This window comes from Sylvia atricapilla, chromosome 8 (assembly GCF_009819655.1).
Source record: "Sylvia atricapilla isolate bSylAtr1 chromosome 8, bSylAtr1.pri, whole genome shotgun sequence".
In the NCBI taxonomy this organism is placed as follows: domain Eukaryota; kingdom Metazoa; phylum Chordata; class Aves; order Passeriformes; family Sylviidae; genus Sylvia; species Sylvia atricapilla.
In genome coordinates this window covers 7,235,142-7,292,484 of record NC_089147.1, presented here as the reverse complement: position 1 = coordinate 7,292,484, position 57,343 = coordinate 7,235,142, and the positions used below count along the sequence as shown (strand labels likewise).

Below are 57,343 nucleotides of genomic sequence, written 5' to 3'. Positions count from 1 at the left end.
CCAGATTTCTGGAGTATTTCAGGATAATTAGAAGGTGCTAAGTTGGTGATAGCATTGACGATTCGAGACAGCTTCAGCTTTTCAAATAGCTGGTATTTAATGAAACAGGTTTGTCTTCCAAACACTTCAGTAGAAATTGAGCTGGGTAATACAGAGAGATGATTTCTTCTTCGCTGGTAATTTTGACATCATTATGGCACACGATAAGCTCTGTATAGAAGTTATCTGTGGATCTAACACAAAGGTAGCGTAATTCTCCTGTCATTTAGAAGCCTAAGTCAAGAATAGATACAACATTCACAGTAGAGGAGAGCAACTGAAAATCAGCCTGAATCATGCCACTTTTTACAAAACCAGTCATGCATTAATGTCCTGAGTACATATATACACACATATGTACACGTATTATTTGGCGTTTAAAAAAAGCAACACATTGTAAACCTCTGCAGTAATAACTACTTCTGCTGTTATAAAACACAGCTTTTGTGGAGTGTTTAGTGTTACACTAAACTGAAATTGCATTTTAAGTGTTAAAAGTTGAATAAAATGTTGCTGACAGTTCAGAAATAACCAAACAGCTGGAAAACATGGATCCAAAAATTCTGAATACTATCTAAACACTCCTCTTGCCAATATGTTGACTCATCTCTGGAAAACTACCACCCAAAGCGAAAAAAAGGTTAAAAGGTCTTAATAAATAAAAAAAAAAAATTTAAAATGCAACCATGTTTGAAAGTCAAGATCCAAGAAGAAAGTCCATGCCACATACAGTTGCTCAGAATATCCAACTGCTACACGCTCTTTACCAGGACAGTAGGTGGGAGAATGCTCCTTATGAACCACAAGGACATTTTTCCATAGAAGAAATTACTTTTTTTTTTCCCTTTTTCTCTTTCATAGATGAAATTATTTAGAAATTTCTGTTGCAGACAAAACCCCATAAGCCACTCTGTTGCTGGAGTCATAATCCTTTGGATCTTTGCACAATGTTTTCCAACTGCCTTTTACTTGCCCTGGGGTAAAATTAAGTCATTGAATGTTTTGCTGTTGGTTTCAGTCAAACCAAGGTCTGCCTTACAATTTGTATCTGTCAATCACTCAACTCATGAGTCTTTTCAGATAAAAGAAAAAAATGAAATAATAAACCACAACAAAGTACTTAATGCAAATATTTTAAAGATATTTAACCTTCTAAGAATATTCTGCTGGTCAAGTTTTATAAAAAAAGTTTCAGAACTGTTAATATAGCATAATATATAAGGTGCAGCTGGTAAGGACAAACACTTCATTATAGGAAGGATGACAACACAATCACCATTGGATTATTGTTTAAAGGCCTTTACACTATAAATAATGTGACAAAGCCAACTACTTCAAAGTACTAGCTGCCAGCATTAACTGCCAGTACTTCAGTCTTTAGGTAATTTTAGTTACTGGTTTGTTTCTAGTTGCAAGCTGTTACACAATGGCTGGTTTTCTTTCATTGGAAAATTTCCACAAAGAGAAGACAAAGTAATGTGCACTCTGAAACTTCAGTAAAATTTGTGCTTCAACCCCTTTTTTTCCCCCCAGTAGGTTGAGGTAATTGTAACCCCTAACAGTGGGCAGTTTTAAGCTCCCTGTCACCTTGCAGCCTGGGCCCAAAAGCTCTGAATGCAGCGACAGCATCAAGCAACAGCAGCCTGTCTCCATCCAGGCCATCTGCTCCTTGAGGCCAGGCATGCACAGCGAGCAAAATCAGAACTTTCAGTCCTACTGATGTCCTTCTGCCTCTGCCTCTGCATGTAAACTAATGGCAGCAAGCTCTCAGGAGGTATCAGGTGCAGAGATGCCTCCCTCAAAGGCAGTGGATGTTGTTTTGCAGCCGGTTCCAGTTGAAAAAGGCTGCAGTGTTGGGGCTCTGCTTTGAGTTGGTCTGGCTGGCAGCAGCTCAGATGACAATGTACTCCTGAGCTGACAAGGAGGCTGAATTAATCCATTTCAAGGCCCAGAGTTAGCCTGCAGATTCCCTTTGCCATCTCTGCCACAGACCTCCTTTTAAGGACTGAACCCTGCAAGACAATATTGAAGTTGGAGCCACTGAGCCCAGGGAACATTACACAGTATTATCCGCAGTGCCGCTAGGTGTGTGAAGAGAAAGTATGCTGAGAATAAGAACAGTGCCATGAACTTTAAATACAATGCTTAGGGGAGTGAAGAGGTGAAGCAAAGCTAAAGCTGAACTAATGAGTCAGATCCAGCAGGTGGGGGAGAGCAAGCAAGTGATGGGAAAAAGTCTGTGTGCCATGGGAGCACAAAAAGTAGTGTTTACACAGGAGGTTTTCTTCAATAATGAAAAAGGGAGAATAGAGAAGTTAGAGAATTACGAGGGACTGGGGGAACAGTCTGAACTGCATTTTTTTGTCTTACATTTATCTGCTTACCATGAAGTCAAAGTGCCTTTTGGTGGGAATAAGGCAAGAAGGATTTGCTCAAGGCATTAAAGTTTTGTAAAGGGCAGATTAAATAACAGCGCTCCAAAAATCAATTTTGAGGGGCTTATGAAGCCTTGAATGGGCTTTTGCAGCACAAAAGCAAGATTGAGTTTTTACTGAACCTGTTATTTATTTGGGTTTAGAGGTTTCAGTAAGTATCAGAAAAAACATAAAACAAAAGCAAAGTAAGCAATGAGCATTCACACAGCAATCAAATAAAAAATGCAAAGGTGCAATCCAGATTACTGAATAACTTAATTGATGGAAAAGTATAAGAAAAGAAGTCACCATTCCACGTCTGCCACCCCCATCCCATCTCCCTGTGCTTTCAGCAGATCTGGTAGGGAATTCCCAGAGCTCCTCTTCTTGGCCAGGAAGATTTTTCTAGACTTTTGTGTCCCTGTCCTCACCAGAAGTTTTGCTGATAAACTATCAAGCCATCTGGAAGGAGGAAAAAAAAAAAAAAAAAGGAGGGGAAAAGAAAAAAATAAAGCTTCAAAATTCAGTACGATACAGAAACACTAAAAGAGTACGATGGAAAGTCAGAATGAATTTGTGGTTAAGAAACACAACATACTGATTACCCCTAAAAACATGAAAATGCGGATGGAACTGCAGCTACCTTTGAAGGTCTGTACCTTTTACAAGTGATTCAGTTTAACTTTAAGTGGTGCTATAAAGGGATAGACTGATATTTGCCCAAACAGGTAAGAAAAGGGCTGTTAGGAGAGGCCAATCCCTGGATTTAGGGCTTTTTGCTTTAAAAATGGGGTAACACCGCCCCCTAGCCGCAGGCACGGACAGTGCAGGCTGACGCGGGAAGGGATTCCCGGCGCTGCAGAAAACAAGGCGCAGAATTCCCTGCCACCAGAGGATCCGGCAGCACAGAGATTCGATGTGGCGCAGCTAAGTGTGAAAGATGACCAAAAAGTGAAATATCAGCTATTTAGCAGTAGTAATGCAGGTGCTCAGGGAATCTAGAGCAATACAGTTCAGATGTTACAACAGCATCATTTGAAACTTCGGCTTCCAGATCGGTTGGTCAGAGCACAGTGCTTATAAAGCCAGGATTGTGGGTTTGATCTCCAAATGGACTCATTTAAGAGCTGACACAATGATCCTTTTGAGTACCTTCCAACACAGAAGATTCCGTGTGATTCTGTGAAATATGCCTGCAGCATCCACCTTTATCATCGCCTGGGCGTTAATAACCAATGTGATTCAACCAAGGCCACAGTTTGGTTTGGTAACGTGAAACTTTCCTTTTATTTTTAAAATTGCAGTGATTACTAGCAGCTTGGTCTTGTAATCCATTCGATCTTGAGCCCCATGACAGGAAACCCTACCTTCCACTACATAAAGTATATTTATATTAAGGAACCTCGTCTTTTTTTGCAGAAAAACTACAGCTAGGAAATTACTTTTTAAAATTGTCTATTGCTGTAAGACTAGAGCATCCACACTGCTTTAAAAACATAACCGCATGAACATTTCAAATCATTGAAATCAGATTCTTGATCTGAGAAAATCCATGTTAAAATGAGAATGTTGGTATCTTGTATTTGCATACTGCTTCACTTACACGTAGATTTGTTTCGCTCCCATTTTTAATTGAAAGTGATGAAAATTCTGTGTATGGAATGATGTGTAAAGGTGGTGAGATTTTCTGTTCAAACATGCACAGCTCCAGTGGTGGGTATTCAGCTTTTCCTGTTTGTGCTACACCAGATACACACACACACTTACAGAGCAAAGCGTGTTAAATCAGAGAGGAACATTTTGCTTTCACTTTCTGTACATATCTCCTTCTAAACTGTGGGACTAAATCTGCCCTGACACCTGCCCTGTGTAGGGAAGTCAAAAAAGATGTATGGAGGTTAAAGCCATTTTAGAATTTAGTGACCAAAGGCAAAATTATCATCTTGGATTTTCAAAGCCATATTTTCTGTACATTTGCTAGAATAGCCCTGACGAGTAAAATAAATTTTTCTCCTGATGGTATCACCAAAATTGTAATTTTATTGGAAGTTTCTCAAAAGGTTAGTGACTCTGTCAGTGTTAATTTCTGCAATCTCTGTTTCATCAGTCTTCCTCTGAGGTAAGAAATTCTGGGGACAAAAAGTCACAAGATACTTATATTGGAGGTGAAAGGATATCAAGGAAAAATGGAAATGGAAGAAACTAGTGTTGTGAATGCCTTGAGAATTTTACTGAGAAACCAAAACTGACTATTCTCAGATACCTGTAATCAGCTGCATGTCATGGCATCTCTAGTAAAGGTGCAGCAATATTGGGAAGTTTATTGTTTGCTTTGTGGGTTTTGGGGGTGGTGTTTTTTTGGTTTTTTTTTTGTGGGGAAGGTGGGGGGTTTTGTGCCTTGTTGGGATTTAAGGAGGGATTGTGTGGTTTTATGGTTGCTTTTTTTGTTTGTCTTGTGGTGGATTTCTTATTTCTTTTTTCTTTTTTTAATTGGGGTGTTTGGGGAGAGGTATTCGTCGGTTTGTATACAGAATTTTAAGAATAGTTGCAAAAACTTCAGAAAAAAATGGAAAAAAAAGATCAGAATTTGAACTCAGAGGTTTAGTCATGAAAGATATTCAATAAGTAAGGGATGAAAAGGCAATATTTCTTGAATCAGCAATGTCTTCCCAATTAACACATTTTTAAATTATTCATTTTTAAATTATTAAATTCCCAATTAACACTCTTTTTTAAAATATAGTTTAGGAAGAACCTTATGATGAGATAATTATCCTTTAATCCAATTGATTATCAGATGGAAACAGTGTGGAAAATCAAGACCTGTTTGCTCTATTAAAATACCCCATAATCCCATTACTTGGCTTCTCTGCTTCTGCGGCAGAATTCTGAGGGAGCAGTGCACACCCCAGAGCAGTGAACATGACAGGCCACTCTGAAAGCCTGAGTCCCAGCTGACGGTGTTTGCAGGTTCTTCCCTTTCCTGTGAGCATTCATTGCATCAGCTACAGCTCTGTGTGTTCAGGAAGTTTCCCTGGTTTAATCATGGGATGCACAGTGAAGTCTACAGCACTTGTTTTAGATGGATGGAGTTTCCTGCTCCTAACACCAGTAATTGAAGCTTTTTTGCATGTCTGCATCTGTCCTGCAGTTTCAATGCGGAAAAACAACAGTGCAGACTTTTAAACTTAAACCTGAAGGTTTAAAAATGTTTTTAAGTTGCATTTACATGTAACTGTATTCTGAATATCCCAGAACAAAATGTATCCTAACTCAGCAGTAAAAGTAACCGCATATGAAGGACTCCACACTGGTCTGTCCCTCTGTGAGGGATATAAATATGGAATTATGGTTTTCTCCACACCAAATCCATCCCTGAGAAGCATTTCCAAAGGACATACTTCTGAACTCAGCAATGGCTGTAGACATGAGCAATTGAGCTGTATAACTTGCTTTATAAATGGCAAAAAGACTAGGAATCTTCAGCCCCAAGTAAGGAAAAGAAACAAGTTTCTGATGAACTCATTTTCATAGGAATTTTTGAGTTGATAATTTATGAAAGAATAGAAAACTGTTTGCAGACAAACTGTTAAGATAAAATGTAAATACTTTATAGTAAATTTAAAGCTATAACAAATTACCTATACACTCACAGTGTGACCACTCCAAGTTTCTGACTTGTTTAATTATCCAGTAGAACACTATTTATAACAAAATAATGCAAACTTGTTTAAACATGTACAATGATGGCACCTTGCCAGTATGAAATGTGAGCGTGATGTTCACAGAATTGCAAAAAATCCAAAGCAATTGAGATTAATATCATGGTTTCTGAATTTGATTATATTATAATCTTTATGACTAGAGCGAGTCAGAGGTTGTTTGTTTTATTTTCTTAAATTCTTCTAATTCTCGAAATATTTTCAATATGGAAAAAGATTAAGGGGATGGTTGTCACTATCTGCAAATTCCATGTCATCACCAAAACAATGCTGTTTCCTGTGATTTTTGAATTTGCCCTTTTTTTGAAGAACTTCAATAAAGATCCAGTTAATATTGCAATTATCAAAATTATATTCTTTCCATAATTTAAAAGAATATTATTCAACACATTTATGTGCTTTGTGACACTTGTCCTACCCACTTTTAATCTACTGTAAACAGACTGAATTAAAGTGATATGCCAACCCTAAAGTACAAATTACACAAGTTTCAAAATTATTGATTTCTGACAGTGTTTGCAGGCATTAAGCAATACTTTTTCAGACATTTAAAATAGCTTACTTTGGCACAGAGACACTGTACTGAAGAAAAGCTGAAAATGTACTGACTGCCCAGTCAATGTTAATTTAAAATTGAGCTGTAGATCTTTGCTAAAAGTAAAAAAACAAAAATTAAAACTCCTTTTATCCTTCTTCCTCAACCCAAATCATCATATTCTTACCATATTTCAAAGTCTCAATCCAACACTTTTGCAGAGAAACCCAGTATCTTGGTATTTACAATGAGCAGTAAAATACTGTACTGACTCCTTGGAGTTAGACAGAGTAGAGTTTGGTTTCTGTCTTGTGGGTAGAATTATAAATTGAGCCCTCCTCAGGTTTCCAGCAGGGACCTTGAAAGGGAGGTGACCAAACACTTTGCTGCTCCATCTGAGGTGATCTGGGACACAGATACAGCACACAAATAAAATCACACGAAGGTAAGTGACTTCCTGCCAACAGAGGCTGGGGACTTTTTTGATACCAGGAAACTAAGGCTTGAAAGCACTGATGTTTGTATCACAGTTTTCCTGTGGAATAAAAGGAGAGTAAGTGTTTGATGACAATAACTTAGACAAGAACAATAAAGAGGTTGGGGCATGTAGGAGAGGAGTATTACAGTATCTAAAATACTTAAAATGAAATTGCCTTCAAAAATCTCGTGTTTCTGACCAAAACTCAAAAAAAGCCAACTTAATATGTCTAGCCTGGTTTTGGCCATGTAGAGTTAGTAGCTGCCACAGTGCTGAGTTTGGATTTAGGATGAGAATAACATTTATACCACACTGATGTTTAGTTGTTGCTGAGCAGTGCTTACACCATACAAAGACTTTTTTTCTCCACCCTGTCAGCGAGGAGGCTGGGGGGTGCACAAGGAACTGGGAGAGGTCACAGCCAGGTGGGGCTGACCCCAGCTGACCACAGGGATATTCCATACCAAGGCTCAGCATATAAATTTGGGAGATAGCTGGCTCAGGACTGCTGCTCTGGAACAGGCTAGGCAGCATTCTGTCTGTGGCAAGCAACTGTTTTTCATTTGCATCACTTGGTTTTTTTTTGGAGAGGTTATTTCTCTCTTTTTGTTTAATTTTCCTTTTTGTTCCAATTTATTATTCTGATTTTAGATATTAAGCTGTTTTTTTCTCAGCCCACACTTTTCTTACTTTTACCTTTCCAATTTTCTCATCCCACTGGGGCAGGAGGACTGGGGAGACAGCTGTGTGGTACCAGCTTAGTTGCTGGCTGGGTTTAAACCACAACAATGACTCAACAAAAGTTTTCAGCTTAAATTTAATCACACAATTTATTGGGGGGGAAAAAAAAGAAGCTCATTTCAACTGGATTTATGTATCAAAGATGATAATGAAAGGAGTTTAGCTTTATTTTACTGCTGCTCCAGATGGTACTCAAAAGGGACTGAGAAGTGAGGGAGAAACCATTCTCTGTCTATGAGGGGTTTGAATTTGGAAAGTTCTGTATTCCAGGCAATTGCCAGCTATTTCTTAAAAAGTTCCATGGCTTGTAAGACTGGACTCCTCAGAGAAAACAGTATGAGGAGCAAAGGGAAACTGAATTGGTGATTTTGCTGTTGGCATCACTAGCAGAAACTAAGCATTTTCTTAATTCACGGAAAATTGCACAAGAGGATTGTGAAGGACTGGCAGGTTTAGAGACATGAATTTTCTATAGATGTCTCAGGCCATCTCTTCACTGAAAAATAACTTACCTTTCAGTGAAGATTTATATATAATAGTAATATTTATAATACCTTTATTTTTATAATTTGTCTTAAAAGAAAATTTATCAAAGCAAGACACAAAAAACAGATATAGGCTTGATTTGACCTGACTTGTGAATCTGCTATTTTCTTTGACAAGAAACATAAGGAGAGTGATAGAGTGAGTAGCAGTAGAGGCAAAACCCTCACCCTTTTAAACTTCAACTTCCCAGATTGCAAGAGATAAACTTCATCTCAGAATTGGCACCACTGTAGAGGTTATGAAAAATAAACTGCACTATTTCAAAGTACATTTATTCAGAATCCAAGAAGCAGTATGGAGATAAACTAAGTATCTTGGTTTTGTTAGTAGCAAGAAAGATGTCAACCCAACCACTACAAGAATAGATACGGATGTCAATAATTCACACTGAATTACTCAGTAGATCTTTGGCACAATTTTTTGATACAATGTCTTATGTGGCCTACAGTTTGAGGATCCATATTTGTATAAAAAGCTATCTTTAGAATTACATATTATAAATACAGTATATTCACACCCCATCTGATTGTATCCACTTAACTATGACAGGTGAGTTAGGAGCCTAATTGCCATAGGCCCCCTATACATTTAATGAGATAAAGCACTACCTCTTTTCAAGCATTCCTTTTCAGGCAGCAGTTGTCAAGAAACCAAAACAGGAAGAAAAACTGGGTGTAAAGCATCTTATAAAGTCTGAAGAATCTCAATCATTTAATAAGATGAGGCATCTGTAAGTGTATTAATAGATTACCTAAGATAGAAAACCCTCAGAATCTGGGTTAACAAAGTTTGATATCCTTTGAAAGTTTGATATCTTTGAGCTAGAATCACCAATTAAAGGATTTTTCCTGCTGTGAGGTCTCAGGAATTTCTGGTTCACAAAAATTATCAATCTTTTAGTTTTCAAACTTACCAATACTTAGGAAGTATCCTTAAGTATACTATATACCTAAGGAAGTATCCTTAGGAAGTATGCCTCTAATTCAGATTCATGCTACCTCAACAAAAGCAAAAATTTCTTATTCAGAGGAAACTCCTAAAAAGCAAACATTGATCAAGCATGTTATGTACTGAAATAATCTACATTATAGTCATACCCCCTCATACTTCAGGAGAATAAATTTGAAAAACACTGGAGGAGAGTAGAAGATATTAAAGTAATGAGATTCCTTGATCAGACAGCAGTCTGCAAGAGCAGGTGCTTCACAAAGAAAAAACTCATATGCCTTTATAGACAGTGTATGTTAGAGAGGAATACAATACCTGCCATAACCCAACAGCTATGATTTGGAGAAGAAATATTTCCTAATCTCAATCATCAGATGATCTGTTTAACCCTGAGCATATAGGTAGGTTAAATCCAGTTAATACCTGGCAAATTTTTGCCTGTTTCTAATCTTACCATTTAAGAAAGGGCAGTCCCCTGCTCCTATAATTTGCACCAAGAAGGAGCATAAGAGTCTTGGGGAATGCAGAATAGAAGGGCTGGCATGTGAATCAGTTGGAAACATTTCTTTTTAGGGACTGTATAAAGAAAGTACACAAACAAGTTTCGAATTAAGATTCCCTGGCAATGTCAGTACGTATCCAAAGCTTTATATCCCAAACTTTCTATTCTGATACATGATCTCTTCACCATGTCACACATACCCTTTATTAATTTATAAATTTCCATCTGGAAGTATTTCAGGTCCCTGCCTCCATGACCTTGTCAGTAAGCAGTTCCAAAGCTTTGCAGATTGCCAAGAGCCTTCTTTTAAATTTCTCATTTATTCATAATTGTTTGTAAGTATCTGATCTTGAAATAGTGTTATCCTTTAACATAAAAGTCGCCTTCCCTCACATCTCCCCCCACACATACTTATAAAGAAAACCATATGCCCTTCCAAGCTTTGTTTTGCCAGATAAGCTATTTTCATCTCAGCTGCGAAAACAGGTACTCCTTTCCCCTCAGCAGCCCACTCTGCACCTGCTGTGCATCAATGTGGGTCATGAGAACTGTAAACAATATTCTGAGACTTGTCTTACCAATGCCTTGTAAAGCAAAGTTAACACTTTGTTAACAGCCTTCACTGAAGATTCTCCATCCAGTTTATCCTGAAACTGCTGCATGGCCATGACACAATGATGGCTCCTGGGCCACCCCTCCTGATTAATGCATTAAGCCTCTTCCCCTCGTTGTTGACACCAGCTAGCAAGGCACCAGGTTATACTAAAAGAACATGATATTAATTCCCAAACACCTCCCTCTAGTTTCTGTACTGGCATATTTCCATGTTGCCAGTCCATGAGGTAATTTATTTTTTTCTGATATGTCATTCCAGTTTTGTGTCATCTCTTAATGCCACACTCATTCTCCTTCCTTCACCAAGTTCAAAAATGCTACTTAAATCAGTGCCAAGATCAGTCCTAGAGGAATTCTACTAGCAAACTCCTTTCATTTTGATATTTTCATTTTTAACAGAAAAACGTTAATTTTAATTAACACATTTTAATATAACCCTTTAATAAGTTCCTCTTCCACCTTCAGTGCTTGCATTAAAGCTCAACTTTTCCACCCTCAGCAACTTCCTACAACAAACAATATAATGCCTTATTTTGATCAAGGTAGATTTGGTCCACTGCATTACTCTTTTCTGGGACAATTACCTTATCAAATAAAGATATTAAGTTAGTCTGATACCATCCTTCCTTGATAAAATCATGTTGTAGTTTTTCCCACTTTCCATTTACTTCTAGGTTCTTGATAATTGTTTTTCATTCAGAATCTACTCTTAAGACCTTGCTTGGTGTTGAGGTCAAACCATCACACCTGGATTTATTTGACCACCTCTTTTCCTTTTCATGAATAGGAAAAATATCATTATTAGTCTTTAGTCAGATAGCCCCGAATTGAACAGATACACATAAAATACCTACAAATGTATTCAGTGCAAATCAGCATTGCAGGATTCTTCCAGTGCCATGAAATGAGCATTGTTTAGCTCTCTCCATTTTTTGGTGGCAAATAGGCTCTGTTTAGCTGAGAGCTAATTTGGGCAAAATTCCATTGTTCTGTGTCTTTTAAGCACATTATTTTTATTCTTTTCTTTTTTTTTTTCTTTTTTTTTTTTTCTTTTTTCCAGATCTTTTCTGGAAGATCTAACAGCATTCACAACCAACAATTGCTTTGAAACTAGCATTATTTATTTTAGCAGTGGAAGAGCAGGGTTAAAAACACTATTAGCAGTAGCCATGATATGATATATATTTTAAAAGAAAGAGGAATAGGCCAAAACATGCATGAAAACATATATGAAAGCACTGTGTGTTATTCACTTTTATAAACTCTGCTGTCTCAACTATGGATGTTAATTTTTTATTCAAAGAACTGACTTAGTGCAGATATTTTAAGTATTCTGATTTATTTTTCAAAATGAGAAAAAAGTAATTATTGTGAAAAGAGTAACATTTTTGCCTCTTATTCTAATTCACTTTCCTTCTGTTATCTTCTTTCTCAAAAGACAAGCTGTAAAAAGACAAACCCAGCAGAATTATTTATATACTTTTCACACAATCTGTGAATAGACATGTTTAATGCTTCTGGAAAGAAGTGACTGTAATACAATGCAAATTATTAATTTATGAATGTGGCACAATTGATAATACATCCTTACTGCAGCTGTGACTTTCTACTCTACTTGAATGAAATGCTTTTATTATCCTGCCTGTGCTCTGAGTCCTGGCAGATGTGGGCAGATGTGTGCCATGAAGCCTTTAAAAATTTCAGGATTAAAGGTAGCTTGTCTTCCAGAAGCATCAATGGGAAGGAATATGGAAGGGATAGAAACCTAACTCTAGGTTCTCTTTTTTATACCACCTTTTAAAAAAGATGAAATTACAGCATAACACCAGGATCAATAGGCAGTAAAGTTTATGTAGTGTTATTTATCATTGTTAGGTCTTTATTAAATATGTACCTCTGCCTGCAAAGGGCTGTGCAGGATGAAGGGGGCCCAATTTTATAGAGATATATTTATAAGATTGGATTTTACAAAGCAGCTTGTAAAACCTGCAGGTAGAACATACCTTTCCCACAATATCCTCAAGAAAAGAAGCATTCTGAAAACTGTTTAGGATATTTTGAGGGAGTGGGGAAAATATTTTTTTTCCCCCGAATAAATTATTTGAACTGAAACTTTCTTAGAAAACAGTTTGTCACTAAAAAATACCATCTGGCCTTTATTTTTATAAGAAGTTTTATGAGACCACGAAGTTTAAATGCAGCAAGTTTTCAGACTCAGGGTCTATATTTTAGTCAAACTGAGACAGCCCTTCCTCAAACCTTCTTGGTCTGAGTATTTGCATGGAATGTGGAATAATTGCTGCTGCTGCCTAGTTTAGCCCATGGGCATGTATCAAATGCTTCTGAAGGTAGCTTCCATTGGGTGCCAACTTAGGGGTAACCAGTATTGATGTAAAGCAAACTACAATTTCCCATATAAATAATTAAGAAAATGTGTTTTGTACTGTATATGCAACTCCAGATCTGAAAAATTTTTTCATCATTAGGCAAGTTACTACCCTTATGCCAAGATAAATAAGAGCTCTGATATATGTTTCAAAATGAGAGCCTCATTTGTTGCTTATCCAAATAGTACAGAATAGCAGAGTATAAAAGTTTTAGCATAGACTCTGACCCAGTAAAAGAAACAACTGAAATGTATTTGAGACTCTAAAGCACTGCAGAGGAACAATGTGGATACCTGTATAACAGCACAGTTACCAATTATCAAAGAAAGCAGGTGGTCTGTTCTCTGACCAAAGAAAATAGAAAACTTAGATTTAAATCCATAAAAGAATAATCTTTGTTTTAGTAAGCTAAAGGATCCAGTGAAGCCTTTCCAGATGGAATTAAACAAAATCTTGCATATAAGACTCAAACAGAGATATCACAATGCAAATAGCAGGCTTTGTCCTTATAAAGAACAGCTGTTGTGAAGTTGTTTACATTCCTACCAAAGTGGAAAAGGGTATCACTAATTCTCCATTGCAGCCAGGCATGTAATGGAGGAGTACAAAGTTACTGCTCAACATTTTTTAATAAACACACAGAGCTTCTCGGTAACTCACAGTTTTTTCACCTGAAAAAACAAATACGGATTTGGGACGAAGGGAAATATTCTCATTTCTCATGATACTCATTTCCATATAATTTCCCAGGGATTTATTTCTCTATTTCCCATTATTTTATATTTTATTACATGAATTTTGTAATCTATTTCCCTCCTGTTACAAGGAGGAAACAGGGTGTCCATTCATGTCTGCCTTGCTGAGCACTCTACTAGAAATGGAGAGCTTCCAGCCTGTGGGTCAGCAGTTTACTCTCACTCTTCCAGAGATAAAAACTAGACTGTTCTTAGCCTGAGTTCCTCAGGAAATTTGAGATAGGCTATAAATTATAGGTTATTACTGCATTTTAACATTTCCCTTCTCTGTTATCCTGCTCTGGGTTTTCAGAAGTAGTTGAGGTAGTTAAGTAGCTAGCAAGAGCAGGAAAAGCAGCACACAAAATGTTCTTGGTTTACATTGAAAACACTTTATTTGATCTCACCAAGTCACATTGCTTGCTGAATTTTAACAATTTCAACAAAGTTTTAAATAACAGAGTGAAAGCCGTGCTGTTTAGAAGTGGCATTGTAAAATCAATTTTTAATAAGTCTGTGATTTTTTGAAATGCTGATTTATGATAAATAATTACCATGTTTCTCACTGTTTGTGGTATCTCTCCAATAGAATTGCTGTTCAGCATTACATTCCAACTGGTTAGAGCACTCTCATACATATTTTTGTTTTTAACATACACACACACACACACACATAAAGGCTATTTCCTGTAAAGGAAAGAGCACTTCAGCACTGAATCCAAAATGACAGCTGTGAATTTATGCCACAGAACAATTTGACTTTATTCCTTCATGTGAGGTAGACAAAAGCGGTTGCCAAATGCAAAGACCACCAAGAGCAAGGGAAGACCAAAGAGATGTTGGTTGTAAGAAGGTTTGCTATAAATAAAATGGTTCAAAAGTAAGCAGTGTAGTTTGTATATGGAAAAAATAATACTAACAGTGCTTAAGACCAGAAGACAAAATTTATTTGTAACTATAATCCTACAATTCCTAGTTCTTATTATGCATTTTTATGGTGAAAACCATATTGCATCATCTAACTTTTTTCCTGCCACTTCTGTACTTTCACCTCCATTTTTTGGCTTTTAGAAAAACAATTTGTGAAACAATCTGAGTGTATATGGTTTAGAAACAAGTTAGAGTAATAATTTTTTTTAGTGTCTTGAAATTACAAGCAAAATCTTTCTTTCCATTTTCCTCCACAAACTAGAGAACAAACTTGTAGAAGAAACTTTACTATCAGCACAGCAGACTGATTACGAAGGGCAATTAGTAATTTTGAAGAACACTAAAAAGACATGACCTGATTACAGCCCAGTGATTAAGATACAGATATAGATTAAGATTAGGGTGTACTGATATGACCGACAGAATGAAATTAAAGTCACCTTTCTAGCAGCTAGTGATCTACCAAAGATCTTATGCTTTGCAAAATTTAGAGCCGAGGGAAGGTAATGCAGCCTTTATTTTTATCCTGAAACATTCAGGTTTGTCCCATCTCATCCCTTTCCATGGGAGACAGCAAGTTCACACCTTTGGTCTGATGGACTTGATCCTGATTCTGAAACCACTGGTTTATGTTTCACATGTGTGGTTAAATTGACATAATCCTGAGTTATTATTGTGAGTAATTTACCATATGAAAATGAAGCTGCAGCAGTTGAAAGCTGTGAAGCTTAATGTCAAATACTTGTCCCACTGTATTTTATTCTGAAGGAAACTCTTAGAGAACTGTTAATCATGCTGAATGGTCATTCTCAGACAGTGAGAAGTGCAGTTGGAGTCAGACTCCTCTTTCTGGGGAGAACAGCTCCTTTGCCATAATTAGAGGCGATGAAGCACCCTCCACAAAACACAGTCGTTCCTTTAATAAGTGACACTGAACTCTAGCCCAGCCTACAGCAGCCTTCTCAGCTTCAAACACAAAAGCACTCAAGTCTCAAAAACTTCAAAGAAAGCTTTTCATTTTATTTTCTCCTTGATCCACTGATAGAGCAGTTCATTTTCTTGAATTTTTTAAAATGACTTTTTGACTCATCAGACCTGTGTAACAAATCACTGTCTCAATCACCAAATGTTCTCGTTTGACTCATCTGCTTTTCCTTTGGCCTTTGGGTAGGAAGCTTCACTTCTGAAACATTTTCTAAATTCACTTTTGTGAACTCTTCCCCCTCAGTTGCACTTTGTGCCATTTTAAAAAAAATAATTGCATTTCCTGCAACATAATGTGCTATTTCAGAGTTTTAAATTTCATCAGAATCCACATTTTCTTTCTTAGAACAATGTCTTTCCTTTAAAAAACATCATTTTCTAACACACTAACAGCTGTAACATGGTGCCTTTTAAGCAGTAAATGCTGTAACATAAGATTTTCCCAGAATTCTGTTTCATTCTGCTAACTTAGAACAGCTTTTTCATTAATGATACATTTGTACTCTCATGTTTCTTTTTTTTGGTTTTTGATGGTCAAAAACTTTCTAATTTCCTAACTTTCCTGCTGCAGTCTATGCTAAGACAGTATCTCCTCTGAGGAAAACTATAACAACACAGGATTGTCAATAATCCTAATATTTTTCAGTGTTAAAAAGGCTGGAAATCTATAAAGTTTCATTCCTCCAGGCTTTTTCTGCCTAAAAGCAAATAGGCAAACTTCACATAGTTATTCTCCACAGGGAATGCAGTCAATCCTTCCCAAGATATAAAAGCAAACCCTGTAATGTGAATTATATTTTCGACCAGGTGCTTACATTTCCAGGTGTGCCATCCAGTAATGTACAAACCAGAACTTTGCAGGGACTCAGAGCATTGTAAATTTTTACACAATTATGCTCTAGAAGAGCATAAAATGGGGTGTGTTGTGATCTTTGCTTACTGGGACTAAATGGAACAGAAACACTGCCAATTTTACACTGATGGTGAAGTGCTTCACTAATGGTGAAGCTGAGTCTGATCACTATAAATTCCATAGAGTCAACCTTACCATGTTCTCCTGTGTGATGGCAGATTTTAGCCTATTTCCTTAACTTCTCAGGTTAGACATCAGCCTTCAAAAGATCAGTTAAGCTGAGCAGATGTAACATTTAGAAAGGATGGTGGTCACTCCATAGAAAAAGGAAGTGGTAGGGAAAAACAGTTTCTGAATGACAGAAAACCAGTGTGGAGCATATGGTCCTAGAGACTAATGTTGCCTCAAGTTACCCTGCTTTTCATTGTTTGCATTTCGTGCTCATGCAGCTTCAAGTAAATTATGTATATTTCTAGAATTTATCTATTTGTTTACATATTTCTCCTCTGGGAGAAGAAAGATGATTGATGGTGATGTTCATCAACGAGGTCGAAGAGGTGGCTACGTGTGTAGCCAATCTTTGGCCTGCTGGTCAAAGTGTGTATATTGGAGTCAGAGAAATAAAGCACAGAGCTTTCCCTGCTGACCTTTCTGGTGCCTGCTTCGTTCTTTCGTGTCCCTATCAGCGACAGGCTCAAACCTCCCAGATCCTGAGTGAGAAGCAGCTTGGCAGGTGTGCCCGTGTTTGATGTGATTCAGTGTCATCTGGCTCTTTCCTTCCCCATTCTCTTCTGCTCGTGCTGTGCTGCTTCCCTGCCTGCCTGTTCCCTTGTTTTCCATGCAGGATCCCCACGCATTTCCCTCTGCCTGAGGTCTGCCCTCACTGCCATTCCTGCCCCCTCAGTGTGTCCCCGTGTCCCCTCAGCCATGTTTTTTATCCCAGTCCCGGGGAGGCCAGGGCCTGAGGGCAGGGCCCTGGGGATTCTCCCGGCGCCCTCAGGCAGGGCACAGAGCACACAGAGCTCACACGGCCCACAGAGGCCACACAGCCCACAGAGCCCACAGAGCCCATACTGCCCACAGAGCCCATACTGCCCACAGAGCTCACAGGGCACACAGAGCCCACAGAGCCCATACTGCCCACAGAGCCCATAGAGCCCATACTGCCCACAGAGCTCACACGGCCCACAGAGGCCACACAGCCCACACAGCCCATACTGCCCACAGAGCCCATACTGCCCACAGAGCTCACAGAGCCCACACAGCCCACACAGCCCATACTGCCCACAGGGCCCACAGAGCCCATACTGCCCACAGAGCCCATACTGCCCACAGAGCCCACAGAGCCCACACTGCCCACAAAGCCCATACTGCCCACAGAGCCCACAGAGCCCACAGAGCCCACAGAGCCCATACTGCCCACAGAGCCCATACTGCCCACAGAGCCCACAGAGCCCATACTGCCCACAGAGCCCATACTGCCCACAGAGCCCACAGAGCTCACAGAGCCCATACTGCCCACAGAGGCCATACTGCCCACAGAGCTCACACTGCCCACAGAGCTCACAGATCCCACAGAGCCCATACTGCCCACAGAGCCCACAGAGCCCACAGAGCCCACAGAGCCCATACTGCCCACAGAGCCCACAGAGCCCATACTGCCCACAGAGCCCACAGAGCCCATAGTGCCCACAGAGCCCATACTGCCCACAGAGCTCACAGAGCCCATACTGCCCACAGAGCCCACAGAGCCCATACTGCCCACAGAGCCCACAGAGCCCACAGAGCCCACAGAGCCCACAGAGCCCATACTGCCCACAGAGCCCATACTGCCCACAGAGCCCACAGAGCCCATACTGCCCACAGAGCCCATACTGCCCACAGAGCCCACAGAGCTCACAGAGCCCATACTGCCCACAGAGGCCATACTGCCCACAGAGCTCACACTGCCCACAGAGCTCACAGATCCCACAGAGCCCATACTGCCCACAGAGCCCACAGAGCCCACAGAGCCCATACTGCCCACAGAGCCCACAGAGCCCATACTGCCCACAGAGCCCACAGAGCCCATAGTGCCCACAGAGCCCATACTGCCCACAGAGCTCACAGAGCCCATACTGCCCACAGAGCCCACAGAGCCCATACTGCCCACAGAGCCCATACTGCCCACAGAGCCCATAGTGCCCACAGAGCCCACAGGGCACACAGAGCCCACAGAGCCCACAGAGCCCATACTGCCCACAGAGCCCACAGAGCCCACAGAGCTCACAGAGCCCACAGGGCACACAGAGCCCACAGAGCCCACAGAGCCCACACGGCCCACAGAGCCCACAGGGCACACAGAGCCCACAGGGCACACAGAGCCCATACTGCCCACAGAGCCCATACTGCCCACAGGGCACACAGAGCCCACAGAGTTCACAGAGCCCACAGGGCACACAGAGCCCACAGAGCCCACGGGAGGCCAACAATGAACCTGAACGCTCTGTTCCAGCAGATACAGTTCACAGAGAAGCAGGCAAGGGAGAAGAGGAACTTCATCCAACAAGGTTGTCCCCATGGGCGCCATCCTGAGGGCCCTCCCCATTACCCATTCCCAGAGGATGAGTCTCCTGAGGGGACTCGTGCTTGGCAGAGCCACCATGGCACGTTCCTGTAAGGATCTAGCCTCTACAAACAGAGCACATCCTCTTACAGGTTTTTTTGTTGTCTTGCAGCTAAATGTGACATAAACAGAAGTTATGAAAGGATTAACCAAATAAAAGAAGAGCTGAGTGCTGCAAAAATTAACTTAGAAGCCAAGGTGAGCAGGCCTATTTATAGTGTACATGATAATGAAATACGTTATGTTTACAAATACAGGATCTATTCTTTCAGGAATAGATTCAGACGCACTTCGGAGGAGTGTGCTTCACCTGCTGAGTAGCACAGTGTGGAGGAAACCTGACCTGTGCCTTTCTGTAGTCAAAATGTGTCCATCAGCAATGGATTGATTCTCCCCACAGACCTCCCCTAGGGCTGGCCCCTGGCTGTGTTCAGGGCAGGATGACTTTTGGGGCATGGTGTGAGAGATCCTGTTTCAACAGTCCTGTAACTTGTTGCAGCACTTTCGTCCAGTGTACAGGACCCATCCCTTGGTTGCCCAATGCCATTTATTACTGGCCTTTCACAGAAAATGTATGGAAACATTACCTGTGTTTATTTCACAAGATCTTGAGTCATAGACTGAAGATCATTCTGTGAGCTTACAGTTAAGGTTTACAAGCCCCAACTGTTTTTCTAGGCAGGCACAAAACAGAGGAAAATTTTTGAATCTATTTAGTGATTTTATTACTCTTTCCATTTAATCAAACTGCAGTTATATTTTCAGATTAAGCCACTGGTTTTGGAGAGTTATTCAGCAATAACACCTGTGGTTGCTAATTATTTAAAAATCCATTTGCTTTTGTCTGAAAATTAAGTCTAAATACCCTCCCCTGTGCTCTTAAGTGTCTGTGCTGACAGAATGTGTGTTCACAACAGGATAGCATGTGGAGCCTCCTTTGAAGTCAGAACTGTTGGATCCTATCATTTAAATAAACAACTTGAAGAACCTTTGGGAGATTGCCTCATCTAGTTGTGAAAATAAATGTTTGGGAGATGACTTTCATTCTTCCTAAAACAGTTTCTTCTGCCTTTTGTAAAGGACTGTTACATGTTATTTATATGTATATAAATACATATAAATAACAACATTGCTGAGAGGGGATCAGACTAGAACTCATTTGCAAATATTTACTTGTTGCAAATTGAGACTAAAATCATGCAGGCAGTTATTCAGACACTCATGTTTATGCCTGCCACAATCTCAGAGCCCAAAGGTGCTTTAAAATTGTAACTTATTTATCCAACACATATTATATCTTGATGTTGCTTGTTAGATGAAGTCCTCAGTAGTCTTACTCTTAAGTTTATTTACAAACATCACAATTTTATGTTTCTACTACTAATTTGTTATTGATGCATTGTGATTTATAATCAAGGTTTATGTGGTAGGTCCAGAAGGTCCCGAGAGTAGAGCCATTATTGTAAATGACTAATGGGAAGAGCTGAAGAACTATTCCTAATTAATTTTTATGTGCTTTACTGACCAGTATTAATAATATTGTCACTGATGTCCACAAAAATACATTTTCCTTGCTTGCTTAGTCTGACATTGATTCATTCATAGGTAGGAAATGATACAGAGAAGTAGTGGAATAGAAAAATGCATTTCAATCAGACTGTATTTAGGTTTAAAGATTATATAGTTATTGACATTATTTAAAGTAATTTATTTTTCAGCACAGGAATTAATAATTCAATAGTTCATGTAATTCAAATAATATTTAATAATGCTGTTCAGCTGATGCTGTTCAATTTATCCCACACCAAATAGCTGCAGTTCTTTATAAGCAACATATCCAACCACTTGCATGCACAGCAGCTGATGCCTGACCAAGATGATGAGACTGAGTTCAGAAGTTTTTTGACATCTATTTCACAGACATTGCCTGTGGTCAATCAAAGAGTCCTAGGAAATGCAATTTTCGCCTCTCTTCTGTAAAACCAGGTAGCAGCATGTAATTAGAACCCAAACTACAGCATTTTGCTGTTTGTAGCTCAATGACTTCTTTAAAAAAATTGGCTGGAAATGCATAGATGAATTTGGCATCTTACAGATGGAGAAACTACACTGAAGCTAGTTATGTACAGTGTTACAAATACAGTGGTGTAAGACCACCTACTCTCTTGGAATTAATAGATAAAACAAATTCTAAGCCAAGCATGACCTGCACACTTAGCATGCACACTTAGCATATCAGGATGAGGAATAAATCTAGTCTTTTCCTTTCCAACTCTCACATTCTTGTGTTTGGGCATTTCATTCCACTAGCCTATTTGGATCAGATGCACTCCATCTGTGCCCTCTCCACAATCATGTGCATTGTTTAACTTTAAAATATTTTCATTTTTACCCCTGTAATACTACTCTTATTTGGTCTTTTCTGCTTCTACACACACAAACACTCGTGTATTAGCCTGACTATTCAGTTTAACTGCTGATACTTACCCTGTGCCTTTACTCTCTGTGGGCAAATCTAACTTTGCTTTCCCTATTCCTTGCTCTGAGTCAAGAGAACTTGACACTCCCAACAAATGAATGATTCTCCTCCTTTAAGACTCTACAACACTTAACTGTTTCCTATTTGTTATCATTATAGTTTATCCTCCCATATATCTGCGCTTAGGTTACATGATGATACAGTAGAGAAATGAGAAGTCTTCAGCAAATTATGAAAATGCAGTGATTGAGCAGCATACCCTACTATCAGATAAACTAATGGTTAAAATGAGTAAACCTCTAAATAAACCTGTGTGAAAAATCAAAGTTTAGGGCTTGAGGGTTTATGATCAAACTGTCAATAACCAGTGAGCTAATTCCTCTTACCCTTTCTCAGCTAAAGATTCCAGAAATTGTGCTCAGAAAAATATCCCACTCTCCTTTGTGTATTCCATAGTAGCATTGCAGAGTGGATGACATGTACAGCCATTCAGCCAAAACCAGGATGCTTGGACCCCTGTCCCCCGATATTATTCTGATATTATTGTCTCATTTGGTTTCTGATGGGCTTTACACAAGATGAAGGACAGGCAATAGATTGTGTTGGCCAAAGGATCCCATGTGGTCAATATTTTTCCTGGAAAAATTTTCTCCTCAACCTAGAAGATTTTAAAATGCCATTTTAGATAGACAGGGCACCACTAAATGAGTCTTTCAAAGAAGGGAAACTTTTCAAAATCTTAGCAGTATTCTGAAAGGTTATTGAGGGAAAAAAGGATGCTTTTGTTAGTCCAGCAGCTGTGCCAGCTCTTTTTAAACTGGACCAAGATTTTTGTGTACAGTTTCAGAGTATATAAAACAATAACCTTACTTTATATTTTTTGTCCTTTTGGAAGGTTCAGCATCTCTCTCTAAAGCAGTTCAATGTAGAAATTCTGAAGAAACGTGAAGACAGCTTAGAGAAACAAAAAGCTGAACTTATTAATCAAAGAACTAGTCTTCTTCAAACCATGGTATGTTTCCAGCTGTGATATTCACACAGCTCTTTTCTATTGTACAAGAGCAATCAAAATTTAAAAATCTGGAAAAACTAATGTTTTTAATCAGGATTTTTTTTTTTTGTATATGTAACTATGTAAACGTAGATAAATTCTTGCATTTAATTTAAACTGTGATTTAAGGTAGTGTATGCTGCATTTTATCTCCAAAGCTGATTTTATATTCTTGACTTCATCTTCTGATGTTTGCTGTTGTATGACTGGACTCCAGTTCTGACAGATTATTTCCTTTGTAAAAGTAAGCTAGGGAGGCGTTGCCTTAAATTGGATTCCCTCATCCACAGTAAAAAATATTGAAAAGGATCAAAGGAAAACCCCAGGGAGGCCCACACCACATTTTAGCAAATGTGGAGAGTTTAGCATTCCTGCCACAGCACACAATCTCTTTGATGTCAGACACACCTCACCACCTCTTCAAAGGTAGCTACTTACAACAAGTTTTCCAGTTCTCTCAGATGCTAACCTGAATCTTGCCTACTTCTTATTTGTTGAGGCTTCTTGCATCTGTACAGATGAAGAAATACCACAGAGGAGTCTTTTCTGCATATGTATTTGCCCTTTAAATCAGCAAAGCTAAATTTTAAGTATTCAGTACAAACCAGTATAAAACCTTTAGGCAGAGATTAAATCTTTAAACAGAGATCTTTTTAACTAAGTCATATTTCTGCATCATCCAAAATATTCCTAGTATATGTGTAAAGTTTGATATGCCAGTTCTTTTCTTTTTTTTCTGTACATAGGGATCATTTAATTTGAATTAATTTAGCAGTCAATTACAGTTTCTTAGAAGGAATTCAATATAACCTTACTCTTTTGACTTTTTTCCTCCAGAAAATTGAACTGTGACTTTCTATCAACAATAGCATTCTTATATAGTTATATAGGGAGTTAAAATACATCTGCATTCTGCAGAGGGTGAAACAACACTTTTATTTAGTTTAATAACAAGCTGAAAAAAAAAGAAGTGTTGTAGTATGCTAATGACTTTAAACAGAATTTTCTATTTTCAATACAACAGTTGAGCTGAAAATCTGCTGGTTCAAGTCTATAACAGTGTATTGATTTTTTAAATGCTCTGCTATCAAGAATAGAAACCTTCATCATTACAGGAAAAAAAGGTTTAAAACAACAGGCATAATGATAGAGCTGTAGACTACTTTCATGTTCTTATAAGAAATAGTAAATATTTTCTTTATTTTTACATTTCTTTCCTATTTCTTTACTTTCCTACTACAAATTTAAGTATAAGAACAACAGTTTGTCTCAGCCTGCCTAACTTAACAAAGAATTTCATTTTTTTTTTCACCTGAACATTCAATCTTCCCTTTCTTTTTTTCAGGCAGATGCAAAGAGAAAAATTACTGAAGAGGAAGATAATTTTACCAGAGAAGTAACAGAGTTTAACAATGAATATGGACTAACAAGCAATAGAGATCTTCTTATTAAAAAGAAAGTCAAGAATGAAATACATTATTTAGAGAATAAGGCAGCTCTGCTGAAAAATGGTAAGTCTAATATTAAAACAGTTTATCTTGGATTAACACAAATCAATAAAATATAGCTGTGCAAACCAGTCATTTTAATTTCATTCCCCCACTTCCTTTTAGCCCTGAACTGGGAGATTGTGGTGTGACACACCAAATACAATTAAAAGCTCTTCTGTTCCCTGTCCTCTTCAACCTTTCTGATGTGAGCACTCTAAGGAGAAAAAGCCAACCTGAGGAGGCAGCTCCAATGTCTAATTCAGCCACTATTGGGCTCACTGTCATACACAGCGACTGAATTAGGTTTAAAATCACTTATGGTTGAGCTCTGCACATTTCCTTAGCTTCAAAGGACTGTATACACAGATTGTCCTGTAGGATTGGGGCTTTACTGCCACAGTGTAGCTTGATTTTCAGTTAAAGTTCAGAGTATGAGATCTCTCAGAGCACAGGGTGACACTGCAGGGCAGCCCCTCTGCAAGGAAATCGGGGTCGTCATGGTTCACAGGCGGAACGTGAGTCAACGACATCAGAATGCCAACAGCACACTGAGACACAAACAGGATTCTGACCTCTAACACATGAAAACAATTCCTCACTCTTTTTGGGGCAGTTAAGCTCTGAGCTGGAGTGCTGTGCATCTCATTTTGATCTTAAACTTCAAAACAAAACAAAAAAAAGTATGGACCAGCTGAAGAGAATCTACATAGGACCAGTGAGAGTGATCAGAGTTCTGGAGCACACGAGAAGGAAGAAAATGAAAGAATTGTGACTATTTAAGCTATTAAGGAAAAGATTGATGAAAGATGGACACATCAGTCTTCAGATTGTTTAAGTGTAGAAAGGAAATAAATATATTCTCTAAACCTATAGTGAACTGAATGAAAAGCACCAAGTGTAAAACACAATAAGGGACATCAAAGAGATTGTGTGCTATGGCAGCTTCGGAATCTTTCTAAGAACAGTGGACAACTGAAGCTATCTGCCTTAGAAGATTCCATTACCAGAGGAGTTAGGATTGTTCATTATAAAAGGTCTCCAAAAAGAGGCCGAACCAGCATTTCTCAGAAAGAAGAGTTAGAGCTGATCCTCCTTTCAGGGGAAGAATGCAGTAGATGACCCGTCAAAGTCCATTCCAGCCTCATGATCTGTCAAGCAACAGCACTTTCAATTCCCATTTCTGCTGCAAAGTTACTGAAAAAGGACTATCCGCTGGAGTTTGCACTAGTTAACACCTTCTTTCTTATTACCTGTGGCTATGATACTAATCTACAACTGAAAAGTCTGTATTTGGTGCCAAGTGCTGCTTTTAACTTTTAATTTTTACATATTCAGGCAGAGCTGGGCAGTTAAATGATCAGTAGTACCTGAAGGGAGACCAAAATTCTTCTCTAAGTTCAGTTGCCATCTCAGTTCCATCCTTTAATTGCACCTTTTTTGAGGCACAGCTTGTCTTTCTGTTTGCTACACTCCTGAGCACGCTGACTACTCTGAAGAGAAAAGTTTAAGCAACTCATAACAAGGAAATTATGTGAGGACCTCCAGTTGGTAGAAAAACAATCACAATTAATTCCAGATGCTGTCTGATAGTAAGGTTCAAGCATATACAACACCAAAAATACTAAGAAAGGTGTTTTTTTTTCAGTCCTGCTGAGAGGTGTCTGTTCTCCACCTATTCAATCAGTCATCTTCCTTTCTTTATAGCTGAGTTAGCTCTAAAGCAAAACATTCTTTTTATGGCCAGACAGCAAAATATGTTGAACAGCTCAATAACATTAAAAAAATAATTTTCTTTCATAGCTATGAATACATTATATGACATATAATTTCCCGTGAACTGTATTACATATGAATTATTTTAGTTTATTTTGGTTTTATATTTAAGGTACTTTTGACTAGCTGAAGATTGGTAGAAGTAGTTAAGAATATTTAAGATTGTATCATGAATGCTAAACCTGCAATGCATTTTAATTTAAAACGTATTTTTTCTTAGAAATTGAGTCAATGGAACATAAAAATGTTCAGTTAAATGCACTCCAGCTGCAGAAGAATGAATTAAAGCAGGATTTATTTACTCTCCAAAGTGAGCTCAAAGGTGTGCCTGATAACTGTTTTTCATGATAATTATTTCTGGTGTGGCAAATGCTTTTGAAAAATGTTTTCTGTCAGTTTTCTTTTCTCAAGAAACAGGAATCATAGTAACAATATTTTAACTTATTTTAACAATACGTAATGCATAATTTTAAAACATGATTATAACAAATATTACGGATTTCAATGAGATTTAATTGAAATGTCATTGATACTGAGGTCCAGAGATCTGCTGAATCATGAGCTGTAAATATGAAAGAAAGTTCTGCTTCTGCTGGTAAGTCATATACTTAGATGTAGAATTTAATATTTCAAAGAACTTAAAATCAACATAAATGTTGTTTAAAATCTATGTCAAAGGAGGTCACAGCAATAGGGAATATTTTGAAATTTGAATTAAAATAATATAGGTGAGTACTTTACTATCTTTTTTTACCAATATCTAAGTAAGGTGTCACAGTAAGAGCTAAGAAAAGCAGTAAATATGGTCCTAAATTCTATGGGGAAAAGAGCAACATTTTCTAGATTGCAATATGTGATTACAATAATAATAAAATATCTCATTTTCTTTATTTAGATACCTTTACCCTTCAAAGACATTCATGAAGAAATATTAGAAAATATAAATTTAGAATATGTAGAAGGTCTTTGAATATGGATGATTAATATGTATTTATAGGGTAATTCTGATTTCATATTTAGACCTTGAGAAAGCAATCAGCGAGGCTGAAAGAATGACGAAAGATTTAGAAGCAGAAAAAGTTCAAGTCACTGAAAAACCTCAGACTGATCCTGAATGTTTAAGGTAAAAGCCTCATGTTGATTAGTTCCTAATTTAATTTTCGGACTGTAACTGAAGTCTAGTCCTGGTAACAATGACTATTTTACCTTTCATGTACAATATTCCTTCTGAAATCAGAAGAACCATTCATTTTTTATTAGACAACCCCAAGTCCTGTTGTTGATTACAGCATTTCACCCTCACATGCACACTCCAATGAACTCAAAACTGAAGGGCTTGCAGGGGATGTCAGTCAAACCCAGAGGAAGAACAAACTGCTGCTGCTCGTGTGGAAGATCAGCTCCTGAGGTCTTGAGAAAATGTTGCTGATGCACAAAGTACTGATGAACTACCCAGTGGTAAACTTATTTCTGCTGCCAGGCTGTGCAGAGTCCATTGCAGTGGACTGGACTGGCCACAATAACCTCCTTGGGTAGCTGGGGCTTCTATTCGAGCAACTAAATGCAGATTTATTTTCTCTATGATCTCTGCTATGAGTCCTAGTTTGTCTTTTAATTAAGCTGGTTTAAAAAAAAACAAGACTTAACCAAGACAGAAGATAAGTCCCTGCACAGTCTCCCTTAACAGAGAAGTTTTCTTCTCAGGAGCTGAGTGGTAACAATTCATTTGTCAGTTTGCTTAAATGAAACAGTAGGTTTTCACTCCACCAAAAAACAGTATAATTAAAAAAAAAAAAGGCAAAAAAACCCAACAACAACAACAACAAAAAAAAACTCCATATGCAGAAAGCTTAATAGAATTGACTATTTTTTCTATTTTATGATGGTCCAGATGAAAGTGCCTGGGAATATTAAAAATATTTAATAGACAGTGCAGAAGAACTCCTCTTTATAAAGCTAGTCCAAAAGATTCTCTAACAGAAATTAAGCAAAATGTAATTTATATTACCATCACAGAGTTTTTTCCTATATATCCCTAAGCTTTTGACAAAAATAAATAAATATAATGAGGATTTTTTTTTTAATCTGGAAACTTCCAATGGGAAGTTATAACTTTGCAGAGAACCCTGAGCAATTTTCTGAAAGATGATTTGGTAATGACCCATTTTTTGCTGAATATCTGTTTTTGAAAGAAAATGATATATCAGCCCTATTACTAACTCTCTTCAACCCCTTACATGGTGTTGAGACATGGCCAAAATCCCCTCAGCATAAAAATTAATTAGCTCACAATCCTGCATGCAGTAGCAAAAAATTTGCATTCAACATATACATAGAAGACCCAGTGTAAATAATAATAACAACAGTAAAGATTCTCCAGGACAGCACGTTATAATTCACTCCTTTCCATTATTCATTCAATCATGATATATTGGGGTTGGTGATACATGAGGCTGTCAGCTTCCTTCCAACTAACATACTTCCCTTGGAATGGTTTACTGCCATGATGCCACTGAATATCCAAATTTGTGTAATTAGTTTTCTATTATAGGTTTCCTGTGTGGAAGGTATAGAAGTAGCCAACATTATCATGCTTTTAATCCCCAGCTCTGCCACTGAGATCCTAGGGAATCAATCAAATCCATGTGTGTCTGTCTTTCTATGCAGTGAAATTAACTCACAGCTCTGCAGAACGACACTTTGGTTTTCTCTGGGTGGAAAACTGGATAAAACACATTAAATTCTATTAACTGCAAAATCAGCAAGTGTCATTTACAACCAAAGCAAGAAGGAAGATGAGATTTTCTTATTTCATGAAATGCCTCTTTTTATGGTCAAGATAAGCTAACATTATTTGATAATTGCATGTAGTGGAAAATATAAAGTGCTCCTATGCTATTACCACTATCACAAAATGCAAGGCCTTCTTGAAGTCTAGTAATATACTGAGCACATTTTCTTAAAATTGAAACTTTTTTTTCATTTCAGATATTGGAAAAAATTTAGGCTGGATTTGCTTAAATCATATTTTTATCTTGCACTTGCTTTTGATCAGAAAAGCTCAATGCTTCATATAAAGAGATAGCCCTGAAAAAGTTAACTCAGATGCCGGAAGCAACAGAGCTGTGCTACTGTATTTCCATGTCAGCACTAATAGATTCTGCTTTTCACTGGAGTCAAGCAGGCAACCCTCATTTGTCTACCTCTCTATGTCACTGCTGGGCTCTTTAGAACCACCCCAAACTTTATCAGACTCCTAGAATTCAAGCAGTTGTTTGGGGCTTTTTTCTATTTAACAAAACCTCCTCATCACTTCTTGGTTTGGACTGCTGAATTAAGAGCATGAAAGGGGATTTAAAGTATTGGACACTGTAAATAGTGCAGCATATAAATAGTCCCCCTGGAAGGTATCTGATCACTCTCTGGTACCTCTGTATCATCAAGAGGATGGAGCCAGGATCTGCACAGTGCTGCACAGTAAGAGAACAAAAGGCAAAAAGCAGAACTTGAAACAAGAGGATTTTGAGTGAATTTAAGGAAAAAGCATTTTTATCGTGAGGAGGCACAGCTTGCTCAGGAAAGTTGCATAGTTTTCATCCTTGAAGGTTCTCCTTCCTGAGATACATTCATATACTTGTGTATATCTTATCGGGAGTCAATTTTGGTCGTGTTAAAATCAATGTGATTGAATCTTCTGTGTCTGAGAAACAGCCCTCTTTAGCCTAACAAGAGCAGGGGGTCTTTATCTCCATACAGAGTTTATTGCAAGAATAGAATTCTAGTTTTTACTGAAAATCATTTTTATTACACATAAAGATGATAATATTTTGACACATGTAATGTGGGTCAGAAATACATTTTTTTTCTATGAAATAAGCACAAAATCTGATTTTATTTTTTATAGAGCTGAAAACCACACCACTCTTTAAGTGGTAAAAATACCTTTTATTTTGATGCTTCCTTAGAACAAACATGAGAGACAGTCAGCATCAATAACCTGATATATGTAGCTCCCAGATCACCCTGCAAGTCTGTTACTGTATCACATCCCTAGTCCCAGTTTAACAATCAATATCAAAAGTAGCTGGCAAGGCAAGAATCTTCATTGCAATTAAGTATATATCTAAAAGTAAATTGCATTTCAGCTGAAGAGCGTAGCCAGCTAATTCAAATTGCAGCAATTCATCTTTGATCAGAGAAAAATGCCCCATACCATGTCTGCAGTTTCATAAAATTTCTCTCAGATCCATCAAAGAATTGCAGAGGGTCATGACAAGCACACACGGGTAATTCCAGCAGCTGTTGGGGCTGCTGGAGAGGCTTGTCCTGATGGATGCAGAAAAAAGCCAAATGGAATTTTGGAATGTTAAGCACAGATGTAGTTAGCAGGCACCTTGGAAAATTCAAGTCTCATGATACAGGTGCATGATTCAGAGAAATTTATGAGAAAAGAGGGCTTCTTTTTTTCTTCCTTTCTTTTTTTTTTCTTTTTTCCTCCCAAAGAGAGCTGCAATTAAGATCAAAAGCCTTGTTTTAATCATCTGTTCTGCCAATGCCGTCCTCAAACACAAAACAGCAGGAAAGAACTTTGGCATCAGCTCTCTGGAGTCCCATTTCCCTGGCAGGTAGCAAGTAACATCACTTAAGTGGAACAATGCAGGAGTCAGAGATTAACTGATACCAGTAAATTCCTAACTATGGCATTTCACTGTAATATTAATTGTAAATACTGTATTAATTATTTATCCTATTTCACATGTTAATTTTAATATTTTGTGTTGCCTTAAGTAAAACAGCCTAGAAATAATTTTAGTTGAAGTTCATTTAGACTAAAACCAGAGCATTTCTACGGAAAATAGATATCTTTCAACTTATTTAAAAGGTAGAATAAGGATAAAATGCTGCTTTGAAACCTGAATTTCTCTTCCACTTCAGAAAAGAAGTAGCAGAAAGGAAATGCATGAAATCTGCTTACCTCGTAAATAGATCACAGCTTTGTATACGTGTCTAAATCCTAAAAATCTAGTATTCCTACTTATTCTTCATAATACAGAAACTCTGTTACCAAAATTAGGAAGGAAAAAGTAGTTTTTTCTTTTATATAAAACATACAGGAAATATATTCCTTAGAGCTCAACAAATTGTTCATGCAAACAACAGACTGCCTAAGCAACATGCATGCTTCTGCTGGGGTTTTTTTGGGTTGGTTTGTTGGGTTTTTTTGCAAGTTAATTTGATGTTAAATTTTATAATCAGAAAATATCAGTCTCTGGAGTAATATATGTGGTTCAAAATGAGTTTTTCAATGGCAATCTCCTCATTGATTTTTTGAGCTTTTCTTTTTAATAGCAGTGCCTAGTGGAACTATTATAGCTTGAATTATGTTAAAGGAGCTTTCCATTATGAATTGCAGTATGGATTTACAAAAAGTAGATCAAATCTGACTAATGATGCCTTTCTTTGATAAGACAACAGATAGGTTAGACAAAGAAAATTCCAATGCCATCCATCTAGACACTAAGAAAGTATTTCATATTATCCCACATGGAAAAATACCAGTTAACCTAGGGAAGATATATTTTAAAAAAAATAAAGAAATGAGTAATGGTAATGACAGTCACAGGTCTGCAATTTAAAATTCTGGGACTCAAAGGTAACAACAGTCACAGTTAGTCTTCCTTAATGTTCGAATTAATGACTTTAGAATAGAAAGTGTTTTAAGACAACACATTATCTTAAGCAAAGAAACTCTACACCTTGCAGAACAGTCACTAAAATGAGGAGGAATATAATTATATACAGTGTAAGTTTATCTACTTGTACACAGTGAGGGACTTCAATAACAAGTACCTGGAAGCAGAGAGGTCTGAGCATACCATGTGTGCAAAATACAGCTATAAACATCAAAAGAAAATATAGCTGTGGACATGATAAAAGGAAGAGTTATTTCCAAAAGAATACCAGGAGGGTGTAAGAATACTTTGTACAAATCTCTCACCTACTTGTCAAAAAAGATTTATTCAACCTGGAAGATGAGCAGAGCTTGGAGAGCCCATAAAGCAGAATGAAACAAGGACAATTCTAAATCCTTTTTAGCTCTGAGTATATTATACACATGAAGAAAGCAGTACATAATAGAGATACTAATTTCAGCAATAGAGTAGCCATATTAATATACCCAGATTAAGATCTAATTTTCTCTGTCCAATAGAAAAATCAAGATAATTGAACTAGAAGAACCATTGACCCCTATTTACTTTCCCAGCCTTTCAATAGGAATCTTATTGACCCCCAGAAACACATTTCATTTCACATTTCATGTACATGCTTGTATATTTTTGCTTTCCTGTGTAGCTCATTTTTACAGTTCCAATGAAAAAGAGTCCACACAAGTTTGGTTTGTTGTCTGCACAAAAGCAAATCTCAGCTAAGATGTGCAATTTAATTTAGTGTGCATTAACCTTTCCATGTTTATTCACCTATTATTATATGTTCCTTAAATATGTCTTGGGATGTTTTATGTATTTGGAAAATACCAGCCATACTTTACAGGACCTCTAACTAGTCTCATCAATAGTTGCCTGACAGCATTCACAAAATGCAAGCTTTAATCTATGATAACTATGCATTTTACATTTAACATTTTATCCAGGACAGCAAAAGCAGAAAAATTCTTATTTTGCTTAAGGTAGATCAATTTCTTTTAATTGATATTTAATTTCCTTTGTTATGTTGTCTAGTACCTTCTTTTGTGTTCATGTTTCATCTTCTTGCTAGACTTTATTATTACTAATAGATCACTTGCTTAGTTTTATTATCCTTCTGCTCCATCAAGCACAGACTTTTATATATAATTGTGTAACTCAAGTACTTGACTTTATATTTTGGAATACTGAATTCCATGCAGGACTTGTTTTTGCTCTTCCTCAATCAATTGATAATAGTCTGAAATTTACTGACTTCTTCAACTGTATCAATAGCATATTCTGTTTAGTAGTGTCAGCAAATTGTAAATACCAGCAAAATCTTGCTCTCACTGTAGAAACATACACATTAATTTAATCTCAGTGTTGAACTGGCAAGAGAATTACCTCAATGTCTTACCTCTACTTGAGCTCGAGACAATAAACCAAAGCCTTCAATACTTTTCTTCAGTCCCAATAAAGTCTTAAAACTTTGATAAATGTATCTCTTGATGTTCATGATGAAATCCCAGAAAATCAAGATATGTACTCTCAAGTTATATATAACTTCTTAAGGAATTTCATTTTCTACCATGAATTCTATGCCCTGTATATCAGTGTAAAGCAATTCTGTGTTATAATACACCACAATGTTTTCCCTCAAATTTATGATTAAAAACTAAAATGGTGGTCGTAAACAAGGCTAAGACAAAAATGAGAATACGGAAAAAAATTGTACTTGTCTCAGCAAAACATAACTAACAGACAGTCTGCTCCTTCTGCAACTTCAATTACAATTTCAGCTCCACTAGAAAAGAAAAAGACTTTAAAAATCACATATTAACCCTACCTTCTACAGAATTTATTTCTCCTTTAAGACTTCTTCACATAAAATTATTCTTGGAATGCAAGTTTTGGATACTAAGGTCTTGATGCAATAATTTGAATCTATGGATGATTTGCAGAGAGACCTGTTTGACAATAACATTATTTTTTTGTAGTTCAATTTATAATACCAGCATGTATTGATTTCAAATTATTTTTCCTCTTTGCCATGTGCATATAGAGCTGAAATTCAAGAAGAATGTGTATCAACCACAAATGCCAATGACATTTAATAGCTGGGCTCATTTCAGAGCTGCAAAATCGATCATCTTCAGTGATCTCCTCCTTCTTCATCTCTGTCACTTGGAGCATTCAAGACTAATGGAAAATGGGCCCTTGATAGCAGAGCTCGGTTTAGGACAAGATAACACCCAAAAAATGCTGATGTTGTTGTCCCACCTACTTGATTTAAAGCTAGGTTTAGCTATTGCAAATATGGCATTTCAGCTCCCACTGTTCATTAGAGCCTGTGATACTGTGACTTGCCAAGATACTGTTAGTCCAGTACAATGACTTATTTTAAAGCTATATGTTATTGTCAGCAAGGAGAACAAAACGCTAAAAATAAAACCAAAGGACATGGGGAGCCAAATAGTAATGTAATCTTTCAGTTTATTTTTCCTAAGAGACCTGCCTTTTTTCATAGTCATAAAAAGGGTATAATTGTCAAATTAATTCTTGTTCTAGCAAAAGTTACATCTTTTTCCATTTTCAAAGGTGACAGAAAACCTGCCTTCGATCTAGACAGTATAGTTTCATGAATAATTGGTTTGCACATTCAATCTGATAGTGGAAAGATGAATATGAATATCCTGCTTGTCTTAAATGTAAAATGAAAAAAACGAAATCTGCTTTCAGGTTAAACATTTTTTTTTTTAATTGTTCCATTGTCTCACTTTCCTTCTGGTAAAACTTCATCATTTATTCAGTAACTCAGGCATCTCCAATGCATTAATTTTGTAGACTGTAACCTAACAGACAGCTCTTATTTTGTGAATATAATATTCCTGGCACATACTGTAATTATCTAGCTTCTAAATAAGAAAGAAGGAAGACCTGAAAGCAGAATCAATTGATTAATGTAAGAATTAAACACCACATTTGAAGGAATGTCTTGTATCACCACTACCTGATGCTATGTAAGGAATTGTACTGTCACTACATTTTAAAATTTTATTTCAAATATTTGAAATAAAATTTTAAAATCCATACACAAAATGTTAGTTTCAAAGCCCATCATCAACAGAAATTAATTCACAATCCCAAGATACAGATAAGCAACTCCTACTGCTTATCTTCAGCTTGTTCTATCCCTAATGAGGACCTAGCATGGACTGGTATCATCCTTAGCTAACAAGTAGCAAACAGTTTTACGGTGTGAGAGACAATGGGAGAGCATTTTCTCTGAGACCAACAGACTCTATCTTTTCCTAAAGTAAATTAAACAAAGTTGAGCTTTTGTTTGTCTCAAGCAAATTAGGGTTCTAATATCACACTAGCAGAGAACACAGTGAGAAAAAATGCAGAGACAAGGCAATGAAGTTGAGCAGATTTAATCAAGATCACAAGCTAAACTTAGACCTTGAAGTGAACTTGTCTCAATGAAATGGACTGAAAACTAAATGTACTACAGTGCAGTGAAAATTTCATTTCTTAAAGCATCACTCAAAATTCCCTTTTCAATTCTTGCGTTATGAGAAATATTTCTGAGAGAAGGGACATTTACTCCTTTATAATGGAAGCACATAGAGTTCATGCTTTTTCCATATTGATGGTAAGATATTTACGTTTTCCACGGAAACAGCAAAATTAATTTCCAGTCCAGTCTTAGTCCATTAGTCTAAAGCTGCCCAGTGACTAAGCTATTCCTCTATTTCAAGATATACCTTTTAATAAAGCCATTTTCTGAGTAGAAAACCAACTCTTTGCACTAGGACAGCAAAAGAGGTACATAATCTCTATAATAAGGTCAAATAATTGATTGTCTATTATATAAAATCAACATTTGCTACCTTCTGTTTCAACTTCAGAAGAAACAAGGTCCTGCTTTAATACATTGGTTTAGCTATTTAATGACAAGCAGAATATTTTCAGTCTATTTGCATGTTCTAGAATATTCAGATTGTTTCCTGAAACTGTATTAAGGGTAAACAACCTTATCTTTGTCATTATGCTTTTCTTCTGACAGCCATGAAAAGACCCAGTATAATCCCATCACCTTGTATTTATCAGACTTCTGTAAGCTCTGCCATAGATTCTTCTGGGCCTACCAAGTATTAATTTAAACCACTACAGTCACTAATGTGCAGAGTTGAGGTATCTCCTTTTAGCAGGACTTAACAATCTTTTGAATGGAGAAATACCTATGTTAAAAGTAAACCTTATTGCAGAAAAGCTGGAGAACTCCTGGTTGAGAGTATTGGGAAACAGTAAGTGCTGAGGAATAGTGAGAGCAGTGGGGAGAGAAGGGGAACAAAAGCTGTGAAAGGGGTATGGAGCAATGCTGGCCCAGGGGCAAGCAGAGCATCCATCTACTCCAACATTCTGTCCGCAGCAGAGGCTACAAGAAGATACTCAGGAAAGATAAGAACAGTAACATATGGTGCTTCCTAAGTATCACCATTCCAATTCACATGTTTAAATAAGGAAAATGATGACTAATGAGGCCATGTACCTTTCAGCATTTATGGAAACAACGCAGTTCAAAAATTTGTCTAACTACCAAACTTAAATCCTGACTAGGAAAATAGATCAATGAGGCTTTTCTCACACAAGTCAAATTGAGAATTGGGACCAAAGCTGAAAAAATAGTTACCCAGCAACAGATCTCTGACCTGAAAAATTATTTGCTTTTGGACACAGACTTAAGAAAGAACTGGAAAAATGCAAAGATGATAGTTGGGAAAGTGTCTGTGAGACTCTTCAAGCAGAAATTGAAATTCTGCAAATGGTATGTAATTTTCATGATGTATTTTAAGTTCGATAATTTTAGTTTTAAAGATGTCCTTTAGGTTGATTAGCAGTGGTGTTAGATAAGCAGTTTTTTATATCATGCACATGTCTAAACATCTCTTGTTGCAGACACACTCCAATATTCACTTGTTACAGCTTATTTCCAAATGTCCAGGAATATAATTTCCACAGAAAAGGAAAGCACAAAGAAGAATTTAAAGATATGCTTTTAGCACAAGAAAGATGTACTGGGAGGACTTATATAAATCGTTAGTTTATTGAAAGCTGGGAAAGATTATGCATTTAGGAGCTAAATTAACCTTTACCACCAGCTGCCAGTTAAATGGAAATGGGAGTATGGAGAGATAAGATGATAATAGCATCCTTTCATCTAGTGTTTTATTTTGTCCACTCAAAAATTCCTTACCAAAACTTACTAAAACATATTTTTCTCTAAATGTCAGTACTAACTTCAAATTTCTTGATTGTCAGTCTGTACCACAATACAGAGAGAAAAAATATTTTGAAGTCCCTTTTGGGAAACAAAGAGGTTTTAAAGGTTCATTTCAGAGCCCCTGATTGAGCTGTATGAAGACACAGCTGCCACTACTATCAAACAGAATGACAGTCCTGAGAAATTTGCATTACTCACTCTTATAATCAGTTTCAAGTTTCTCTTGCAGTAATGTGACTTACTTGTACTTTGGGTTTTTTTCATTAATTTTTTTCTGAAAGAAAAAACAGCTCAATGTTTAAAAATTTCTCTGTAAAAAAACAAACTAAACCCATATGATTTCATTTTCTACAATTCCTTTCTTTCTCTTTTCCAGAATTTATCACAAAAGAAGTCCTCAGGGAAGTGAATAATATGTGGCATATAATTTGAAATGTCATAGAAGCAAGTTTGAGAAATTTTAAACTGTTTTACTCAGGTTCTATCATTTTGTTTGTTTGTTTGATTAATTCACAGTTTGTATCTGCCTTTACTTTTTATTAAAATAAATTTTGATTCATTTAGAAGTGAGGGGAGGTTTGTGTTTTATCTTTGTGTTCAGCAGCTGTCCCTCTTTATGGGCCATGGATTACAGAACCTGGTAAACTACACAAAAGGCTCAGTTCCTACATTGCAAGCTCTATTCTTTATGCACTATTTTTCAAATGGATAGTTTCCTATTTATAAAGGTAGTGGCATGATCTTATTTGAGAGGGAGACTGCTATTACCATCAATAATTCTTAACAGGAGCTGTGACTATTTCATTTATTCCCCAACAATGCAATTCTGCAATGAACTCCCCGAAATAGCTCAGCTCCAGCAATACAGCTTGACAGTCCAGAAAAGTCTGCAAATCTACTGAGCTCTAGAGGTGCCTCCAGTGGTGCTGAGCCAGTCTGTTACTTAGCACTTGCCTTCTGATAACACAAAAAAATCTTTTCTCCCTCTCCCACAACCCACAAAATACTGGGTGCTAACTTCAGCACTTGAAAGCAAAGATAAAACATTATGCTAAATGAAAAGTCCTCATTTGTAGAGGATCGGTGCAGAATTTTGGTTGAATCAGTCCCTGTTCACTCCAGCATGTAGGATGTGAACTGTAACAGCAGTTCCCAGCTCCACACTGGGATCATTACTGAGGTGCTTACAGTAAAACTATGTAAGAGTATTCACTCTGCTCAGCCTCAGTCCACTCTGTGCCCATTGTCTCATCACATCCCACTGAGCATGCAAATATTTTTCAATGCTTTTCACCTGGGGGTGGGATGGATAATGGCTCTTCACTAGTTTTTCTTCACCCTGAGCCTTCCAAGCTGCAGCGAGTGTCAGTCACACATGAAACCGCAAAAGATGTTTTATTAAGAAGGGAGGAATAAATCACTTTTGGAAGCTGACCAAATTCTGCCTTAGATGGAGAAAGTTTTTCCACTTGGAACACAGCTGCAGTTTGAAGTTTGGCAAGGTTTGATCTGCAGCACTGGTATCAAAGAGTCTTCTGATCCACTGGGTTAGCTAGCATAATTCCAAGTGGTCGGAATTATCATTCTTAATAACCGGAGCTGTTGGAGCTGACATCCTTATAAGACTTTTTTTGTCTCTTCCCTAGGATAGATCCTCTTAGGATTGCTTGGTTTTAAGCCACTTAGTCCCACAGACTTCTATGGGACCATCTGACTTTTAAAGTTAAGCAACTGCTGCTTGTGGGGTTTGATCAAATCCAAAATAATACAGTTACATATCAAAACATCTTCAGGCAGCTAAAGCAGTGCTATTTCTGAGTTTAGTTGATGAAACATAAATCTAGGATTTGCTAGAATGGCTGAGTTTATCTTGATAATTTTATTCATTTAAGAGAACTTGCTTATGTTAAGTGTATTTGGCAGTCAACCAGGAAAGCCTTCTATTAATACTTTGTGTTTGTCTACTTATAGTTGCTTTTATTTACAAGAATCCTTGAATTTCTTTTGAAATGGTCTCATATTTATACAGCTCTTTGGTCCATATAGATTAAATATTCAGATAGGACATAAACCAGAGCTCACTGGTTTACCTCAAATGTATATTTGAAATTTTGGTCCAAGTAGAATGAGCAATAGCATCCAATAACTACCAATTAATGCTATACATTAATGTCCCTGTGTCACCTGAAAAATCATCTGGGGGAAAAATAATATATGGTAAGCTCTTTTCAGAGACTTCAGATTCCAGCAAACCAGTTATAAGTTCAGTTTTGTGTGTGTGCATCTTTTTATGTTGGGTGTGTGTGCAAAAATCTGTGAAAGTCTGACTTCTTGATTATTGTAGTAGAATTACAGCATAAATATAACAACATTTGTAATAACCCAAATGGCTGAAGCTTTCAGAATCAATATAAGAAAAAACCCCAAGAATAAAGATCACCAAAAAAAAGCAGCAGAACAGAAATCAATACAAATCCTATTGGGCTAAACAAATCCCTCAGCAGCTCTGGAAAAAATACGCCAGACTAACCCAGCCATTGCAGGGTGAATGTAAGACATACGAATTTTTCCAAGTATAAAAATACATCTGTCACCACTGTCTTAGGAGCAATGTAATTTTGGACCAATTCAGCACTTCTGTTTTTAAGACTTGAATTCAAAATAAAGCAAAAATTTTTGTTCTGTGGATTTTTTTTAGTTCTCAAACTTGAGCATGACAGATCTTTTAAATAATGAATGCAAAAGAATCAAATCTTTTGCTATGTTTAATAAATACAAAAAAATAAGAATTGCCAGGTTGCTGTGAAAACACACAGACTCATGAATAAGTGAATTCTTTCAGAGATGATATAATAAAAACTGCATTTTTAACTGCAGGTTGCATATTCAATGAATGTAGTTGTCCCCTTTTTGTGACCAAAAAAAGATGAATTACAGACAAAGATATACTTGAAAAAGTTAATGAGAAAGAGGAAGATAGTACAAGCAAAATGTTATTATTCTAGAGGGGAAAAAAAAAGGCTAAGAGAGACAGAGAAATACTTTAGATTTAAATACTTTACATTTACCTATTAAGAGCTCTGACAAGCACCAAGTCCCGCCTCCTTCACAAAAGGGATGTTAAATGCAGTTTCACCTCAGGCTGCCAATGGCACCAGGCTGCCTCTCTGCTGCTGTGACTGTACCTGAGACACAGCTGGGCAGCCTGAGTTTGTCACCAAATCACAGCTCCCAGCCATACTTTGTGAAAGGCCCTTCCCAACCTAATGCAAACAGGTTACTGCCAAAGGAAAATCCAAGATCCATTTGAAAAAATAAAACAGGATAATAATCAGGTCATGACCATGGACATGAGATGGCTTGGGAAAAAAAATAATTGGATTTTCCAAAAGAGTTTTCCAGTCAGGATGAGTAAGGACTGAGTACAGGGCCCTAAAGAGGCATCTGTTGAACCCTGAATTTACAATTGTCAAACCTTGAATTCAAAGCCTTAAGGTTATGGGAGTAAAACAAGGACAAGTCAGGAGCCAAAGAAATTGAGATCCACAATGACAAAGTCATGGTCAGAGGCCACGCTGAGGAGCAGAGGACCCAAGAACCTGCACTCCCAACTGGCCAGGACACAGAACACAAACCATATGGATTAACTGTGTAAAAACTGCCCCCATGACCTAATGTTATTTGTCCAGGGTTGTAGCTATTCTTGAAGTATGGAACAGCTACAATAAGAGAGGGAAAAAACCCAAAAAATCCCCACCAAATAAAAAGGAATTAAAATGCAATTACTTTGTATCTTACAAGAATGATTTAAGCTACCACATTTTTATGTTACTTTATTCATTATTATGAACAGATTATTATGAACATTTCAAAGACTAACAAGAGAACCACTACAATACCTGACCACAGAATGAAATTACAGTTAGCTAATGCAACAGTGCCCACACAAATTATCTCTAATTGGTTGACATTAATATGATTGAGCTGCTGATAGTGCCAAAATAATGTCATAAGATGAAGAACAGCAAGAAAAAACTCATTAAAAAAAAAGTATCTATAACTGAATGACAGAATGAGTTAATGAGAAAAATTTCCTTTGTGTGACACGGGGAAAATACATCAACTGAGGTCCCATATCCTTGTTCAGCTGACCCAGCTTATGAGGTCCTCAGTCACAGGGGGAACTGACAGTCAGGGCTGGTTGCTTGCTTGACAGTTTGGCAGTTGACTAATCTAAAAAAATTAGACACCAAGGTCTCTGTTGACCTATTCAGGTGCTTTCTACTCTGATATCACAGTAACCAGCCTGAGTGAATTTGGATGGAACTGTGGGTGTCCCTCCATATTGTCATGCTGGTCCATGTTTAACCTCATCCCAACTCAGCTGGCTGAACACAAGTCATCTTCAGTTTGACAGTGGTTTGTAACACAAGCAAGGATTTCACCACTGACTAAGCTGAAGAAAGAGATAGGGATCTTATAAAAAAACTCCAGGTCATTTCCATGGAAAAGATAACAGGCTTAGCAACTATGCTACAGACCCGTTTTCAAGGGTGACAATGCAGTAAACAGATACTGGCCAAAGAGAACCAGCAAAACAGTTCCAGTTCTCTGAAGTTAAATGTGACACTACAGTGTGGTGACTGGGTAACAGATCAGATTCAATGTCTAATGACCTAAGTCTTGCTTGTCAATAGAGTATTTAAGTAAGTAGTAGCTCTGCTTCTTCTATTGATTGCTGCTGATGTGTAGTGCTTATATATTGTAGTGATAACTCCACCTTCCAAATTCCCATCATTCCTATTTTTCTGCTTAGGGTTTGTCAGCCCCTTATCCAAATGGCTTTTGCAATTATTTTCTTGTTCAGTTGGTGAATTTTTGGGACCGAGTTTATCAAGTTTCTACATGCATTTTTTAATATTCTACACCAGGCTGCTGTTAGTAGCACTTTGTGCAGCAAGGCATCTGTATTCTGGGCTGAAAAACAATTATATTAACTAATACCTTCTTCTGCAGATGGACAGTTTTCACCTGGCTCACAAGTAAAGCTCCTAAAGCCCAAACTGTAAGAAACACTTACAGGCTCTGAGTCCCAGGGAGGGGACATGCCAGCTCCCATTATCTGAAGGACCAAACTCAAGACACATCCAGACATTTACAGTCACCTCGAGTCATCCTGCGGATACATGGAGGGTTTGAATGTGTTTTCAGTATGAGGCTGCCATCAGGAGAAGGTTTGTATTTCTTTTAATTTTTGACTAAAATTTTATCAGAGAGATAATACTCTATCACTTTGGATTTTAAAACACCAGATGTGTTACACTCTTTGAATATACCCTCTAAATTTCTTCAATCAGACCAATACATTAATTCCATTATTTTATCAGTATCACTATTCCTGTGATCATTCCCACAAGCTGGTCACCCTGAATAGCTGAGGATCTTAAAAATTTCTGGGAAAATGTGAAACTGGAGTTGATTTCTTTCTTCTCACTTAATGCCTTGAGTATTTAAAGGCAACATCTATTTGTTTGGAAGAAACAGCTTCAAAGTGATCAATTTTACCTGTAAATAATTCATTATATAGATGAAATCCCAGAAAAGAGTCTTTATAAATACACAGCATATTTCTTGCATCTTACTGAAACAGAAATTCCTGTTATTGTGTGTTAATAGAATTGGAGGCGGTTTTGATGCCATGTCCTAATGCAGAGGAACCCATAGCCTCTATTTCATTTTCAAATGGAGAATTCCTGTTACTAATTCAACTAAATTTACTCTAGCAGGAAGACAACAATGCCTAGCCAGAAATTTATGTTCTAAGGAGGATTTAATACAATTTGGTACTGATTAAGTTCCCTTAAACAAAGACTCCAAACATTTAAGTGCATAAAGATAATGCAGGTCATAAAATAAACAGTGAATAGTGTATTATATAGTGCATATTGTACTGTATATATATATATTGTGCAGTAAAGAAAAAGAAAGAAAACTCTTCTTGGGTATTATCAGAATTTTATGTCTCTTAGATTCTTCATACTGTGGTTCATAAATTCTTTTAGCCTTGATTAAAATATTTGGATAATGATGCCATTGGTCAAAGTGAGAAGAATCGTAAAGGGATGTTTCAGTGCCATCTAGTGGGTTTGTCATGTTAATAAAAAAAGTTCCCTCTTGTATGACAATTTAAATTTTATAATCATAATCAAAAACCAATTTTTTGCTACTGGTCTATGCTTCCTTTTCCTTCAGCTCTGTACATAACGATGTTGCACACATTACCATTAAATTGTGTTTATTATTTCTAAAACCATTCTGTTTCTATGCAAAAATAAATCCTGTGCAGGGTGGGAGTGTGCTGAGCTATACTGTGTACAGGGAGGAGGCTCTGGAGACTCAGAGTCATCAGACTCTGAGTCCAAGACCAATAACCTGGTGAGGCAACCCTCCCTCCTTTGGAAAGAAACAGCTTCAGCTTGAAGATTCCCAGAGTGGGGATGTATCAGACCTGTTCTGCTGAGTAACTGGCATCTTGATCTTCATCTAACTGAGAGATTGAGTGTGTTTGCTGTAGCTTCTTGTTCTTGTTTTTCCTTGTATTTCTTTCTTTGAGGTAAAAAAGCCTTTAAATATATTTTCCACGTGTTAGTATTTCTGTGCTACAATCAAGACTTACCTTTCAGAGTCCTTTTTGATATGCTTAACAAATTGCATTAATTTTGTCCTTCACAGTAAGGCTCTTTTCCCCCAGCATTCAGATAATCTTTGTAGCTTTCTTTTCACACCTTCTCCATTTCTTCCACTGTCAGAAACACTTGACTTCTGACTCGTAAGCAATATTCCAGTACTGGCTTCATCAGTGCTTATATAAACAAAAAATTGCCTCCCTACTCCTACACACTGTCTTCCTGAATAGATTTACAAATTCACATTAATCCTGTTTACCTCACACATCACATTAGAAGTGTGTGTTGACTCAGTTGTTCAAAATGATTTAAAAGCACTTTTCAAAGTTACTGTTTTCAAGGATACCATCCTCCCCTGCGTATTTATAAATTTGATTTTTTTTAGACATACAACTCAGTATGTGAATATATTAAAACAGAGCTAATTGCATGGGTTCATTCTGTTTGCCAAACTAGCCATATTACTTTGTGCAACTTCAGCATCAATATCTGTCATGCTGTCAACCTCTGTGTCATCTGCGTATTTTATCTGTGGTGATCTTTATATCTGAATCAGGTTATGCATAAAACTAGCATTGCTTTCCTTTGAGCACTCATCTTTGGATGAGTTTGGGCAGTTTTAAACAGCCTCACTGGAGGATTATTTCTCACTGGCATTATTTTTGTTTCAGACTGTAGGTGCTACAGTGGTGGCTACTTTAAATGAACAGTAGCACATCATGCTCGCTCAATGTCCTCTAGCAGTTGAAGCATATGGTATCAGCACAGTATGATTACACCTGTAAACTCTCAAAGGCCTAAATGAAGCCTATTAATTGTATTCCTTTGTCACTGAAATCCTCTGTCCTTCTCCACTATTTTAGCTGGATCATATCAGGTTAGCTATGAGTCCTTTTTAAATGCTCATAAGTTATTCACAGCTTTCATGCCTCTGCAATTTCCTCAGCACTCCAAAATTCATCTCAGAAGCTGTTGTTGTACATGAAGTGCCTCAGCCAAATGGGTTTTCTTTATGGACTTTCAGATTTGATAATTAAAAAAAAAAATCATCCCAAATCATCCCAAGCAGTTGCTAAACTTCCTCCTTACGTATTAATGAATTCAGTGGAATTTATGCATTAGCACATTTTGTTCCAAACACGAGAGAGGAAAAATATACTGAAGCTCTTTGCCCTTTTTGCATCCTTCTAAATAGCTGTAATACAAATCTCTCTGAGGAGTCCACTTGAAATGTGTATTTGGGAGCACAGCCCAACATCTCAAAGAAAATTCTGGAGCTCTGTGGCCATCAATCACAAACTGTCACTCCTTTAAAGCTCCCAGGGTTAATCCACAGGCACACCTATCTGCTAGGGAAGTATGATAGAGAAAGCAAAATCTGAGATCCCACATTATAGAAAAAGCCACTGCTGATGTGGTGGGCAAACTGACACCACAGCTGATGTTTCTCTTAGAAGCATTCACTCTGTCATAAAAAGGTGGATACAGCTTCTAGTGATGTACTTGCAATACTACTGTTTGTAATTATGGAATAAACTGATTTACATTCTGCTCATTTTTGAGCTGCTTCCAGTCTTGCTAAAACCCAAGGAATTATCCATCAAACAGCAATTTATTCCTTTAAGCCCATAGCCAAACTTTGAACACTTAGCTTTACATGTGGGCAAGATCCCTTTTCCCAAATCACACTGGAACTCCAAATTACTGAATTTTCTCAGCTATTTATGTGCTTATGGGAAGATTGATCTTTCTGGTCTCTATAGAGAAGACCAGAAATGAAAAGAACACAAAAAAAAAGGAGGTCTGAAAAAAATACTTGCTTATTGAATTAAAGTCTATGTAGTTCCCTCAGAGTTTAGTTACTCCATAACAAGAACTACTGTGAATAGATTTATTTCTTTAAATGAAATAAGTATATATTCTATATTTTTGAGCAAGGAAAAATACAGCTAGTATTAGAGAAAGCATTTTTCATAAAGTTGTGCTGAACACTAAGTTAATTTTCTATGTATTTTGAGAAAGCATTAAAGTAAGGCTGGGGAATTAAACATAAAAGTAAAAAATATCAAGTTTTGTAGCTTCTTTTCAAATGATAATATCTAGTTGTTACTGTAAAATAATTCATTGAGACAAATGAGGACTCCAATATAAAGAAAACTCAAACACCAAAGTCCCTTGTAAGTGGAAAATAGGTTTGTACATTCTTTTTATATTATTATTATTTTATGTATTATTGCATAGCCATAGCAAGGAGTAGCATTACATGTTGCCCTTAAGAAATTTGTTTAAATAATTCCTAAATCATTTGAGTATGTATATTGGATATACTCTTTAAAAAATATATTCTTTCATGAAAGAAGTAGAATGCCAAAGTAACAGCTACACACTAGGAATTAGCAACATTAGCTGGGCACTCCATGCTGTTCTTTGTTAAAAGCAGAATGCTAATTCTTGTGAACTTAGAGATTTACTGGTAGTTTACATACCACAGCACATGAGATCAAGACAATCTACCCTCCTTTTCCAAATCACACTTCAAATATTAACGAGGTGTTTGTACAAAGCAACCACTGTGCATTCATATAAACCCACAGCTGCATAATTCAGCAGGGGTGTAGGCGTGTACTATTGTGCTACAGAATGATTGCTATCTTAAAATTGCTGTATACATGAGAGAAAATAGGCAGATAAAGCACGGGAGGCAGGGCTTTATTTACAGATGACTTACAGGAATAAATCTCATCATGTTCTGTGTCTGCTTCTTTCATTAATACAGAATTAATGATACATTCAATAAATACCTCAGATCAATTAATTATTCTGAGCAGTTTATAAATAAGAAAGACAGCAGACAGAATAATGCTGTTGCATTGGAACAGGAATTGCACTAGGTGGTAGTGTGAACTTGCTCCTCACCAGAAAGTGGTTGAGGCTTAGCAATTATGGTTGTGATGCTCATTAAAAAAATCTGCTGCTTTCCACAACCAGACTTTACCTAGGAGATATTACTAAGCTGAACAGGATAGCAAGTACCAAGAAATGGAGAGATTTTTCAGAATGAGCTTTCAAAAAATCCCCACAACTTCACCTTGTCTCATATTCATGCCTGTACCTCTTTAACCAAACACATATCATGTATCTTATTGCTTCCTTAATACTTACAAGTACTGAAAAAGGAGACCGAGACAATGAGCTCTATTCTTTTTTTCAAAACCTTAATAATTTTTTTCACTCCCTCAGAAAAACTTTCCAATCTGAGTTACTTATTTTGATCACTTCTAGGGATTTTTTTCAGATTTTTTGCCTTATCTACCTGTATCCTCAGCATAATCTTTCAGGTGCTGATGTCAGCAGGTTTTTGCAACTTCTCTGCTAGAGAGCATCACCAAGTTCAGAAGAACACACTATATTTTGAAAAACTACATGATCACCAAAATGGGTCAAATTTACCTCTGTGGTGGTGGCTCAGTTCCAGCACCCCCTTGCAGCATTTCCCTTGGAGGCTCAGAGACTTCATAGCTCCATTAGAGCTCACTGAAGCATTCCTATTAATTTATAGGACCTGGAAGTGAACAGGTGCCTCATGGCACAGACAAGTTACAAAGCATCAAAGAAGAGCTAGAAATCTCGAGGAGGAGGATGTACATCCACCACAGGAAAGGTGAACAAACAAACCAAGGCTGGCATTATTGGCTCAGCAGGGATTGGGGCGTTGCAAAGAACCAAACAAAGTTGTGAAACCAAATAAAGAATTCTGTTAAGTCACTTCCCTGAGGTTAACCAGCCATTAAAAAATTTTAAAAAGCATCAATAAACAACCAAACCACTTTACTTTCACTGAAGGATATTTAGGAGTATGAGCTGTTATCATCTCTTGTAACACTCAGAAATGTGACTTGTAACTCTGGCTTCTGGCTCTAACTATGCCATGACCAGTGAAAATACTCATTTAATCAGTGTATATTCCTTTATTTTATAACACAAAGTAGCACAAATAAAGAGATAATAACAAAGTATAGTATGTATAATCATCCTCAAGTCTCCAGAGAAACTATCTTAACTACTAGAATACTTTAAAAAGTAACAAATTTATATTTCTGTTAAATCCTTTTAACACAGTTGTCTCCAACTTTATCTTCAATGCTGACATTGAACTAAATGGTCAGTTTTATGCTTCTCAGAAGACACTCAAGCAAATATGATCTAAGACATCAGACATATTCAAATATTTTATTACCCCTTGCCTGGTTTGTTCCTGTGGAATTGAATGTACATAAATAGAACTTTTTATACCCTTCAAGGATTCAAATAACATAAATTGTGACTCTGCCTGACAGAAGATACTGGAATGTGCCAACTGTGTGGATGTACTTTAGGATCTCAAATGCACTGATACACTCTTATATCCTAAACTCTAATAACAACATGCAGCTGACATTGTAGATATGTAGTTGCATGCAAATACTGCCATCCATTCACCAAAAACTCCCAGATTTTATTTTATTTCATTCACGGTGCTTCAGTAGAATGTGGACGCCACTGACTCCACTGAACAGCACCAAGATGTTTTCAAGCAGTATCTGATTCACTACCCGGAAAAGTGGTTTCTCACTGTGATTTCTGCAAGGAAATAAATCATCATGTTTTTATTCACTCATAGAGAGTAGGAAGATGCAGCTCATCTAATATATGAAATTCAACCAGCTCTAACATTTTATATATAGAACACAGGTATAAACTAGAAGAAATTTCACAGAAGGAATGTCATGAAGCAGTAGAAATGAAAGGACAAAAATATCAGAATAGTTGTCATCTCTGCTTCCTTTAAATCCTTCTAAGGGATACTGCAGGAGGATTTTACCTAGAGAATCCCATTAACTCCTGACAGCTATGGGGAGGCAGCAATGACTGCTGTCAGCTGTCTCAGTCTTTGGTTCAGTGCTTGGTTCATCACTGTCAGGCTCTGCTTCCTCCAGCCCTCCTGCCCATTTCAGCTGTTGCCTGTTCAGTGTCAGGATTGTCCCCTTTTGTCTCTGTGCACCTCCGGCCTCTGGGTATTGCTGTGATGCAACAGGCAGTAGGGATGATGGAAATGACTCTGAAGTAGTGTTAAAAGGTGAATGTGAAACTGCCCTCAATGTCATGACCCTCTCTATTAACTTCTGAGCTTTTTTCCTCTGCTTAAAATATCTATGGATGGTTGTTGATCCTGTCCTGAGTAATAAAATGCTTGCACTAGTCAGGTGTTTCTACAGCTGTAATCATACCTGTTAGCTTCAGAGGAAACTCCAAGCACATTTTGAGACCCAGATCATAAAATTCAATTCACAAGAGCTTCTTTCCCTGATTAATACATGCTTCTTAAAATCTTTCATCATTTCTAAACCGTCATGTAGTGTTGCAGTGCTTCAAACCTTTAGATACTTTTTTGAGATTAATATCTGATAATAAAAACTACTTGGATTTCATTTGAAGTAGATTTTTTTTTCCCTTTAGGCAGGTGGTGAAGAATGGCAGGGGTAGTAAAATGATATTTCTGTGGCAGTCACAGCACCTCACAGACTGAGCCCCATGGAGTGCCACTGTGTCTCAGGTGTGGATCTCTGAGGTAATGCGAACTCCAGAGGGAAGAGCTGCTTACTTAGTTGTTCCTGCACTAATTTAAGATTAGCTGCAAGTATCTTGACATGATTCTGCCATTTTTACATTCCTGGTTCGTGCAAGGCTTCCTAGGAACACCACTAATGCAAATTGCTGTGCTACCATCCTTCATTTGTAAAGAAGTATGGGTATGATGTTTCATACAGCAGATGCCCTTTGATCTGAACACGAGAAATGAGACCAAGTTTCCCTACACCAAAGCAAGAGTGTTTTCAAGTTATCTCTTGATCTGCTGTACAACAGGAAATGCAACCAGAAAAGTGATGTTCCTAGGAATTTACTTTCAATTCTGCTGATAAAATGCCTGCATATATCAGTCTAATGGGATTAACTAATGAGACAAGCTGATAATTAATGCGTTGTTTAGAGGCTATGCTATTTTAAGGCAGTAATGAACTGCTCAGCAATGCAGTGCAGGCTGGGTATTTTTTAGTTTAGGTTTGAGGACTGGGGAGGGTTGGTGCCTCACACAGCTCCCTATCCCAGCTGACTGCAGTGTGAAGGGGGATGGTGCAGGTTGGGTCTCACCCCTTGTACAATGAGAGCATTGTCAGGGCACAGACACCAGCCTGAGAACCAGAAAAATGTTCCTTCCTGGGGCTGATGGAATAGATGAATCACCAGACATAATTAGGGACCAGAGTGTCGCTGCAAATCAACTGAAAATCGGGGTAGACCGAGATTCTGGTATTTACACATCCACCTGGCTGATTGTGGAAGGACACTTCAGCTATTCAGGGAGCCCTCTAATAAAATGAAACCCTGATTATTCTTACAAAGTAATCATTTTTTGAGATATGTTATCGTTCCTTATCAATTCTCTAGATGTATGTATTGCATCAATTGGAGACATATGAACATTTATGGCACAGAAAGGCAGAACTCGGGGCTTGTTCCCTCTCCCTGTTCAGTATCAGAGATAGCCACTCCCCTGCTGCTCACTGTCCTGAAGTTGCTCATTGCTGTACCTTTTCTTTATGAATAGGTTAGGGAGAATGAATCATTAATGAAAGAAACAAGTTTATCTTATAATGGGATACCAAACATGCCATGACTTTTTGGCCTTTGTGAATGACAATCTTGCGAGTGCTCCCTGCAGAAGGGGAGGGCTGTAATTGCTTCTATTTGAGAACCAGAACTCCCTGTAATCAGCATTTACACAATGGAGAGGAGGATTGTGCAATAGAGGATTCTCCTCTATCACTTGAATTACTTAATTTCAACGGCATTAAAAAGCATGCCCAGTAAATATCTTACTTGTGTATCATACAGAGTGCAGCAAGCAAGTTAAAAGGCATCCAAATACACATAATACATAATACACATGCATAAGAAGTAATAATTGAGATTATTAAATTTCTGCTGTCTGTAGAGTATTGCTGCAGGGTGAGAGAAAAGCTTCCATAGGAAATCTTTCTGGGATAAACAGAGAAAAGCAGAGAACATTTCTAAAGGCAAAACCAAGGAACCCCATTTTTACTGTATTTAAGATTTCATGCCAGTGAATGCACTTCCAGTTATTTTCAAAGCAATGATATACTAAAATACTATAAAGGCCTTTATCTTCCATACTGCCCTAATTCTGTCTTTTAAATTGCAAACTAAATTTAAAAACAAAACAAAACAAAACAAAACAAAAACCACGTTAGCTTACACCACCTGGTAAATATTCTGTTTTAAAGCAAATAGAGAATTATTACTTAAAGAGGAGACATCAGGTACATGAAGAACAATCCCTTTGATCTGTGTTTTCAAGGCTGGCAGGACGTCTTTCAGAGAAAAAAAAAAAATAAAGAGCTGGTTTTCTCAGAACCGATGAAGCAGCCAGCGAGGAGGATGGACTTTGATTTCTTGTCCAAATGCTGCATTTTCTTGGGTCAGGCTCTGATGTCCAGGCTCAGATTTGGAGGCAGTGGAGCAAGTTGTCTGCAGACCTCTTACTTTTCATTATCTGTGATGCAAGCTCTGACTGCTTTTGATATCACCAGTAGCCCCCAGGATTTTGGCAACGCCTGGCTCCCAATACCTGGCTAACAGCTTTTCTCATCCCAAATCTGTGTCCAAGGCTCCCCTTGCCATTTGACAGCCCAGGTGTCATTTGACTCTCACCTCTGGTAACTGACAATAATTCTAGCTTTGATCATTAGGTGTTTTTCATTAATCTCAACAAAATTAAACTGGAGTCTAGCTGGTAGTAACACAAAGCAGATGATAGTTGCGTAAAACACGTACATACATTGTATATAACTAGTATTGCAAATTCCCGGAATAATCAGTGCTTCCTCCTTTGCACATACCAGCATTGCTAAAATCACCTCATGGTTAGCAACTCCACAGCACATCACATTGCTGTTATAATGCACTAGGAGGATGATGAAATACCATTTCTTTTCATAAGATATGAGTGTTGAATAATCCCAAAACAGGCACAGCTCCTTGAAAAATCAAGGCCAGCATGCTGCAATCACCTGCAAGTGACATGTTCACAAACCACCCAACTGGTTTTCAGAATCAGGAAATCCACACAGAAACCAATCCTAAAGCTTTTCACTCTCCAGTTGTTCACCCTTAGCATTTAGTGCCTGTCCAGTCACAGATCCCTGAAATATCACTGAAATCTGACAGCTTTGTCAGGCATTTGCATGCACTCGGATTCAGCTATATACACTTTGAAACAGCTACATAACCCTGAAATCAATGCTGCAGTGCAGTCTTGTACCCTTGTTTGTTGAAAACAATGACAATCACTTCAGATCCCTTAAAAAGAGGCTGGGTTGGACTCACATTGTGAAATACTCCAGTTAAACTTATTAAGTCTAATTGGTGTGGTAATGTTGAGTGCTGTGCTGGTTGCTACATCCCACTCCCACATTCCTTAGGCTTAAATGACTTCATGCTTTGCAGCCCTGCCTGATAACTCTCATTTAGGGAAGCCCTTTAAAAAGATTTTCCTGTTCCTCATGATTGTTTTCTTCAATTATTGTAAGCTATGTTTTTTAACCTCAAATCCAAAAGACTCAAAATCGAAATGATGATGCTCATTTTTCTGAAGTAATTTTGAACGTGATACTGATTTCACTGGCCTGCAAAAAAGACTGCATGTCGTCCTCTAGCGTTTTCATTACTTTATTTACAGAAAGATGCTATAAACTAGATACTTTTCATCAGTTTACCCTGTATTAGCTGGCCTCTCTCAAAGGAGTTTTGCAAGACCTCCCAAAAATAGCAGAGGGTGAAGGTAGTGCGTTATTGAAACCAACCTACAGGATTTAATTCCAGTAGTAGCAAACAAATTCATCAAATTCTAGTAGTATTCTTCAAGTATACAAAAAACTCAGGTTGCCTGAAGAAACAACAGTACTCAAAAGCAAAATAAAGAAGCCCTCCTATTTACAGTCAGCCTTGTTGCTCTTATCAGCAAAAATGATAAAAGAGTATTCCCTGTGCAAGCCATCCTTTTGTTCAGGGAGTGGCAAAGCCAGTGAGAGGCACCAAGCAGACTTTGGGAACCATTCACGTGCTGCTTCTCCTTCTGTCAGCGTTTCCAGGAGTTCATCTGAGGAAGAAATCTCTAAAGCACAGCTCCAAACTGAAACCTCCTTGGTGAACACAACATGAATGAGGCACAAACACAAACCTATGGTCACAGGTGGAGAGGACACCACAAAGCAGCCCAAAATCTTATGAAAGCATTACAGGTGTTGCCACGCCACAAGTAGTTAAGAACCTATTTACAGTGGCCCAAACATAACAGTGCCCTGTTGGAAACTGGCTGCGTTAGACTGAAGTTAAAGGGAGTGTGATGGAACAGAACCAGAAACCTACAAAATGACAAACCCACAAATACCAGGCCCCATATCACATCAAAGGTCTGATATGGAACCATCTGGGGTTTTTGTTATGTGCTTCCATTTAATTGTGACTAACGGCTTGTATAGATTATTATAATTTCTTATTTTCATTTTTTGCACTGTAATTTACTAATTTGCATCCCAGAAAATTAGATCAATGCACATAGTGCCCATAGGCCTTAAAATGCCTTGCTGTGGGAGATTTAAGATTTTCTGTTTATATCACATTCCTTAAGTCCCTATTTTGTACTTTTTAATTCAATATTGTCCTCAGAATATGCACTGAGCACCAGAGTATTTTATCACAGAAAATGATGACCAGCTAATTCACCTGGAATTCTCTTTGATGAAAACTAAGGCATAACTGCAGGAAAAAAAATATTTTCTTTATTAAGATAGAAACTTCAGATCTTACCCCATGTGAATCAGAAAAAGACTTGGGCTTACATGAAAGTTACAGATAAGTCATGCAACAACAGTTAGTTTAGATGGTATTAAAATACAAAGTAAATGGAACTTAACATTTGGTACTCTTTCTTTAGCTAAGAAGTATTTTATTCTATGGGTCATCCCACTGGGATTGGCATCAATAAAAGTATTAGAAGCTGGATCATAATAAAGGCACAGCAGATATAAAGAATAATAATCCCTTCAGATATAAATAACAATATCTTTTCCAGCAGCCAAACAGACTGGGATTAATAGAAAAATATTTGCTGGTATTTAAGATTTTTTTTTGTTCAAATCTGTTACCACTGATATGCTGGAAAAGGTGACCTTTACATTAATATTACTATCTATAATATCCACACATTATTCATACACCCAAAACTGGATTATACACCCTGCAATGTGCATAGATAGGCAGGTCCCTGCCCAGAAAATTTTTTATCTAGATCAAGACTTGACAGTGGTGCAATTAAAATTAAAAGAGAAGGAAAAATAAAAATATATAATAAACAACCCTGAAGAATAACTTGCCTGAATTATCCCTATTAGGCCATTTTTTAATTGTAGGATATTATATGCACTATACCTCTTCATGTAAGATGTTTACAGTAAGATGTTTGCTAAAGAAGAGAGAGTTTAGGAGAGAATGCACAAAGCTGTGTTTTAGCTACAGAGAGAACCTTCTTCCACATTTGGCCACTTCATCCCTCACGAAAACACATTCACTGATAAAACTTCAGGACAGAAGGAATTTTCCTTGCTGGTTTTGGTAATGGAGAGCAAAATACTAATGGAATAAGCAATTAGTATTAATTGTCCTGCCTGATGGAATAAGCAAGCATTTTCCCATGCTGGTGTATCAGAGAAAAACAGAAGCCAGCCAAGATGAAGGTATGAATGTCATCTATAAAAAGAAGAGGACCATGGAGAAGACCAACAGGAAATGCCTTGTTCATTTCCTTCCACCCTAGTTATAGGGGGCATGAAATGAAGCTGGCACACCCGAAGAGAAAGGAAAGGAATTATTCTCCTCACAGCTGCACAATTACAAAGTGTTTGATGCGAGATGCTGGATGTGCTGGAGCTGTGCATGAGTTCAGGGACAGCTTGGACAAGCTCATGGGTGAGAAATTCTCAGGCATCTCTAAGGGATGGAGACTCAGCATTTTGTTGCTCGCTGCTTCCTACCCAGGTCCCAGATAATCCTGAAGCAGTTAACCCCATTAAAGTGCAAAGATTTCTAGAAGCCAACACAGAAGTGCTGACGTCTGACAATGCAGCCGAGCTGTGAGCTTTCCTGGTATTAGTAAACTAGCATGGAAAACCCATTTCATGCCTGTCAGCTGGAGTAAATCCTCTGAGTAATTTGTTACAAATATGAGGATACCTTGCTCTCCCAGTAACCTTGTCTTAAACACTGGAGGAGAGCTGTGGTGTCTCACTGGCTGCTGAAAGGCAGCAGGAACATCACTAAATAATCACTTTGTTTGTTCTGAGAAAAGTCTGGGTAAGTTAAACTTCATTTGATGCTCCATATTGGCTGGAATTGATCTGTAAAAATTGCACAGCACACGTTTACACCTAGGATGTGAGACAGAAATGTCCTCATCTTACCTTAAATCAAAAACCCTTTGATATTTTGTTGTTTTAATTTTAAATAAGTCACTGAATCTTGTAAGTGATCTGAAATCTGAACCACCAGATTGCAATTCAGTCCATGTTGCAGCAGAGGGTTCAGGTGTGGTTTGAGACTATAAAGGTTTGAGAAAGGCTTCTTAATGTAATGAGTTATTCACTTTTCGTGACCTCCCCTGGGAACACAGGCACCAAAATATGCTGCATAGGTAAAATCTATAAACTCAAATTATACAAGATTAATTTATTCAATCAACTAGAATCATCTAAAAGTTTGAGTGATCTGTTTGTGGAGTAAACTTTCCTTCTGAAGTGTGAAGAAATGGCGAGGATAGAATGAAATGAGGGTATGGTCCAATGTTAAATATAATAGAATTAAATCAGGAGGCAAGATTAGATACTAATTTTCTGTGGGGCACTTAAATTCTAATAAATCAACCTTTCTTTGACTATGAATTCTTAATTATATAAAAAACAAGCATTAAGTACTTTCAAATGTGATGCTTTTTCAGAGATCTGTGTATCACACATTATATTCTGAGTTCTATTAACTATCACTGAACCCGGTTTTGTCCAGGATGACCTCAGATAACTGGGAAGCAGATTTCTTTTGTGTGTGTGTGTCTTTTAAACATTTCTTCATTTTTGTTTACTTAACTTCTGTGGGTCAATGCTTAACTGATCAATTTGCAACCCAACAACAGGCTTTAATTATGTGAGCAGAGGATAACTCAATTTCAATGTGACCCATTCAACACTTTACTGGACTTAGTCTTGAAGAGATGAATAGGAACTCCCTGAACTCCATACTAACCTTGATTCTCAATTTTCTGTTAGGGACACAGAGTCACAGAGTTGGAACTTATATTTGCTTCTACAATATACAGTTGAAGAAATAAACATTTCAAGGCTAGTTTTGTTAAAAAAAAAAAAAAAACAAAAAAACCTTGAAAATGCTTTTGCACCTAGAATTTGTAAGAATCACTTTAACCCAGTTCATATTTGTGTGTGCTAGATATGGAATAACTCATCAGCCAGTGGAAAGGATTATACCAAAAGGGAGTCTCCCCTTCCTGTACACCCTTGTCTTAGGAGGTGTCAATAGTCACCCTTATACTTAAAGGATTTAACATTAAAATGTGGAGATGCAGGTTTCTCCTTTGTGTCTACACAGAATTTTAGAATCATTCAGGTTGGAGAAGCCCCACATACACCTACAGGAACAAAGATTTCTAGGAAATTCTGATCAGAAACATGAACATAATAGTGTAACAACAATATAGTACTATGTGAAATGACATCATTATCAAAACACTAAAAAATACATTTACTGCAATTAATGCAATTTAATTATGAATATTCATGGTGATTGATTGTGCTGGCAATTTGCCCCAGGAACTATTCTCCTCTCTTAAAAGTATTTCTGTCACCTTTTCAAAGAAAAGTCAGGTAATTCATCTAGTAGCAAAATTAGAGATAAGAAATCTACAAGAGGAAAAAAATAACAAGTGACAGACTAAGCCATTTAATTTTTTAATAATTTTTCATACTTCTTTCCGCATTTTCTCAAGTGACAGTTTGAACAGATGCTAACTCATCCCCAAACACCTTGTTTGCGTCTTCATGTTGCAAGAGTAGACTTAGATATCAAACACAAATTTGAAAGTTTTGCCTAAGACTTTAAGTTATTTAAGGCAAGGATCAGTTCCAGGAAGGACAGTTTTGCTATTAAAACTGTGTAGTGGAATGCAAAGGATGGGGACTCTGCCCCTGCCATCGGCGTGGTGTTAAATCACAACCTCAACTCAGCATCCCACCTGCTGATCCTGAAAGGGCCTGTGTTTGTTCAGTGTTTACATCACACTTCCCAGCAACTTTTAGCTTGAAAAATAATAACCAACGGAGGACAACAACAGGCTGTTTGGGACTTTGCTTTAAGTGGGTGGAGTCACCAGCAACTGGTCAGACCTGGTTGGTGTTATCTCGGATGAAGGCTGACAGAAGCAGATCTTTTTCGGCATTACCCAACACAACTCCAGATCCAAGCAGTGTACAGTGGCAGATGGTGAGCATCTCTCTGCCACGTGCCCTTGGAGGGAGGGCACAGAGCTGTCCTGCTTCTCTCCAGGCTCCTCAAAGTCCTTCTCCAAGGTTTGCCACAAGCAGCGAAGAAGTTGAGCCCAGAACACGCTCTGAGCCTTGCCAAGGTAAAATGGAATGCACTGGAGGCCAAGGACATCTAAGGAACTGAAATAAGGAT

The 57,343-nt window shown here is 37.5% G+C and overlaps 1 protein-coding gene across 1 annotated transcript; it reads left to right on the top strand.

Annotated features, from left to right (window-relative positions):
• Positions 1-18,898: 18,898 nt before the first annotated feature.
• Positions 18,899-37,209, top strand: CCDC172 (coiled-coil domain containing 172). The gene is made up of 8 exons (XM_066324471.1): positions 18,899-18,977; positions 19,146-19,231; positions 22,408-22,524; positions 23,909-24,074; positions 26,047-26,148; positions 26,847-26,949; positions 36,257-36,344; positions 37,177-37,209. Exons 1-8 carry the CDS (start codon positions 18,899-18,901, stop codon positions 37,207-37,209), a joined length of 774 nt encoding a protein of 257 aa, XP_066180568.1.
• The last annotated feature ends 20,134 nt before the right edge of the window (positions 37,210-57,343 follow it).

Coding starts and splice junctions, on each gene's coding strand:
- CCDC172 (XM_066324471.1), top strand. CDS start 18,899: ATGAACCTGAACGCTCTGTTCCAGCAGATACAGTTCACAGAGAAGCAG. Junction 19,232..22,407: donor AAATTAACTTAGAAGCCAAG/GTGAGCAGGCCT, acceptor TCCTTTTGGAAG/GTTCAGCATCTCTCTCTAAA. Junction 26,950..36,256: donor ACTGATCCTGAATGTTTAAG/GTAAAAGCCTCA, acceptor TTTTGGACACAG/ACTTAAGAAAGAACTGGAAA.